The sequence below is a fragment of the Medicago sativa genome, chromosome 5 (genome assembly GCF_051527215.1).
Source record: "Medicago sativa cultivar Bolivia chromosome 5, Bolivia_mono, whole genome shotgun sequence".
Lineage (NCBI taxonomy): Eukaryota > Viridiplantae > Streptophyta > Magnoliopsida > Fabales > Fabaceae > Medicago > Medicago sativa.
The window spans coordinates 20,288,219-20,360,307 of NC_140753.1; the positions used below are offsets into that span (position 1 = coordinate 20,288,219).

General features: G+C 34.3%; 2 protein-coding genes, 2 long non-coding RNA genes, 1 other non-coding gene and 1 pseudogene across 7 annotated transcripts; 4 read left to right on the forward strand and 2 right to left on the reverse strand.

The window, feature by feature from the left end:
* Positions 1–12,688: 12,688 nt before the first annotated feature.
* On the reverse strand, positions 12,689–14,654 carry LOC146920883 (uncharacterized). Of its 2 annotated transcripts, XM_085714316.1 has the most exons (2): positions 13,262–14,654; positions 12,689–12,857 (listed from the first exon to the last, which is right to left on the reverse strand). In XM_085714316.1, the coding sequence occupies exons 1-2, from the start codon at positions 13,978–13,980 to the stop codon at positions 12,752–12,754; spliced, it is 825 nt and encodes a 274-aa protein (XP_085570442.1). In that variant the 5' UTR covers positions 13,981–14,654; the 3' UTR covers positions 12,689–12,751. The 2 variants fall into 2 exon arrangements, with proteins under 2 accessions (XP_085570442.1, XP_085570443.1); XM_085714317.1 differs by lacking the exon at positions 12,689–12,857 and having other exon boundaries at positions 13,114–14,654.
* Positions 14,655–15,358: 704 nt separating this feature from the next.
* LOC146920884 (uncharacterized) lies at positions 15,359–16,183 on the forward strand. The gene is made up of 3 exons (XR_015011942.1): positions 15,359–15,487; positions 15,605–15,678; positions 16,043–16,183. It is a non-coding gene; the product is annotated as an uncharacterized LOC146920884 (long non-coding RNA).
* A 132-nt stretch (positions 16,184–16,315) lies between these two features.
* On the forward strand, positions 16,316–16,587 carry LOC146920885 (uncharacterized). Its single transcript, XR_015011941.1, has 2 exons — positions 16,316–16,455; positions 16,538–16,587. It is a non-coding gene; the product is annotated as an uncharacterized LOC146920885 (long non-coding RNA).
* Positions 16,588–19,729: 3,142 nt separating this feature from the next.
* Positions 19,730–25,280, forward strand: LOC146920886 (uncharacterized). The gene is made up of 9 exons (XM_085714318.1): positions 19,730–20,406; positions 21,195–21,410; positions 21,713–21,895; positions 22,100–22,321; positions 22,529–22,645; positions 22,743–22,886; positions 23,391–23,492; positions 23,700–23,768; positions 24,562–25,280. The coding sequence occupies exons 1-9, from the start codon at positions 20,119–20,121 to the stop codon at positions 24,793–24,795; spliced, it is 1,575 nt and encodes a 524-aa protein (XP_085570444.1). The 5' UTR covers positions 19,730–20,118; the 3' UTR covers positions 24,796–25,280.
* A 7,250-nt stretch (positions 25,281–32,530) lies between these two features.
* LOC146920887 (putative sugar phosphate/phosphate translocator At3g11320) lies at positions 32,531–41,437 on the reverse strand (annotated as a pseudogene). The gene is made up of 3 exons (XR_015011943.1): positions 39,938–41,437; positions 36,200–36,583; positions 32,531–32,968 (listed from the first exon to the last, which is right to left on the reverse strand). The product of XR_015011943.1 is annotated as a putative sugar phosphate/phosphate translocator At3g11320 (transcript).
* A 28,141-nt stretch (positions 41,438–69,578) lies between these two features.
* LOC146920888 (small nucleolar RNA R71) lies at positions 69,579–69,685 on the forward strand. Its single transcript, XR_015012917.1, has one exon. It is a non-coding gene; the product is annotated as a small nucleolar RNA R71 (small nucleolar RNA).
* The last annotated feature ends 2,404 nt before the right edge of the window (positions 69,686–72,089 follow it).

Consider the following 72,089-nt stretch of genomic DNA (forward strand, 5'->3'; position numbering starts at 1 on the left):
CCGAGTTTTTTTAAAAAAAAAAGTGGGCTAAGTCCATACAGAGCTTGCTCTGGCTTTAAACGGGGCCCTCGCAAGTGGGCGGTGGGATTGGTCCCCTCGGATTAGTCGATTATTGGATCGGATACCGAGTTTTCAAAAAAAAAAAAGGAGAAATATAAAATTTACAATTTTTTTTTAAGGAAACAAAATTAAAATTTACAATCATAAAATTTAAAATTGCAATCCCGTGTATTCAACTCATTTATTAATCCATGTCCAATCATAAAATTTAAAATTGCAATCCCGTGTATTCAACTCATTTATTAATCCATGTCACAATTGTTTTAAGGGAAAGGAATTATAAAAGAAAAATTTGTCTCGAAAATTGTGTATCATACTTTTTAAAATTTAAAAAAGTCTTCTTTTTAATACAAAATTTGACTTTTCTTTCTACTTTTAGCACCTTAATTTTAACAAAACGCTTATTTTAATTTTAAATTTAAATAAATTTCAAAATTGCTATATTGCCTATTTTTTTTCTTCCATTAAGGCTGTGTTTGGTAACACAAAAAAGCTAGCTTATAACTTGTTGGACTAGCTTATAAGCTTGTTGGATGAAAACGTGATGTGTTTGGTAACAAACTTTTCTCACGAGCTTATAGCTTTTTTTGAGAAGCTATTTTAAGTAGCTTTTTAGCTTATAGCTGATAACTTTTCACATTTTCTTCCATTTATACCCTTTAATATTATTTTTTATTTAAAAAAACTACCCACGATAAAGAAAAAACTTCCCACGTTGTGTTAATGTTTTTTTACGGTTGCCTTATAAATTGCTTTCTATTTGAATTTTTATTTATTATTTGGTTGGAAATATGGTTCTTAGGTTATTTTTTATTTTATTTTTTATACGGTCTCATGTTGCTTTCTATTTAAATTTTTAATTTATTTTTTCAGATGGTTCAAAATATCGTTCTTAGAATCTTATATTTTGGGCAACCAACCCCTTGCACTATCCATATGCACCACTCATGTTGTAGTTTTTTTTTTATATATTATCTTTGTCCACTTTTTTTTTCTACGTTGCTTTTAATTCATATAACATAATGTATAATTTTAAACAAAATCTACAATAAATAGTGAAGTAATTTTAGTTAAACACAAAATATTAATTGAATTCATAAAACACATTTATCATTTTAGAGATGAAATTAATTTGAAATGAATTTAAATATTTAAAAAAGAATTGAAAAAGTAAAAAAAATTATGTCTAAAATTTATTAAAAAAATAAATAAACAAATATGTCCTTTTATGTCATTTTATATTAATTAGTCACTTCAACAACTAATTTTACCAAACACATTATTTTTAACTAGCGAAAAGACGGGCACTCCGTGCCCGTCTTTCCACTCTTTTTATTGCGGTAACGTTTGAAAATTATGAGCGGTATTTTTTTTTTTTATGAAATTTTAGTTTTGATTAAAAATAAAAATACAAACGTGTGTTGCTTTTTTTAATGACACAAACAATAATCTTTATTATAGAAAAAATTGTTTAAGAGTATAATTGGAATAACGAAAAAGTAAGTATAAATATACTCTAATTTGTTATACTTTTTAAATAATAGAGGAAAAAAACAGATAAACATATATTCATATCGTGTTTGTTACATTTGTTTTAATATTTAAATTTATTCTTATCTATTTGTTACATGTGTTACTTGTATTTAAAATTAAGAGTATTTTTGGAAAGAAAATTCCAACCCAAAAATGTGCTGAAAGGGGTAGTTTCCTTTATATATAGTATAGATAAGCGAACTTTTCAGCTATAAGCTATCAGTTATCAGTTATCAGCTAGCTTATCAGTTATCAGCTAGTTTATAGCTGATTTTTACTAAACAGAGCCTAAAACAAACTGACTTTTTTTTTAAGGGATTGTTTAATTGTTATCCTTATGATCCAATTAAAATTTTATCCATTCATTTGTTATTTCATTTCTCTCTCTCCTCTTTCTCTGCAAAAACATGCGTTCTCTTTACTCTGATAGAAACCCTAGCCGCCACCATCCTGTGTGGCCATGAATCATGGTCGTCTGACCTCTATTGGCCACACCGTAATAATTCTCCTCTGTTTTTGCTAGATCTCAACCATCACAGGCCATATTTTGAAAAACCACCACAATAGAAATACTCAACATCATCTCCTCTACAAAAACACAAAAAATCATGATCGGATCATTTTACGGCGACCACCGCTCCGGAAATCACAACCGTCGTGCCGGGAAATTCACCACTATAGTTTTGTCTAATACATTTGTGAGTTTTTATCTCTGTTTTGTTTCATCTTTTATTACCATTTGATTTAATGAAATTGGTTATGATTCAACAAAAATATAAGATTTCTTTTTGTTGGTAAATGATTTTTGTTTTTACTTATTTCAGATCTACCAACATTTAATCTAAACATATTTTATTTTTATTTAATTAACAGAACATCATCAACATTTTCTTTTACTGAAGAGAGAACAAAGCTTTTCTTTTGAAAATATTTTTGTATCAATATTTCTTGTTCATCTTCTCATATTTACAACAATTATGTGACTTTTTTTGAAAAGTATGATTTGTATTAAAACAAAAAAATTTAGACATTTCTTTAGAGAGAAATAACAATCTATGACAGGCTTTCTGTCATATTTTACTGCACTTGCTTCATCCACATTTTTATTTCATGCACTGATTTCTTCGTTTCTTCTTGGAATGTGATCAAGGGAGAGTTGACTGTGACATCTTGCTACTTTCAAATGCATTGGCAGTGCCTGAAACAGCAATGGTCTATGAAACCTGTCGTCTAATCGCTGTCCGCAGAGTAGATGCTCTATCACAAACTGATTCAAATGGTAATTTATAAACTTTGAATATGGATTACTTGATTATGATTTGGTGATTTAGGGATTATTTGAAGTAAAAACCAACTTTGCATGCTATAATCTTAGGTTTGACTTAATGTTTTACCTGTATGATTCAGTGAAAATAAAAATCAGCTTTACATAAACAATTTTGAGATCTATGACTTACATTTACAACATCCAATGTGTCGTTTCTTGTGTTGTGCAAGATTTGCATCGGCTTTGCCTCCTTACTTCATTTCTCCATCTCTCTCTCTCTCTCTCTCTCTCTCTCTCTGTCTTTTTATTTTTATTTTTATATATATTCCTCAAAAACATTGTCCGTTTTTTCACTAATCTTTAGAATAAACTTAAGAAAGGCAAAATATTTATGCAAAGTAGAGTTATTAATATTAGACTAAACAATCAAAGTTTACCCACTTATAGCAGAAGAGCTACTTTTCATAGAGATTGAAACATAAATATACTTTTGATACTTTTAGCTTCTATATGTTTCAATGTGGCAGCTTTAGTTTTACTTGTAAATTAATTGTAGTTGTTGTAATGTTTCATCTCCCAATATAGATTTCATGTATGAACTTGGCTAAAATGGTCAAATAGATTGTCCCTGCATTATCATTTGAATAGAAAACTAATTAAAAGTATTGTGAATTGTGATTACTACTTCAATACTAACTATATCGTGCACATCATCAATAGCATTCCTGCCAACGTTTATGAGTAAACGGTAGTTATTATATGTTCGTTGAGACATTTTTGTTATAGGTGTTATATGTCTCCATCTTTTCCTTCAAAAAAAAAAATGTATCTGTTACTTAAACTGCTTAAATTTCCTTTCACCCAAAACAGTTCAACTGTATTCCTGCAAACATTTACGACTGAATGGCAAAAATAATTAAAAACCAATAAATTTACTGTATTCTAATAAATCGCTTGAATAAAATAATCAAGTTAATTATAGGTTTTATTTTTATTATATGGAATAATTGTTGATGTCTTGCTTATGATGCAGGGAGGTCAATGACTCAAATATATAAAAGCTTCTTCGAAAACAGAAGTCACCCTTGAATGGAACTCAAAAATGAAAGCTTGCAATCCGCCTCCATGTGGGTATGAACTTTCCGACAATCTTCATTCGTGTTTGTTGTACTCGTTCATTGTTTCCATTAAGATGACTACACAAGTATTTTCCACCTTTGATCCTGATTTGTAAGCTAGTAAGAACTATTGCAAGTAAATTTAAACTTGTTTGCTTTAAATAATGCAAATTGAAATAATGATAAGATGATGCATCTTACATTTTTTTCTTGTAATATTTAAAACGAGAGAATAAATAGTTAAATACCAACACAAGTTAATTTTTTTCCTCTAAATTTGTTGGAAATATTTTTTATTTTTTGATACTTAATTTACTATGGTATGGCCTGATAGAAAAAAGGGTTTAAAGAAAGGCATCTTTAATGATACTTTAGTGGGTGTGTAGAAATCTAAGGGAATAAAGAAAGGCATCTTTGAATAAAATATTTGAAATTTTTCAGCTGTAAGCTATGGCATATATGTCTTTGACACCCATTCACAAATTAAATTTCCAACTCTGTGTAACAACCAACTACAAACTCATGGCATATATGTCTTAGCATCAAGCTTTTATTAAGTTCTTAATTTTTTTTTTATTGTTTTTTCATAGCCAAGTTAATCAACAACATCATGCAGACCAAAACAATGTAGCCATGGATTTGATAAATAGCATTGTGGGTGTTGATGAAGAGCACTGGTCCGAGCAATAGACTCTTACATTTGCTTTCAAAAGGTATTACAATCACTATCTGATTGGTAGCTTATTGGCATCTTTCGCTATCATATCCTAAATCTGAACAAAAAGTCTGCATAGGCATAACTTTAATGTTCAAAGAACTCGATCATATAGACTTTAAGCTTCCTTTAACACCACCTCTACTTTTCATATATGATCAGATCAATTGATTTCATGTACGGCTGGTCCTCCAAAGTCTAATGTCTTTCTGAGAACTTTTATGTTATTATAGATAATAGGTCTTGTTTGTGCTTTTTTAATTAACAAAAAGGTCGCACACTTTAAGACGATAACTTAAGCTTTTTTTAAAACAAAATCAACAACTCAAAATGTAATACCTTTTTAGTAATTTTCCATCATATTGAAAATTTAGCTTTTTTTTTTTTTTCCAAAAAAGTTATTGACATAATCATGACAGTAGTATTATGCAACAACCTTAGATTATGCACTTTAGTTGCATACAAAACTTTGAAGTCGCAATTTTTCCAAAACTCATTCAATAAATCATAAATTCCCAAACACTCATTTATGTATAAACCACATTCCCAATTTCTGTTGGTTCAAAATTTTATTTTGGAGATATATTGGACTTTTTGTTGGTTCAAAATTTCATCTAAGCTTCTAAATATGTTGGACAATTTAACGCACTTTGTTGTTTCTCTAAGGCCCTAAGACTTTGTGTAATTGTTGCTGTCATTGTTGTGTAAAGTTGGTGTATTATTGTAGTTTATTGTGTTTAGACCATGTTCACAAGCACACCAACACACCAAAGTGGATTTGGTTCCTCTAAAGTGAGGGACTGAATGGTGCATATTAGAAGATAAAATGTGGAATTGCAAGAATTGATTAGTAAAATCATTACCGACATTTACTTTCTAATATGATTAGTAAAATCATCCTTTGAAGAAACGCAAAAAATTATTTTACTAATCAAAGGATGATTTTACTAATCCCAATATCTAACGTGAACTCTAATCTCTTCTTCGAATTTAATTATGAAATATGAAATTCTTTTTTTGGTGATAGAGTGGACCGTTACCTTTCAAATGTTCGTATTTACTAAGAGGCATTTAATTCTTGTGTTTTCATTTTGAATAGCTTGCCTCTTTGTTCAATAGCTTGCTTATATGACCTTCTGTTTGACATTTATTTTAGGCTATGAATAAGTTGGTGACTGAATCTTGTGAGGATACACGAAAAAGCATAAGAAGAGCTCGACAAAAGGTGTGGTTTGGCATTTCTATTTCTTGACTTTTATTTGGGTGGATTTGCCTTTTAGTAATTAAGCAATGGATTAAAAAAATGGTAGTTGCTGAAATGTTTGAGAGCTATCACTTGCTGTGAATCTCTTGGCCATTTTAAGCGGTTTTCTTTCTTCATTAGCCATCGAGTTAACTTCTTTAAATTCCAAGAAAATTTGAAAAGTTATTTTAATGTTATGCATTATCTCTTTTTTCCTTATAAACCTCAATAACTTTTGTATGATTTAGTGATTTATAGAAAAACAAATCCAGCTTTAAACTTTAATTTCTTGTGTTTAAATTTCACTTTAATTAGGACATTCACGGTAATCATACTCATCCAACATACAATATGTTGTCCTTTTGTTCACTTTTATTGTCTGCTATTGCAAACTGTTTTCAATGCATACGATAATGCAATTAAGAGGCTTTCAGTTCGGTAGAACTTTTTGTTGATATTGGAATTGCTCTGATTAATATTTACACACAGCTGCTGAAAACCCGTTTTTGTTTCATTTATGACAATAATTTCAAATGGAAAAATACCTGGAAGTGGCTTTTGTGAAGGTACAATAGCGAGTTTTGGAATCCCCATCACCTCATCTGATTTCTTGGTGAAGTTCATGAGTTTATTTCAGCCTAGGCTTAACATCAGTAGAAAGAATAAAAAACATGCTTTGTTTTGGCTGATCCGTTTACTCGTCTAGGAAAACTTACTTTTCATCGAGTGAAACATAAATATACTTTTGATGATTTTAGCTACTATATGTTTGAATGTGGCAGCTTTAGTTTTACTTGTAAATAAATTTTAGTTGTTGTAATGTTTCATCTCCCAATATAGATTTCATGTATGAACTTGGCGAAAATGGTCAAATAGATTAAAAGCATTCCTGCCAACATCTCCCAATTTGGCAGCTTTAGTTTTACCTGTTGAATAGAAAACTATATTAAAAGTACATGTTGTGATTACTACTTCAATATTAACTATATTGTGTACGTAATTAATAGCATTCCTGCCAACATTTATGAGTAAACTGTAGTAATTATATGTTCATTGAAACATTTTTGTTATAGGTGCTATGTGTCTCCATCTTTTCCTTCTAAAAAGGAAATGCTCAATATTATTAAACTATTTAAATTTCCTTTCACCAAAAACAATTCAACTGTATTCCTGCAAACAGTTATGACTGAATGGCAAAAATAATTAAAAACCATTAAATTTACTGAATTCTAATAAATCGCTTAAATAAAATAATCAAGTTAATTATAGGTTTTATTTTTATTATATGGAATAATTGTTGATGTCTTGCTTATGATGCAGGGAGGTCAATGACTCAATGTATAAAAGCTCCTTACAGAAGTCACCCTTGAACGGAACTCAAAAATGAAAGCTTGCTTTCCGCCTCCATGTGGGTATGAACTTTCTGATAACCTTCATTTGTGTTTGTTGTACTTGTATATTGTTTCCATTAAGATGATTACACAAGTATTGTCCACCTTTGATCCTGATTTGTAAGTAAGAACTGTTGCAAGTAAATTAAACTTGTTTGATTTAAATAATGCAAATCGAAATAATTATAAGATGATGCATCTTACATTTTTTCTTGTAGTATTTAAAACAAGAGAATAAATACTAACACAAGTTAATTTTTTTCCTCCAAAGTTGTTGGAAAGATTTTTTTATGTTTGTTATACTTAATTTACTATGATATGGCCTAATAGAAAAAAGAGAGACATCTTAAATGATACTTTAGTGGGTGTGTAGAAATCTAAGGGAGGCATCTTTGAATAAAAGATTTGAAATGTTTACAGCTGCAAACTATGACACAAGTTATTGGTAAATATAATGCATTCTTCATATGTATAAAAACATAAGCTGTAGTGAAATCACTTAATCACTTTTTCTCAATCAGAGTAATTACAGGATAGTTAAACTAAATATTGTATTAGTTATATTTTCTTAACACTTGATCAAAGCCTCAATCAAAATTTATTGCAATTAACTTTTAGTTGCATAACTTTTCATATTAGTTATTATTATTCCTGGAGTATTATAATAGGAACTAAATATCTACATTCTTTTAGTTTATTTTCATTTGTATTTCCTTAGTCTTTTCCTTGTTAGTTACGAATTCTTTTCCTCACTTGCCCTTCAATCAAAACTATTTTCAGTTAGTTTTTTTTTTTTAATGATTATGAATAATATATTCCCATTTTAAAAGCCATCTAACTATTTTTCAACATTTAAAAACAATATATTTCCTTAGTCTTTGCATTGTGCTTTGTTACGATTCTTCGCAGAAGACTCGCATTTTGAGATGTATGACTTACATTTGCTGCATCCAATAGGTTTGTGAAGGTTTCTTGTGTTGTGTAACATTTGCATATGATTATCCTCCTTGCTCCATTTCTTGTCTTTTTTATTTTGCGTTCTTGAAAAAAATCTCCATTTTTCACTAACCTTTAGAATAAACTTAAGAAAGAGGAAATATTTATGAAAGAGTTATTGATATTGGATTATACAATCAAAGATTACATTCTTATAGTAGAAATTTAACTGCACATGGTCAACCTCAACCTATCACTTAAGTTCACTGTTAATAAACTAAATTATTGTGTGCAGGAATCTCAAAAGGGTGTATTAAGCAGAACGTTGGTATCTAATCAGCATCTTCCACTCTGCAGCTGGAATCAGACAACCAACCTTGGTAAGGAATAATGCCAAAATTTATCTCTACATTAAAAAGTTTAATGGACAATATTGAAGAAAAAAAATATACAACCTTATGCATTTTATGCAATCTGTGCATGGATGAGTTTCATTACCTTGATTATTAATTGGAACATGCTTTTAAGTACCTTTATTGGACTTCTGGTGTGTTGTAAATCAACGATTCTTGAATAGAATGCAAGCACTGATCATAAAATGTGTTAGTTCTCTTTCTAACTGTATGTTCAGAAATGATGCATTTTTTAATATAACTTGCTGGTGTGGGTGCTTCTAGCACTGTTTAGAATATAAATCAACAACTTGAATATAACATGCAAGCACTGCTCAATAATAGATAAACTGCATTCTTGAATATAACATGAGAACCTTTTTGTTGAATTATATTTACACCTTGGACATATTCCATAGAAATTGAATGAACACGTGAGGGATGTGGGGAATTTGCAGTTTGTGTATTTGGTTCAATCTCACTTCTTTCTCTCTACCAATCCCAAAAAATAATAAACTTTTCCCCCTTTCAAAACAGAAAATAATAAAAATTTCCCTTAAAAAATAATCAACTTTTGGAGATATTTTGTCAAAAAACTTTTGGAGATATGTTTCAGGATGTATGTATTTTAAAAATTAAATGATATAATCTCTAGGTTCGAAATTATTTTACTAAATTCAATAAAAATGTAATTTTAGAGATATTAATATACACACCATAGTTTTAGGCATACACCCCGACACTAACTGAAATTGGGCCAAGCCCAATCACCTATCATTAACCCTCAACCTTGTATTCTCTCCCTCATTTCCTCCTGATACTGAAACACGCTGCCCTTTTCCTTCTCTTCTCGCTACCGCCGGATTTTATCCGTCAACCACCGTCAATCTCAGCCTTGTTTGGCAAAAAAAACCTACTTTTCTTCTTCTCTTCAACCTTTTCTATCTTTATACCCGAATAGATTGAAAAATTAACTTTTTTTTGGTGTTTTCCGAGCAATTCCGGCCTTATTCATCAATCGAACTTCGATGTAGTTTTCCCAGCAATAATCGCATCAAACTTCGCAAAAATGTAAATCTAAATCATTTCACTTTTATTTCACTTATTGTTGGTTCTGCATGTCTTTTTTTTTCCTTGCTACTTTTATCTCCTCTCAGAATCCTTTTTCTTCCTGATTTTGCAGGAGCAGTGAATAAGCTTAATAATATGTTGAGAAATACTGTTGTTGGATTGTATTGGATATGAAGAGAGAGGAACCCAGCAATGAAGGTAATTTCTATTTAAGATTGATTGATTGAAGTATTTAGTAAGAAATTCAGGGTTGTTTGATATTCTTCATCTGTTGCATTTTGATATTGCTCATCTTTGTTTTCTGAACCAGTAGTTTTTTTGTTTTTAAAATTATGTAAGAGTAAAACATATTTGATTTTGGGCCTGTTTGAATGAGTTTTCATAAACAGCTATATATAAAAATTGTTTGAGCATAATGTTTTTGAATTACTGTTTTTGAAAATTGTTTTCAATTTTATTGTTTTTAAAATTAAAAAACTGAGAACTAAAACATGTTTTTCAGTTTTAGTTTTCTCTTTTTGCAATTTAAATTTGGAATTGAAAAAACACAATACATAGTTTTCATTAATGGCATATATGTAATAATTTAGAACTCTATTGTTTTCTTAAACTAACTTGAATGCAAGGAGCAGAATATTTTAACAAATTTGAACAAAAATGTACCCGACACTTATTTTTATTTTCTACTCTCCAATTCAGTTTCCGAACACGTATTTTTTTGTAATGGCAAGACTTGTATCCTATTTTGTTCTTATTTTTGTACGGATCTTTTTTGCTTGGCTTGTGCTTTTGGTGTTTGTAGCTTTGTATTATAACTAAGTTGCATCCAAATAAACTAAAGTGCTTATCATTTAAGTGTTTATTTTGCAAATAATGTCACAAGCTTATGAGAAATCAGCTTTGTATTTGTTTTTGGTATTTTTGAATGCTAAATTTAGAGGCTGAAAAAGTATTATTTATAATTGGTACCTAAGCACTTAAAGAAAATAGAGAGCAAATTGATTAGTGTAAAAAGTATTAATTGCCTTTGATAACGACGAGGTTATTTTGATAACGATGAATACCCCTTTCTAGTATTCCTTTTTCATAACTGCTGCATAGATCTCTGTGGCGGCTAAATCCAAGGGCATCATAATGATTAAGACTCTTCAATATCTTTCTCATTTCATCAATTGAATTTGGGTGATTTTTACAACTTTGTTATACGTTCATCCACATTTCTAAGCATTTTGGTTTTCTATATTGGTTTTATTCGTATTTTCGTCTATTTCATAGTGCCTTTAATATGGTGCAAGCCTTTGTTGAAAGTGAGAATGATAAGTTTAATACCTTGTAGGTGTCATAACTGGAGCAGCCACGACTCCTCTTGATGGTTCAGGTACAGTAAATTCTTTCCCCTCTAGTTATTTGAAGGAAATTATTGGAAGATAAAATTTACACAGATAAATGTCCAGTGAAAATATTTGAGTGATAAATGTAATACAATTTATTATTTATGGAATAACCACTGGCAGTTGCTATTTTAGGTATTACAATTACATTATGCATATATGCGTACATGTTACAAAGGCCAGTAAATATTTTGGAAAGAAAGAGTTTCTTTATACATTTTCCCTCCAGTTTCTCCTTGAATGGTTTCCATCACTTAAATTTCAATTTTTTTTTTTACCAAGTTTATGTAGACATGATGTTGAAAGATAATTTATGAAAGGTCATTCAACACAATAAATGCATAGCCAATCTGAAGGAAAAATAATCATAATTAAGCTAGCAAACAGTATGAAAGGTTTTACCTTTATGGACATGGCAAGACTTTAAATACTACTGCCTATAAGAGTAAATTGTTAAAATCCTATAGGCTTTATCTGGGGAAGGTAAGGGAATTGAAATACAATAAATACTTTTGTTTTTTATGGGAAGGTTGAACTTGTTATAGGGAAGGCTTTACAGGGCAACATTTTGATTTTCTTCCCACATTTTAAGGTTTTTTCTGCTATAGCCGTATTTTTCTTGCTGCCATATCTGACATACAATCTGGACCTTTTTTCAAACTATATTTGCTGCCTTAGCTAAAAAGTTATACAAAATTTGTCAGTATTTCTAAATTGTCTTTTGTTAAACATTTGGCAGGTTTGCAAGTAACAAATACAAATGAAGACAAATAGTAACATAAGGTTATCAAAGTTCAAGAGGGCGTGTGTCTTTATGGAGGTGGTCTTTGCAGGAAGAGTAGCCATCAAAATGCTTCCATTGAAGTTGGAAATGGATTTGGTATATATTAATAATTCAATATTTTTGAAAAAAAGTTTTGTTTTTAATGTTTTTTTTTTGTGGATGATGTGGATATGGTTGAACTTTATGATATGACATATTGAATTTTCTAATTCTTGTAAATTTCAGTTGGATGAGTCCCTTGTGTTCGTAACATGTTTGCTATTTATAACTTGAAACTTTGTCTCTCTCTCTCTTGGAGCTAGTTTCTAGTCTATTTGATTCAAAAGATGTGATTTTTTATTTTGTTAAGGATGAGTAGTATGAAAATGGTTGGTGAAAAATTGAGCAAATCACTTTATGCATTCAAATTTAGTCAACCATTTTTTTTTAGATATCCATGGTCTTTTACCTTTCTTAGCTTTTTAAAAGTAACCATTTTTCATTTCAAGCCTTTTAGGCTTAAAAACAGGACATTTTTTTAATTTTTTTTAATCCAAGTTGTACATGATTTAAGTAGAAATCGTTTTTTGGACTTCAAGAAAAATGTAAAGACAAAATTGGAACATGTGAGTAACTTGATATGCTTTTACATTTTTTTTTATGTATGTATGGTCTGTCAGTGCTGCAGAACTCTTATTGAATTTGCTTTTTTTAAAAGTTTGTTAATACATTGTTTTGCCTTTGGCTTTGTATTGCTTTTATCACACCTTTTTTTTCCCTTCACTTTGAGTTTATTTCTCTAATTCAGCTTTTAATTCTCGCAAGAGTCTGAGAGAAGGAGGCTGGTTTCTTTTGATCAGGTGGTTAAGACTCAAGCTGATTGCACATGTTGGTGTAGTTGATGCTTCAAATGAAGAAAAGTACACTTTTTAGCTTTGTTAGTGTTGCAAAGCCAGAGGTACCAAATTTTCCCTTTACAACACTACTTCCAAATTTGGTTGTCGTTTCCGTTGAACTATGACTCAAATTCTGATTTACTTGTTCAAACTTCTCATGAAACCACATACATATTTAATTTAAATTGAAATTATTTAATTGGACTTATCTTTTGAATTTGTTTTTCGTTTAATACAATTGTAACCAACATAGTCACTTGTTATGTTCAAAAGTTTTCAAATGATGGTTATGGAGAATACTTGCTAGTGAAACACATGACTTATAAACATGATTAACCATTATGGAGGACTTGCAGGTCAATTTTTCCTTTGCCATGCCTTATAATAAACTCTCCTAGTAAGAGTGTGAACGTGAACCAGAGCGATTGTTCTGACGACGATTGGAGCGCTGCTGGGAGGAAGCATCTGAGTCTCGTGGAACAGTGGTGTGCAAAGCAGTGGGAGAACTAGTGCTGTGCATTTTTGCCAAGCCGGATTGATCTTCCAAGGTGAGCATAGAGCGAGCCTGGAAAAATGATGGCAAGGGGTTACTTTGGCGAATCAAGGTGGCAACCCCACGATATGGCTCAGATAGTCCGGAAACCAGTTGAAGGACCAAACGGTGACTGCTGACTGGTGCTCCAACATTCTTCAATTGATCAGATAGTTGCTTGAGACGCTGACAATATGCAGAAACATTAGGAAAATCCTCCATACGAGTGGATGAAAAATCTTGTTCAAGGGCAACGGCACGGGAGTTTTGATTGTCCTCAAATATATCAGCTAAACGGTTCCAGGCAGCCATAGCAGTGGATCCTTTTTCCATAATGGTGGTAAGAAGATCAAATGATATGGTGGAATAAATCCATTGAAGGACCGTCGAATCAAGAATTGTCCACATTTCAAAATTAGCATCAGTGGAAGCAGGCTTTTCTTTTCCGGGTTGAGGAATGATGTGGTCGATAACCTTGTGGGCACGAGCATGAACCTCAAACAATTCAGCCCACATGGTGTAGTGATCCTTCTCCATCTCGAGCACAAAGGGAATGCTGTTTTTGATGTTGGTGACGGCAAGGGCCGGATGAAAGTCTGATTTTGCCGAACCAGAAGCAGAGGCCGTGAAAGATGCGGCGGCGGAGGATGACATGGCAGGAGTAGAAGACATGTTGATACCTCTGAACAGAATTAGAAAAGAATTGGAATAGAGAAGAGTGCAGACAAAAGAAAAAGGGTTGGTCGGAAAACAGAAGGCAGCGGCGGCGGCGACCTGTTGTTGAGGAGGAACAGGGGACGGCGGCGACCTGTTGTTGAAGAAGAACAGTCGACGGCGGTGACCTGTTGTTGAAGAAGAAACAGGCACGGCGGTTTTGTTGAGAAAAGAAAGGCAGCAGCGGTTTGTGTGTCACGCTGGAAAGAAGGCAGATGATACCATGAAAGAGGAGAACAGTAACGTATTTTCTATTGTAAAATTGCTTTCTTGTCTTATTCATGTTTGTAAGGGACATATATACAATAATAATAGGTTTAGTCAAACCTATCAATAATGATATACATAAATAAAATTAAATATAAATAATTACAAATATACTATTGATTAATGACAATAATATTCTATCAGTTTTTATTTTCTGAGATAAGAAGAAGATAATGTAACTTAACAAAGAAGCAATATATATTTTTGAAAAAACTAGAGAGCAAAGACTTCAGAATAACGAAAGCAAGTAATGACACGAGGACAAGTCTTAGGAACCACCAACATAGAAGACATGAACATGAAAGATCTAAAATGAGGCAGTAGCAAAAATTCATTCGAAAAGAGGCACTCACACATATAGACAAGAAAAAGAAGCAGGAAAAACTCACATTTGAGTCACACTCCCTCAAAACAATGAACTAAGAACCGCATGTAGGATCCAAGAATCCAGGTTCTTCCTAAGGCACTACCACATGTCGTATCAGACATTCCATCCTCATTATATGCTCACTAGCAAGTGACGGCAACTCAAAGGACACAATTGACAATTGCAATCATCATTACTAAAACTTTGTTTGGGAGATTGGAGGGGAGGGGACAAAGAAGGCTTTGAACAGTAGAAAATACTGGGGAAAATGATAAAATCTTGCATTTTTTGAAAGAGGAACTTTTTAGAGAATGATAATTAATATTTATGATTACTATATTTTTAATTTTAAGAATATTATAACAACATAAATTGAATTTGAAGAATTAATATAAACACTCCAAAACCCTAAACCAATACAATCTATCTACTTTATATCTAATCCAAAGGTACATTGCTAACCCTAAACCTAATTACCTTTTGGCACCCTAATCATCTACTATAATGACCTAGGTTGTTAAAATTTCAATTACACGGTTTGTTGTGAAAATTAATTAAAAAATTTCAAATTTATATTTTCCATCAAAAACTTTCCTACTAACCATGCTGATATGAGTCTTTTGATGTTCCTAAGGTAGCATTTAATGGGTTCTATGTTTCCAAGGCATCATAACACTTTTTACTTAGTGATTTATCCATCTATATATATTGAACCCTGAAGGAGTCCTTTCACCCGCGGTTGAAAATAGTCTGCATAATCAAAGGACTGTATAATCAAAAAAATGTGGCACAACAGCACTCAACCCTTGCTAGCATTCCGCGCTTTGACAGGTTGAAGTGTTTTGTCTATCTACTCCATATGTACACAACCTCTTATCAAATATATGAATTGAGACTTACGTTTTTTTTTCTTTTTCTTTCCAACACCCCTGGATGATCATCCTGAAGGTGAACCGAGCACGATCCTCCACAAATTGCGTATGAGGTTCAGGACTTCTATGGTTCCGTTTGATGTCGAATATGTACGTTCGTTGTCAAACACTATCGTTTTTACGCTCACCAAACTTTCAATTGAGTTGCTGATACTTTTAGGCCAAATACCTCCCTGGGTCCTTTAAGTTTCACGTTTGTAACAGATAGGTCCTTTAAGTTTCAAAGGTTACAGATAGGTCCTTTAAGTTTCTAAGGTTTCAGATAGGTCCTTTAAGTTTCGAGTTTGTTTCAGATAGGTCCTTTCTATCAACCTCCGTTAAGGACCTATCTGAAACCTTAGAAACTTAAAGGACCTATCTGTAACCTTTGAAACTTAAAGGACCTATCTGTTACAAACGTGAAACTTAAAGGACCCAGAGAGGTATTTTGCCATACTTTTATTTGCGTTTGTAGGGCGTTGATGTGTTGCCAACAATGTTTTTGCGTGAGTTTGGTGATCAGCTAGGTAGGTATGCGACGCTGGTGGATCAGAAGCACAATCAGTTCGAGGTCTTGGTCGAACGCAACAATGCTACAGTTTTTTTCACCAAGGGCTGGAATGCTTTGCGCGATTTTTACAAATTAAAGCTCGGTGCGTGGGTAACCCTGGTGTTTCGTGGAGGTTTGATATCCGTCTCAGAGATAGGTTTGGTAGGAAAATGCGTTGTCCCAGTTTCAATCCTCCTATGAGATTCGTTATAGAAAGAAATGGAGGACCCATGAACCTGATGAATGCTGATCCGGTGCCTTTTGTCCATAACGAGTTTAACTTTCAACTGACTTATGACAAAAGGCTTGCTGCTGAAGAGATAGTTGTTGGATGCTTGGTACATTTTGTTTAAGGAATTAACTATCATGTTTATTATTTTGTTAACACATGAACTAACATTATTTTTCTCCGTTTTGAAGGACTTGGCAGATTTTGGATTCACCAAGCTTGCATTGGACAGGAGGACTTCTGAGCTGAGTATAGTGGATGAGTGTGGGTGTATATGGAACTGCACACTCCAGTTTGAAGAAGGCCCTCACCCACACTTTATCATTGGAGGTGGATGGAACAACATGGCAAGGGGCGGAGGTTTAAGGCTGGTGACCGTGTCATTATTGGTGCTCCATATTTTGGCAGGAATGAGAAGCTGTTTGTTGTGGTCTATCGTTATTAGGATTGTTTGTTGTCTATCTTAAGAGTGTTGTTGATCTTTTATCTTTTAAGTTTAGTTTTTCTTATTGCTCTGCATTGTTCAACCTTTGGGATTCCATGCAATGACGTGATGAACATGGAGTTTTGTTTGTATTATACGCTTATCAGTTATTATTATTTATCAAGTTTACATTTATCAAGTTTACATTCGCTTATCAGCCTTTATAAGTTGCTACGCTTCAAGCTTTGGACTATACTACTCAAGTTTATAATACCTCAGACTTAATAATCCAACCCTCCATTTGGGCCATTATTTACATTTAACTATATATATTATTTATATGTGGTGTGGGAAGAGGATTATTAATGGAACACACCTACATATATATAGCTATCTTGATTTTTTTAAGCACAAATAACAATCATCATAAAATTTGTCAAAGGTTAGGAGCTGACCTCTTAGGGTAAGTTGATCGATTAATGCTTTTATAAAAAATTTGAAAGAATTAACACGTTGAGTTTTTTTTTCTTTTGTATATTTACAAAATGAACATAAGCATATGCCTTTATTAAAAAATGAATATAATTAACACGTTGAGTTTTTTTTTTTTTTTTTTGTATGTTTACAAATTTATCAATCTGACGAGATAGTTGCCCCCATTATTAAAAGTCCTATGCAAGTTATTTATTTAACTATAAGTTGGCCATTATTTGTATTTGCAAATTTATCAAACTAAACTTATAGTTGCCCTCAATATTAAAAGTCCTGTGCAAAGTTATTTATTTAACTATAGATTTTAAGTTTGTTAAGGACTTATTAACTAATCCTGGACATGGTAAATTCGAAATTATTCAAAAAAAAAAAATGTATGCAAGTAACACATTGAGTTTTATATTTATATTTACAAATTTTACAATTTAGCTTTATAGCGGTCCCCAGTTTAAAAAGTCGTATCCACATTATTTCGTTAACTATAACATTTAACTTTACGAAGGACTTATTAACTTTTTATGTACATGCTAATTTGGACAGTCCTACATGTGTATGGTCCATGCAAGGTTAGGATGCCTTGATGAACTTATTAGGTACAGACGAATAAGTATAGTCTAGGTAGTTTTTACTACGTCCAAAAAATAAGTAGATGAATTGGCTGGGCTGTGTTGTTAAATGGATATGCTTTTGATCTGACCATGGTTATTTCAAATAAAAAAATTATCCATTACAAGTAGGTGATTTGAAAAAATTAGCACCTGGCAATTGGCTGGGCTGTGCAATTAATTTCCCTGCTGTGCGAATGTTTTTTCAAGTATTGTTTGGGTTAAATTAAAAAATTTAGTTGCCCTTATAAATTCTTTTGCAAAAAAAAAAAAAAGTTTTCAAGAGCATGAAACGCATATAATGGGTCGCAGCATTCAATGAGTGGAGTCTTAAAAAAAAAGGCTTAATAGGTCATTTGATCCCTTATATAATTTCCGGTTTTCATTTTGGTCCCATAAGTAATAAAACTCACCTTTTGGTCCTTTAATTGTGTTTCCGTCGGTCAAAAAAATCCGGTCTGTCAAAATATTAAACTTCCTTTAGTTTTTGTCCACGTGGCAAGTATAAAAGGCAATTTTTTTGAGAAACCCCAAAAATTAGGGTTCTTTCATCACCATTCATGCCTCTTCTCTTCTCTCCCATTCCAATCCCTTCTCCTCTTCATCCTTCCCATTCGAATCCCTTCTGTCAAATCAAATCCAATATCACAATTTCATCATTTGTTGCCCAAGCATTTGGTGTGCTTGATTTCGGATCCACTGTATTGACCAATTATTGTTATGTAAATTGGGGAATGGTATGGAGGACCACAATGTATGGAATATATGATACATTTTTATCTTAAATTGCTATATCGACAGCCTAAGTTGACCCGGGCGACAGCACGGGTGAAAAGTCTAGTTTTGAGTAATGTTAGCAACTCTCTCTTTTGAATATTCTCTCTAATACTCACTCTCTTATTGATTTAAATCATTCTTGGTCTATACTTTGAAAATTGAACCTACACAAAGTGGTGGGACATACATTGATTTCCTCCAATAAAACAGTGAGTGTTGAAAAGTGAGTGTTGCTAACATTCCTCTACAATGTTTGAGTTCGCCCAAAGGAGGAGTTTTATATCTATACTATATATAAAGAAAATTACCATTTCCAGCTCTTTTGGGTTGACTTTTTCTCTTTCTAAAAATGTTCTCAATTTTCAATACAAATAACACATCTAACAAATAGATAAGAATAAATTTAAATATTAAAAAAAAATGTCCAATTTTTTGCCTTTATCATTTAAAAAAAATGTGACAAGAATAAATTTAAATATTAAAATAAAAATGTAACAAACACAAATGTCCAATTTTTTGCCTTTATCATTTAAAAAAAATGTGTAACAAACTAGAGTGTTACAAACTATATTTTGTAACAAACGCAATATTCATACTCAAACAATAGTTACTACAATTAAAACTTTACCCAAATTTGTTTTTTACTAAAGTGTCAAAAACTATATTTGTAACCAACACAATATTCATACTCAAACGATAGTTACTACCAATGTAATCAAAACCGGACCGGACATTAAACCGGTGTAGGTATGGGTTCAGGGTTTCAAGGTTCAATCGGGGTTAGACCGGGGTTCAACCGGATTTAAAAATTAATGTTTATTTTATTATATAATTCCAAAAAAAAATATATAATAATATAGTAAGTAATCCAAAAATAAAAAAATTAAGTGGCGCTATGTTGAATTTACACACATTAGTCTATTTTCTTTCTTTCAAAAATACGTATTTCTATTTTTTTTAGCTAGTAATAGTAATTTATGATAATAACAAAAAAAAAAAAAAAAATCAACATGGGCTTCTTTTACAAGCCCAATCCATTATTAAACCCTAAATTATAATTTACAACTTTGAGCCAGAGATGAGCTATCAGAAGCCGCCTCTAGCTTTGCATCTCTCTCTTGCGTTAATCTTTCTTCTTCTCCTATTTTTTTTTTTTAGTTCTATTGTACCTGCAATAATACTCTCATGGAAACATAAACAGAATAATTTGCTTTTCCTTCCTTGTTTCTCTCTCTCAATCTCTGGGGTTTTTTAGTTTTCTGGTTTATGGAAACATAAACAGAATAAATTTTTTAGTTTTCTGGGGTTTTTTCCGGTTTATTGTATCAGCGGTTTTTTAGCCAGCCGAACCGGATTGGAGCGCGGTTCCCGGTCCGGTTTTTACAACCTTTGGTTAGGATTGACACTATATGAATACCGGAGCAAAATAGAAGAAGCCATAGTTTGAAGCATTTGTTCATAACATACCTCACTCATGACACTTTCACACACCGCCCAAGTTCGAATTTTCAATCCCCTCATCCCTCAAAAACCAACACACCCTTTTCCTTCTCATCTTTCCTTCTCTTTTCCCTCTCACTTCACCTCCAAATCCCTTATCGCCACCGCCAATACCAACATGTTCCAAGCTCATTCCTGCGAATTTGAACTCTCTACTTTAACAGCTTTATCCCCATTAGATGGTCGTTATCGTCAAAAAGTTCAAGAATTAACTCCTTTCATGAGTGAATATGGTCTCAATTACTTTAGGGTCATTGTTGAGGTACACCTTTTTCTTATTTTCTCATTTTTTGATGGCCCTTTTGCTTAAAGTTCCCTTTCTTATTGTTATGTTTGTGGTTTATATACGAACTCAATTTCTATAGGGTCATTGCGGAGGTACCCTATAGTTTTTTCCTAATTTATTGATACCCTTATGCTTTAAGAGCTTAAAGAACTGTTTTTTATTATTTGTCTAATGTTATGTTTGTGTTCATAGATGAAGTGAATTATTATAGGGTCAGGGTCATCGTTGAGGTATCCCATTGTTTGTTCTTTGATGTTTTCACTATCCTTTTGCTTAAAGAGCTCTTTTTTATTGTGCTTCTAATGTTATGTTTGTGTTTATATGGACTCAATTACTAGTATAGGGTCATTGTTGAGGTACCCCGTTATTTATTTTTCTTTGGTTTTGTTAGAACAAAAACTAGTAACGGAAGATTAAAGATAATGTAAATTGCAAGCAATGGAATATGATCGTTTGTTCACACAATTCGGTCAATTGTGCCTACCTCTGTGACTATAGAGTAGCTATAGTTCTGAATATTACTTGAGTGGATTAGGGTTTACAATGTTACAAGCCATACATACAGTATTACAGTCCAGACTAGAATAATATCCCTGAAACGTACCGTGGGATACGGAACCTTTGCTAGCTCAGCTCCCCCACCCCTTGCCATATTTCTGTGTCTATATATGTGCCATATTCAACAGATTTTGGATACCCGTTTGTTTAAAGAACTATTTTTTTATTGTTTTTCTAATGTTATGTATGTGTTTATGTTGTTCTAGATTAAATGGTTGCTGAAGCTTGCTGAAATTAGTGAAATCACTGAGGTTCCTGCTTTTAGTGAAGATTCCAAGTCTTTCTTACAAGATTTGATTGATGACTTTGGTGAAGAAGAGGTTAAGGAGATTAAAAATTTTGAGAGGATTACAAATCATGATGTTAAAGCTGTGGAGTATTTCTTGAAACAGAAGTGCCAATCAAATGCTGAAATTGCCAAGGTTGTGATTCACTTTGTTATTTTTTTGTGCTTCGTGATTGTACATTACTTTCTATTTGAGTTTTGGGTCTGTTTGATTAACAATTTAATGAAATGCTTATAATATAAGCGCTTATTGATGCAATGTTTCCATAAACTATCATGGAGAACTTGTGAAAATAAGCTGAAAACAGCTTATGTACATGTGATCAGATGTTCCCATAAGCTATCACAAGTGCTTATATCAGTAGATAAGCTCAAATAATTAATCCAAACAGACCCTTGATGGCATTGTGTAATTTTTAAACAAATATTTTTCAACAGGTGCTTGAGTTTTTCCACTTTGCTTGCACATCTGAGGATATAAATAACCTTGCCCATGCTTTGATGCTGAAAGAAGCAATGAATGCTGTTATGTTTCCTGTCATGGATAAAATAATCGAAGCGTTGTGTACAATGGCCAAAGACAATGCCGATGTTCCTATGCTTTCTCGCACTCATGGCCAGGTAAGCTGATTCGTGCATTATTACTTGATTATTTAAGAATAAATGTACCATTGTAGATTGTAATATTGAGATATTGCAAATAATGCTGACTCAGCAATTATTTCTGTTCGTTAGTATTATTATTCTTCAATTTTATTAGTTGCCAGATTTTCATTCTTAAACCGTCTTGGTTGAACTTGGTGATTTTCCTGTGATATTCTTCAGCCAGCTTCACCAACAACTTTGGGGAAGGAAATAGCAATATTTGCTGTGAGGCTAAGCAGAGAAAGGAAGGAACTATCTCAAGTTGAGATTTTGGGGAAATTTGCCGGTGCAGTTGGAAATTACAATGCACATCTTGCTGCATATCCTGATGTTAACTGGCCTTGCATTGCACAAGAGTTTGTACAGTCTCTTGGATTAGGTTTTAATCCTTATGTTGCTCAGGTGTGTTATCAAATTTTTCTTATTTTTATTTCCTTTTGTTCTATTCTGGTTTAACACAGTTTTACACATATATAGTTATATCTTGAGTGCGTATAAAATTGAAGTTAGCACTAGGAGATCACAATCATTTAATCATACATACCGATTTGTTCACAAGATGCTAATTTCATGATTCCTTCTGATTATATTACTTCCCTTGGTTAACAGATTGAAACCCATGACTACATGGCAAAGATTTTTCATTCATTCATCCAATTCAACAGTATATTAATCGACTTTGACAGAGACGTATGGGGCTATATATCTTTGGGCTACTTTAAGCAGGTGAGTTTTCTAATACATTATCTATGACCAGAGTGTCACACCCTACTTTTTAGCAAAACAACAATCGTTTTCATTTTTCATAACTGGTTTTTTTCAGACCACTAAGGCTGGGGAGATCGGGTCTTCAACTATGCCTCACAAAGTGAATCCCATTGATTTTGAGAACAGCGAAGGCAACTTAGGTGTGGCTAATGGAGGTTTTTCTCATCTAAGCATGAAGTTGCCGATTTCACGTTGGCAGGCAAGAATTACTTTAGTTTGATTTTAATGTTCTCTGTTTTATTCCGATCATTATGTGTTGGCATTATTCTAAACTGTGACACTGAGAAGATTTTACAATGAGTTTAATTTTGATACACTGTCGGTATAAAATGTTTTACATTGTCACTAAATCACAACCAATCATATGTGTGACTTTAGAAGTAGTTATGATTAAAATCAAATATTTTTAGTGATAAAAAATCTTTACTCTAACAGTGGTTAGTATAGTATAGTTTTGTAAATGAAATCATATGTAAATGAAATCCTTTTACAATTACATCTTCTGAAAGTGGTTAGTATAGTTTTGTTTAGTAATGTGTGTGCGCGTTCTTGCATGAAAGAGTGACCTAAGCTATCCTAGTGTATGGACCTTTTATCCCTCTATTCTGATTTCCCCTATTTATCTCATTGATTCCTTCTAAGTTCTCAATACAAGTAGATCTTAGAAGTAATACTTTTTAGTTTGTGCTTTTTTGTTTTGCAGAGGGATTTGACTGATTCAACCGTCTTAAGGAACGTGGGTGTAAATTTTGGTCACTCTCTTCTTGCATATAAAAGCACACTTCAAGGAATTGGGAAGCTTCAGGTGTGCAATCCAACAATTGATTTGTGCTACTTTTTTTAGAGTTTGTGCACGATTATCTTTTCATGATAATAAAACATTATATTTATATTTATTATTATTATTATTGCTATACATTTTGTTGCCCCAACTATTAGATTCATTGTAGTAAGTCTTCGCTTACTCGTTGAGCTTTCTTGTAAATGTTATAATTAACAATTCACAATTTAGGTCAACAAAGCTCGCTTAAGCGAAGACTTGGACCAGTGCTGGGAGGTGCTTGCTGAACCAATCCAAACGGTATTGATATTCTTTTGTCTTTACATTTTTATCTAGTTTAATCTCTTTTATATTATATTGAATGCCTTAAATATATTTGTGACTTGAGTCCATTGATGTGCTTCAGTGCACGATGTGTGGTTGTGTACTTGGTAGAACAACATTAGGAGAGTTTTTTTCTTAAAAGTTTACTAGCTCATGACACATTATGGGGGAAAAGCCCTGTTAATCTAGTTTAAAATTTTATTAAATACTTCCATAACTACAAATACTAATCGAGTCAATTATTGTTTTCAATATAAATTTGCAATGATACTGATGTTTTAGGATGAAATGTGTTCAAATTAGTGTGCTTATCTTTGATGCATGCTTCATTTAGAACTTTTCATGGTTCACTTCACAAAGGAAATCAGACTGTTGTATTAGTTTGGTAAAAGTAAAACTAAACCAAACCATTAATGGTTTGTCGTGAACCGAAATGGTATAAAGGTTAAGTGCACCTGTTTCATGGTTTCGAATTGAATAAGAAAGAACCTTTACAAAAGAACCAAACTGTACTTTTTTGAACCGAGCTGATTCTTTGTGAACCGAACTGTACCAAATTGCTATTCTTAACTGATAATAACCGAACCGAAGGGAATCCATCTGTGACGGATAGTTTTAAAAACAATAACCGAACCGAAGGGAATCCATCTGTGACGGATAGTTCACGAACTAAACGTTTTTTTAACAGCCCTACCTTTTGTTGTTGCTTGTTGCTGTTAACCTTTCAAAATCCTGCAATAATAATATAGTATGCAAATTCTTTATTTAGGTTATGCGGAGATACGGTGATCCCGAGCCTTATGAGAAGTTAAAAGAGCTAACAAGAGGAAAAGCAATTACCAAAGAGAGCATAAGAGACTTCATCGAAGGCTTAGATATTCCACATGATGCAAAGGCCTATCTCTTAAAGTTAACGCCGCACACTTACGTTGGATCAGCTGTTGAGTTGGCCAGAACTGTAGAACGTGAAGTGAATAATATTTTCAACGGAGTAATCTCATAAACAAGTGGTTGAAACTTGAATCAGTTCTATAGGGATTTTGATTAATTAGTGAGAGACTACTTTGCTGACAAATGACAATGCAATTTTGTGACCTGATCCTCACCATCGATGATCATCAGTCGGTAAATGAACCTTCAGATAAGTTGTTTCATTTATGAAAAAAGGCATGATTCGGTGATTATGAAAAACCATAGTGATGAAGAATGATATTCAGGATTTAAGTTTTGACTGCTAGGTTTATTGTATTGTTGTCGAGTTTGTTGCAATTCGGAAGTGTTGGACCTTAACAAGAGCATAGGTCTGAACTGATAATTCAAACCATCCAGCTATGGATTGACTCCAAAATAACAGAATTTCTGAAATCTATTTTCCAAATATCTTAGGTATATTTTAAATGCATTAGGAAAATTTCATTTCTCTTTTCAAATGAATGTGTTTGGGATTTCAATTTCAATTGTATGTGAAATGAACTGTAATTCCTTCAATTTTTACATGTTTCTGTGGTTCAATGTATTTTAAATGATTAATCAAACATAGCCTAAGGGTTATTTTTATAAAACAAATAATTGAGTTTCTGTTGAATCAATTTTGTCAAAGGTAATTAAATAAAACTTTTTTTAATTTATTCAATTATTGAGCACTGCATTAGATTTGGCACCGTGTTTTGGGATGAAAGAAAGATAAAGGGACAAATATTCTTAAAGCATATTATGATATCAAGATATGAATGAACTTTTTTATTGTTATTCTTTGGTTGTAACTGCAGCACTGGGAATAATCTTTGTGGTTCATATTTTGAGTCACCATGGCTGTCCTCCAAGCATTTTTTGTGACAGCAATTCTATAGTACAAGAATCATGATCAATTTGTTTAGATTCATTTGTGTTGTTCTGACACTTTGTGAGAATGTTTAATGCAGACAAGTGAACTCTTGTAATATCTAGAACAAATTTAAAAATCTATTTGAACATATGAGCATCTTGGAAATATCTCTTTTCTTTTTTTAGAGGGGAAATACATCTTATAAGCAACATTTTTATTATTTTATTTATTTTGGGTAACTTGGACAGTTCTATTTCAATTTTGCTAGGTTGTAATTTCGCCCAATAACACAAAATTGTACCCAATATTTCACATGGATTAGGATGAAACCATTAGTTTGTTTTTCCGACCAAATTTTAGTTTTCACTTACTATTGAAGTATGTTTGACAAGGTCTCTTAAGTTTATATATAGTGAATAATTTCTCTAACCATGAGCTTTGAATTCAGATTTAACGCAATAACCGTGCAACATAATTATTCATCTCAACGAATCTTAAATTAATGATAAAGATCAATTAATACATGTAACTACATGTTATTTTGATTGCATGATTTGAGATCCATACATCGTTGCTCCAAGATATTAGAACTATCCAGATCCCTACAATGGTAGCTTGAAGAGCACATAATTTAAATCCTTCAACAAACTTGAACTATCCATATTTCTTATTTTAATAAATCAAATCCAAAATAAAAACAAAGATAATTGGTGAATGCAAGAAATTCACAAAAATGTCCAAGTGAAAATGTGGATTTGGCAAACATCCTAATCAGAATAAAATTCCATTTTGCAGCTGTTATGTCTTTATTAACTGATTTATGATGATGGTGATTGCATTTTGGCCTGATTGCACCAAGTGGATTGTGGAGTATGGACTATTCTTCTAGCATTAGGGTTCCTTAATACAACTCTTTCTTTTCTTTTTTAAGGAAAATTACATATAGGACTCTTGGAATCTAGAATCTAGCCACTACTTCCTTTACCCCACCATTGGAGCCTTGCCAAGTGGCTCTAAAGTGTAATAATAATTTCAATGTTCAACGCAAGCTTGTGGGAGCGATCTAAGAGTGACATCGGGTCATATACGGTTTTAATTTTATTCTTATCTACTTCATATTAGTTAATTTCATTTCCGGACAATGATTAGCATTTTTAAGATTAAGTTATTAAAATATTTAGAGGGAAAAAAAATAGTAAAATGTAGTCAAACGATTTTGGCTAAAGTGCAACTCTGGCCCCCTATCTTTCAAAAAGTTGCGATTTTGGCCCCCTAAGTATGAAAACTACAATTTTGGTCCCCTATCTTTTAGCCCCTTTGCATATTTGGTCCTTTTGGCCAATTTTGACCAAGTCAACGCATACGTGGCATGCCACGTGTGTAATTAATTAATTAAAAAAAATTAAAAAAACCATATAATCATTTTATAAATTAAAAAAATGAAAAATTAAATTAAAAAAATAAAAAATCAGGAAAATAAAAAAAAAACAAAAAGGAAAAGGAAAGAGGCGCGTGAGTCTCCTCCTCTCCACCTCTCTTTTTCAGATCTACCATCTCTCTCTTTCATTTTCTTCCTTTCTTCCATTCCTGCAAATTCAACGTTCAAGCACACCACCACCCAAATATGGCCTAACATAAGTACTACTACTTCCAAGTTCCAACTCTATAGTAATATGAAACTTGTACAAATTTTTATTTGAAACATAATTAGGGTGCCCGACCAACTATGTTGAAACAAAAATCTTTTTGATGAATGTTTTAATGATAACAAACCTTATGGAATAAACACTAAGTTTTATGAATGATCTACTGATGTTTGCACTTGAGTCTTTTCACAGAGGTTGACAAGAAAGAAGTATCTTACAAGTGCACATATATACTCATTGGAAGAATACCAAAACAGTAGTATCACAAGCTCAAAGAAGATATAAAAAGAATATTGTTTGAATCAAATGAGTGTTAAGTAAAGATTCAACAAGAAGATGAACTTTCTTAGTAATTGATTCATCATTCTCACCACATGGTTTTCAACAATGCCTTAAAGATTCAAGGAAGAAAAGACATGCCTAAACTAAAACATCTCAAAGATACTCAATGGTCAAGAAACATTACTCAATGGTCAAGAAACATTGTGTGCAATCACCAAGAGAAATTATGAGATAAATCGCATCACCAACAAAATAATTCAAGGTTAATTAACCGAGAATATATTATCATGGAAAAGAACATTATCAACTCCGATGAAAGAATGTTCTCATGATGAGAATGCATATTACACTCGAAATCAGTCTCATCATTTCATCAAAATGATTACAATCAACTTTGAAGAGAAACCAATTCATAAATAAATTATTTATTAATTCACTCATTAATGATATTGGTTGGAGAAATATCAAAGAAGAAAATTCATGATCATATGCTTGGAGATTCTATCATAAAAGACTTATGATGGTCCAAGAATATTCCATCACTATTCAAGATATGATTTGAGAGAATAGGAATCAATCAAATGAATTTTGACTTTGAGAAAGATCTCTCATGTTCCTACAAAGAACATTCTGGTCATAGAAAGTGAAGAGGACATCCTCGTTTATTATTTTAAGGATTACAAACATATCTATTTTATTTTTCCTTGTTACCTACTAATGATTTTTTGTGACAAATTGTTTCATAAGAATGATCTCAAGATTGATCCTGGCACACATGAGACTCCATGATCACTCACGCACAAAAGAACAAGTTTGTACTTTTTTATCAAAGGCAATAAATCATAAAGATCAAGACTACTGTTTCATGGAATAATTGTCTCACCAATTAAAGGAAAAAGAACATAGGACTTTGATTTGGTATAATGTACATTTAATGGATCCATTAATGAAATCGATTCATAAAAGGAAAAACACCTTTCATCATACAAGCACACAAGAGTGACATAAGCAAAAGGGTTAGTAAATGACATCATCAAGGTCAAATCCAAAGTGCTATTATACGCTCACACAAAGCTGGCAAACGCGTGACTCTTCCAAAGCTTGCTGGATTTTCAAGAACAATCTCAAGATCAATTTTCAAGTGCCAAATAACATGTGCTTCTTTGATGCAAATTTTGGAGCGCAAATTGGAATTCAAATTAAAGCAAGGCAGCTGGAATTTTAATGTGGGCAGCAAGTCTCCAAGTCTCTATAAATAGAGGAAGGCTTACAAGTCCAAAACCAAGAACTTACAATACAAAGCAATCATCTCTCAAGTGTAAATATTATTCACTTACAAAGTTCTTCACAAACAAAACAAACTTCAACTCTCTCAATATATCTTTGATCAACATCAAGAGTTTGTTCATCGAAATCTCAAACAAGAGTTGAGAAGCCTTTAAGGCTAAGAGATTGATTTTAACCATAATCCACTTTTTAAAGTGCAAATATCATAATCTCTTCATCTATAACACACTCCAACTCATAACAGATTTGTGGATCACATATTGTGAGTGTGTTCTTATCATCATACCCTCAAACAAGAGTTGAGCGTAAATTCGATCCCAAACCAATCTCTCATACAAAGTGTATTGTAATTCTTAAGTCTATCCGTAACGATAGTTTGAGAAAGAATTGTAACAACCTTTCTTGTGCGAAAGAAAAGAATTGTAGAAGCCTGCTGAGGTTGATAATACAGGGTGTAACAGACTGATCTGGTGTGATCAAGACCTTATAGTGCTAGTCAGAAGTTTCTGTTAGCAAGACAACTATAGTGGATAATCTCACACGAGGTGTGGGGACTGGAAGTAGCCGGTTTTGGTGAACCAGGATAATTCTCCTGTGTTATTCTTCTTCCCTTTCTCTTTTATTTAAAGCTACACAATATACACACACTATCACACTCATATTAATATTTATTAATCTCCAGAATATTCTGGTCCTAATTAATCATAACCAAATTAATCCAGAGTTCTCTGGTCCAAAATTAATCATTAATATTGTTGTATTATTTTATTCAATATTAACTGCCTCCAGAACATTCTGGTCCAAGATAAAACAACTGCATAAATATTTAACTAAAGTTTAAATTTAGCTTATAATATTGTTTTATCATTCTGTCTTATATTAATTATTCTCCAGAGCATTCTGGTCCATGTTAAAATAACTTTATATTTTAACTAAATATTGTTTTATCATTCTGCTTTTATATTAATCATTCTCCAGAACATTCTGGTCCTTGATAAAATAGTTTTCACATTTTTATCTTAATATCATTTTTCTCATTCGACTTATATAATCATTCTCCAGAACATTCTGGTCCTTGACAAAACTATTTAATCATTTAAGGTTTATTTAATCTAGAACATTATGGTCGTGTATAAATCAATTGTTGTATATCTAATACTCTAATCTTGTTAGACTAACATTTACCAAGAACCTTCTTGAGTATATATACTTATTTAAGTTGCAGGATTAAATTTTAAAAGGGTCACAATTCAAACCCCCTTTCTTGTGACTATTTCTTCCACTTCAAACTATTCCAACCTGCACATTTTCTTGTACCAAAGCATGGCAAGGAAGTATAAGCTAACACAAGCACCAGTGCATCCAAAAATTGCTCCAAGGAATTCTTTCATTCCACCATCATCAAATAGTTGAATGTGAAGAAAAACGTGATTCATGGAAAGAAGAAAGAACCTTGGAGAAAGAAATAGAAAAGGAAAAGAAAAAAGAAAAAAAAAGTGATTCGTGGAATGAAGATGAGAGAAATATCTGATACCATAACCTAGCCTCAAAATTCAATCGAATCCTTCTTCAATTTTCTACCTTTTTCTTCTTCTCTTTGAATCGATTCGGCGCCGCTGCTGGTGGTGGTCGAGGAAACAGGCTTCTCACTCCTAGATTCGATTCTTCATCTTCCAATTCACATGCTTTTGGTTCATTGTTATCTGATTTAAACCCCTTTTACTTGGATCTGCTTTTCCACACCCCTTTCAATTACGAGATGCTTTTTATTTCGAAGAGAAGAAGAAGAAAATGAGGTGATGTTTTTGTTGTTGTGCTGCAATTGGGGTTGGATCATGGATAAAGAATCATGGAGAAAGAATTCTGGAAAGAAGATGAATCGCGTTTTTGTGCTCTTTTTTTCTTTTCCTTTTCTTTTTTTTTTTTTAAAATTCTGATTTTTTTTTTTTATAATCTGAGAACCTCACACCCTTTACAATTTTCTATTTATTTTTTTATATTTTTTTAATTACACAATTATTATTTTCCAGATTTTTTTATTTTTTAATTTAATTTTTCATTTATTTAATTTAAAAATGATTATATGATTTTTTAAATTTTTTTAATTAAATAATTACACACGTGGCATGCCACGTAGGCGTTGACCGGTCAAAATTGGCCAAAAGGACCAAATATGCAAAGGGGCTAAAAAATAGGGGACCAAAATTGTAGTTTTCATATTTCGGGGGCCAAAATCGCAACTTTTTGAAAGATAGGGGGCCAAAGTTGCACTTTAGCCAACGATTTTATATTTTAAAGACGAAATTACATAAAATTTTAGATTTGAATACGAGTTAATGTGTTCGGTCTACGAATACGTGTTGTCGATTGAGTTAAACTTTACATATAAGATAAATGATATTTGTACAACTATTTTGTGACAATGTTTATAACAATTTTCTTTCTCATACTCGCATTATGTTTTTGTTTTCTCTGTATTGATTTAGTATCCGTATCTATACCTATTTTTCTTTATAAATTTATGGTTGTCTAAAAAATTATCTTATAAATGGTTGTTCAATACACTTATATGATTTAACTAGGTGGAAGATTGTTGGAGGTCGGCAAGGTGAGACAGATACACAGTTTTTTTTTTTTTTTTTTTTTTTTTTTTTTTTATATAAATGAGACAAGTATATATATAGTTAACAAAACATAGCATATGTGATGGTAGTACAAGGAGGAGAATGATACTAGTGGTGATGAATAATTGGAAGGCTAGGAGTTAAGTGCTGCCAAATGGTCTCACACAAAAAAGAAATTCACAATATGTTGCCTAGTTTTATAGGTGTTGGGATATGTTTCTAGAAGTAAAAGGTTTTCACATTTTCATGACATTTTTACATTTTATTACAGACAATTACAACAGTTTACATAACTCTTGCATGTCTTTTATGCGGTGTTAGTGTATGTTTGGACCAACGACGAGTTCCGTGGCATTGTGATTTAGTTGAAACTTTAAATCCAACTATCAATTGACGGCATATGCATGTAAAATGTAAATGTAAATGAATGGAGCTTCCACTTCTTTATGTCAAGACAGGTGGAGTTGTGATCAAAGCCTCAAGAGTTATATCTTAAGTTGTTTGCAATAGCTAGAGTATATTCAGTTAAATATGAGTGTTGTTGACTTAGATTAACTTGGGGATGGACCATACCACTGGTCTTTTGTGAGTGTGCAAACTATATCTTCTGATGTATCTGCCTCATTCACAGTCAATATAAGTAATTTTACTAGCAATACGTCTTCATGTGTGTCTAAAGTTATACATGCACACTTGTAAATCACAGTTTCAAATTTATGAGCAACCGGTGGTCTTTCTCTAGTGAAAATCGATAGGGTAAACCCATGAATGATGCTCTTATAAAATTTTCTTTTTCAACAATTTATCAACCCAACTTTTCCCAAAATAGAAACAGAGAGATACTTAATATGTTTAAATTAGTGAGTTTTATAGATTATTTTCTTCAAAAGCTTTTGCTAAAATATTAACAAAATTATTTTAAACATAAACAAAGCATTCCAAAGATACAAACATGTCACCAAATAATTACTATTGTAATTTCTAGTTTTGAATAGACAATGTCTCACCAAACCATAAAACTACACTACCTAATTGAGTACCATATACTACAGTAAAAAAATACGAATTTTCTCGTCAATAAACAAATTTAAGCATTCTAAATAACAAATGAGTGGAGATCCAATTATACAACTCTTTCTTCAAGAATAAATGACTACAAGACATTCCTCAGTATGCCAACATGGGTATAGTACAGAGATCATTCACTTATTGGAACTTGGTACCATGAGCTATTTCTGGACAGTTGCTAATATAATGGGGAACCCTTCAACAAGGCTTTCTATGTGGGGCCAAAAGAATTCTTATATAGAGTCTGTAACATCCTGATTCTGAACAATTTGTCTCATAGAATCTTGAAATTGTCAGCACCAAGTATAGAGAATTCACTGATGAATTCTTATATCAGAATCACTTGCTTCTCTTTTTGGCTTCACTATAAAGTACAACTCCAAGGACTGTGAGTGAATAACCCATCATTCCAGTGACTGAAACTGGGTTTCTAAATACTAGATCGTCTACCCGTGCTACCGCACGGGTCATATATTTTTGGAAAATAACATATTGATATAGATGTTATAAATAATATATCTCAATGGTAAGTTTATTAAGTTAGACAGTACCCAAAAAAAAAATTATCGAGTTAGATATAATCTAGTCTCACGTTGGATCGTTTTATGAGACTATAATACGGACGGTTGAAATAATTATATCGTTGTTGATAGTTGTATCGGTAATGGCAAACAAACGCAACCACAGATGGATAATATGAAAATGCCAGAACAATCTACGTTGCTCAGGTTAACAGCAAATAGTAGTCTCAATTGCTTGAAGTATTAGTAGTCTCAATGTTCCCAAAATAGATGCCTTATCAGGTATTAGTCTGAATGTTCCCCAAAACTGCAGTATACATCATACGCATCATTCATGAGAACATACAACAATTAAGAAAAAAAAGTAAATGAAATATGACAAAGTCTCAAAATGGCAAATGATGGTTTGTCCAGCAACGCAAGCTTCTAAAACCTCATGTATACATGTGTTTACAGCAACATGTAGACAATATAATAATCAGGATATATAATAAGCATGGGTAATGATACCAACATTCTCAGATTGTGTTCAGCATTCTAACCTTGTCAGCACGGATTAATAAACTGAACAAATCAATCAGGAAGAATTAATGTAGATGGACAATATAGCTTAGCAGTTGGTATAATAGATTAAGGTAAGAGGAGATGAACTCAGATAAATGGAGTAAGGTGAATGCAAGGAAAACACACAAATTAAAACCAAAAAGTCATGTATATAAAATGTCAATCCAACATTATTTAAATTATCTAACCAATTCCATCAACCTCTCTTGTGTGCAAAGTCTAACATGGCAGCATCAATTACATCATAGAGGCCATGATACCTCATTGTTCACAGCAATTCAATATCATGATATTATTTGAGTTTATATAAGTTAAGGGGTTGGAACTCAAGGAAGAGGGTACCTATGAAATAAAGAAACTCCTTTCTTACAGAGTATGAAAAAAACTATAATAACTTCACATATTAGATAAAAGAAAAGTAGTAATTTTAAGTTTCTTTAACTATACACACTTCAATTAGTTAATTTGTTATGGCTTATAGAAAGAATTATAAATTCAATGGAAATTCATCTATTATGTTAAAAGTAAGACCTAGAAGAGAAAGGTGGCAAGAAAGACTACTTGGACTCACATAATCTGTGTCATAATCTGAATTTTGACACAGAAAGGTGGCAAGAAAGACTACTCAATGGAAATTCATCTATTTAGTGTCATAATCTGTAGTGTAAAAAACCAAATAAATTGTATAGCAACATGATTTCACCAACTCAGTACCATACCAGAACAACACATAAGCTTAAATTAAATTATCACACAAACTGGACTCACAAAAACTACTTGAAGTTAAACCAAGTATCAATTCTTCATTCCATATTAAGTTTACTCCATTGGTCATGTTATCTTGTTTAAAAATACATACTTTTCGTAGCAAAAAAGTGATTAATTTTTTTTCCAATAGCATCTTCAAAAGTGAAATTCGGATACTGAATTTTGATTATAATTTTACCTTGAGTTGGAATCGGTGACTGATTCAGTTGCAGTTTAAGAGAGATGCAAATGGTCTTTGTCGGAGCTGTTTTCGTTGAAGCAGTTACAACCATTACGACCACATTCTTTAGACATTTCGTAGACAATTTACTTTGCAGATCTCAATATCAATAACTCCTAAAAAATTTGATACTATAATTCATCATAGAACATTCAATTGTACATTTTTTCTTTCAAGCTACATAATCATTTTTCTTTCAATCTTAACTAAATTGAATTTGGCTGCAGAAAAACCACTGAAACCTGCAAAAATAGATAATCAAAGTATCAATTTTAGATCAATAGATATGTCATAAAATGGTCAATAGACACATAGATGTGATTTTGTATAAATTCAATCAGATTCTTTAAGAATATTCAGGACCTAACATACTTCCTAAAGCAAAAATATGACGATCTGATCCCTCAATACCCTGTCCAGAAAAAATAACAACAGAGAAATTAAAAATAAAAAGAACATCAAATGTATTTTTGAGTGAGAGAAAGGGAACATTAAGTAACCAACTTTGTTATTATTAGTCATGGCTACAATCGAACAAAAAAAAAAAGGTAAAGGGAAACAAATTCAAAATCAAAGTTCGACAATTTAAAAACTAAAAAGGATATATGGAGTATTGGGAATTTGAAATGGGTTTTAAAACATTGAAAGAAAAACCAAATTATAGGTGAAAGTTCATAGAGACAATATATCAAACAGCTGCTGGACAGAATTAAGAAGAGAAACTTATTCACAAAGAGGAATTCGTATTTACCTTTTTTAGCTTATCTTTCACATTCGGTGGTTTTTGTTTGTTCTTATGAGAATTTTCCTTGGTTGAAACAAAAAAAATGGAACATGAACATATATGAAATAGATTTGTGGAGAAAGACAAATATGGAAACAAATCGAAACGGGAGAACAGTACCTAAAACTGATGCAACTGCTTCTTCAATTGAAACGGGAGATTCTGATTCGCAATTCGTCCAATCATGTGACATCTTCGTATCTTGAACTCGTAAATCTCAAAATGATTCCCACCTCTGAATCCGCCGGCGCTGAAGCGTTCAAATCAAAATTTCATGTTCACTCAATGACATAGAGATGGTGAGACGGGGGAAGGTTGTAGTTGATTTCTGATTAGAGAGAGAGAGAGAGAGAGAGGGAGAGGCGGTGTGTTGGGGCTGAGGTCATGGACATGTGAGGGAAGGTGGTGGTGGACAGAGGGAGAGTAAGAGTAAGAGTGTGGAAGAGAGAAAGCAGTGAACAAAAAGAGAGATGAACAAATAAAAAAAAAGGGCCGATGGGAATTACAGTAAAAGAAATGAGAGAAGTAGTGCAAAGGCGAGAGATAAGTGCAGAGTTCACATGGGAATTGAAGAAAAATGAGTTTCACATATGCCAATAAAGAAAATACAGGATTGGAAAATGCTAAGGCGCCACTTTTTTTGCATTGGAACTGTATCCCATTTCTAATTTCAATTACGGCATTTAGTTCTCAAGATGGTGTGTATATCAACACAGATTGATCTAATGGCCAGCACAATTTGGAGCAAAAATTGTAGAATTAGGGTTTTACAATTAGGTTAGCATTGTTTGCTAGGATTAGATATAAAGGATTAGAATTGAAACTACAACTGCTACAGCCCCTTTAGCATTCCCAAGTACCTATATGAACAAACTCTTCGATTAGTAGTTAAACATCGACTTACATCATTTTAAGTAAATATATCAAATACTAGACTACATGATAATTGTACATCTTGAATCCAACATATCTACTCACTCATCCTTATTTGAATCATACTCATTAAACTTTTCCTGATCTAGAATAGGTGTATGAAAAAGAAAAAAAAATTCCTAAAAACAAATATTTACATTTTCATTTGTTACTATAACATCAAACCCTTCAGATGAAAGCAAAATTCCTTGCAACACTGTTTTTAGGGCTCGTGCCGCTGTAGCCGCAACACATATTATGAACCCAAACAAATGGAAGCTTGGTTCACCCTGTAAGCAAAGAAAGAATTTAATAGCAAATGCATCAGAAGCCATAAAGATTCTTATTTTCATAGTTTGGTTTCAAAAAATCCATCATCAAAACACCAAATAAGTCCACCAAAAACAGAGAACACCACACAATATGAACATATCAAGTTCCTATTGATAAAGATTTGGTCATTTCTTACACCTATTAGTAACTGCAAAGTGAAAAGCGTTTGATTTCACATGGCATCAGACATCATATAAATCAAGGTTAGCTCAGATCCTAAGACAAACTTAAATCAGATATTTCACTGATAGAGATTCTTCTGTACACAATGGAAGTAATAAATCAATCTTTCACATGCCACTCCATTGCTCATAAAAATAATTGAACCGGATCTGTATGGTTGCTAAATTACCAATAGTTAGAATCGGCACAAGAAATAAAAATCTCAAGATACTAATGACTTTTGATAAGTGGCAACGACCATAATTTTGTTTAATTTGATAAGTGTTTCCTTTTTAACAGGAGTCTAGCTCCCAGCTTTAAAAAAAAAAAGTCCAAGATCGCGATTTGGGCACAATATCGAGGTTTTTATACCTCTGCAACTAAGGTTAAGGACACATATGCAGCAAGCGATTGCGGTTCTCCGCACTTTGAAGGATCACAGCACTAAGGATGGCAATGGGTACCCAATGGGTAGGGTACTATAGTACCCATCTCCATACCCGCATTTGTAAAAAATGCCCATACACGTGCCCGTACCCTCGTGGGCAAAAATTAGTGCCATTCCCCATACCCTATGGGTACTTAAGTGCTCATACATGCACCCATTACCCGCACTTTAGCCATGAAATGATAATAAAAAACACTACAATTGAAATAAAACTATGATCCAATTTTTTTTAAATCAACTCACAAAATAATATGAATCGTAGTATTTAGCCAAATAAAAAAACATCCAAAATATTCCTCGAAAGAAAAAAAATAGATACCTTACATCAGTGATACGTTAAAAAGTTGTAATTGCATGTTAAAGTCATAATAAATTGTTACTAAAGTTTTTATTAAGTTGTTTTAGGTTTAGGGTTAGATTTAAATAGTTAAATAAATTAATTAATTGTACACAAAAAATAAATAAATTATTTATCATATTATTAATTTTTTTTGACAGAATTATTTATCATATTATATAAATACATATATGCGGGTTGCGGGGCTGGGTAGTACAGTGCCCATACCCGTTCAAATTTGCGGGTAATTACCCATACCCAACCCCGGACCCATGAAAGCGGGGTTTTACCCTACCCATAGCAGGTATTTTTTGCAGGTGCCCATAGGATCTGGGTCCAATTGCCATCCCTACACAGCACAACTACGACTGCTATTTAAAACCTTGATCTAGCTTCTAAATACCAAAATCCCGAAAACATAAATAAAATGGTCAACCTCAAGTGGTTAACCGTTAATGAACTTTCAAATCGATCAAGACAGCCCCAGGTTCAATTACATATCGGAATAGTCATTGACCAGACTTTTTTAATTGAGAAATGGTTTCTTACACAAAATCCAACATCAACGTATACAAGCACGAACACTCCTTGGATAAGACATGTCCGGTGTCGGACACTGTCGTCTCTGACACTGACACATATAATTACACTAAATTATGTGATTTTCTCAAAATATTAGCGGTGTCGGCGTGTCCATGTCATGTCCGGTGTCTGTGTCCGTGCTTAGACTATTTCCGATTTTTATACTCCTTATTTTTCTCTCTCCTCGGATCCGAGGTCCACACACATTGGTAAATTACACAATGGTTTCTGAATTACAAGGGCTCCCTAGGATCAAGACAAAAAAAAAGGTTAATTAAGTTTTTGTCCCTATAAATATTCACAGTTTTATTTTTAGTCGCTACGAAATAAAATCACACTTTTTAGTCTCTGTGACATTTTCCTTAAGTATTTTAGGGACCAAAAATGTTGATGGAAATATCTTACAGGGACTAAAATGTTGATGGAAAATTTTTATAGAGACTACAAATGCTCATGAAAAATTTTATAGGGACTAAAAAGTGTGATTTTATTTTGTAGGGACTAAAAACAAAACTGTGAATATTTATAGGGACTAAAAACTTAATTAACCCAAAAAAAGTACTCCATTTCATTTGTTGTGATTAATGCACTAACAGAATCATTCCAAAACTGTTCTAGAATATACTCTCTACCGTCTTTTAAATATAAGAGTAAATTACATTCCCCTCCCCTCAAAGATGATTGAATTACACTCCCCTCCCCTCTTATGTTAAAATATACACTCCCCTCCCTTGAAAAGTAAAACTTATATTCTCCTCCCTTATAAGATGCTTGAATTACAATCCCCTCCCTTAATAATTAAATATGCACTACACTTTAATCTATTTTCGCATAAATAAATATTTTTATGATATATATTAATTTTGAGCTACCATTTAAGAAAAATAAATTCATTTCTTTATAATTTAAATGTCAATGATAATTAAATTTAAATATTTTTCTATTAATTTTATAATTTAGAGTATAAAATTAAATTTTTAATAACCATACTTTATTGTCTTTAGTAATTTTTCACATATTTTAATTTTATTTTGGGTTGTTTTCTATTTTATAATAGAGTTTAAAACTATATTATAATGAAATTGTGAATCGAAAATAGCGAAAAATATGTATTCAAATTTTGAATATATTAAAATAGACCAGCAATACTATTTTTTCTGAAGTGTGTTAGATTATTATTTTTTTGCTAGACTATTAGAAATTAAAAAAAAATATTGAGGGAGTAAAGTGTATATTTTAACATAAGAGGGGATGGGGATGTAATTCAAGCTTCTATTAGGGGAGGGGAGTGAAATATTTTCTAATATGTTTTGAATAAGAGGGAAGGGGAGTGTATATTTTAACATAAGAGGGGAGGGGAGTGTAATTCAAGCATCTTTGAAGGGAGGGGAGTGTAATTTACTCTAAATATAAAGTAAAAGTCAAAACAAATTCAACTCAAATTGGAATAATTACCTTTTGATTTTTGCTATTTTTTTTAACAGGATTTTTGCTTACTTGATAACTTAATACTAAAATTTGATTTTCTTAAGCAAAAGGGACTTACCAAACAATAAAAAATTACAAAAGCTAATCCAAAAACATTCTCATACCCCTAAATGCAATTTATAAACTTTCACCACCGACAATATGTGATCACCGACACATTTCAATCAAACACGAAACCAAATCGTACAAATTGAATAACAGACAAAAAAAAAAAAAAAAAACAATGAAAGAAAAAGTGATTATTGTGTTCGTGTATAAAAGTTTTACACATGCAGTTAAAAGATAGAGACTTACCCCACTAGCAATGATAACACCAGTAACAACAACAGAAACAAGAGCAAGATAAGTAAGCCAAGCCTCTCTTTTCAGCGTCATAGCACAAGCAAAAACCGCAGTAAAAAACGGCGTAGTAGCACCGATAGCTTGATTAAACGACACAGGAAGATACCGTAACGAAACATTACCAAAAACAACAGAATCACAAAAAATAAAACTTTGAGTAGCGATCTTAAAGAATTGAAGACGAGAACGCATGAATTGCATTGGAACCATTTTGAACCAAGCGATTGCTACGTAGCTGAATAAGGAACATGCTGGCATGTGACACATGGTGAGGAAAATTGGGTATTTGAAACCGTAGTTTGAAAGGAGATACTTGTTTAGGAGTAGGACTCCTATGTTGGATGAGTACCATGGTGAGATTAATGTTATTGTGAAGGTTTTGCTTGATTCTTTCATGGTTTTTGGGGATTATTGGGTTTTGTTCATGGATCTGTGAAGAGGAATGGGTTTGATAGAATAGAAGGAATTAAGAAGGGAGAAGAAAGTGTGTTTTAAAAGAATGTGTTTTGTTAGAATAGAATGTGTTTTGAAAGACCGGATAATCCAACTTTTGTAATCCAAAAGTTCATCATGTCCATTGAAGAAGTCTCTCAAGATCAATTGAAAAACAATCCTCATCAAAGGGAAACTGTGTATATTGGTTGGAAGAGTTCTCAAAATGGTTGGGTGAAACTCAATTGTGATGGAGCGTGCAAAGGTAAAGGGGAGCTTGCTGGGTGTGGCGGAATTTTACGTCAAGCTGATGAAAGATGGATCAAGGGATTTAGCCGCAAAATTGGAGCTTGTGATGCTCTGCATGCTGAGATGTGGGGTCTTTATTTGGGGCTTGATATGGCTTGGAGTGAAGGTTTATCTCACGTGATTGTTGAGAGCGACTCAAAAGTGCTTATTGATATGGTTACTAACAATTGCAAGATCAATGGAACCATCCCTTCTCTGGTTCGACATATTCAGGAGATCCTTCAGCGAGATTGGCATACTCAGGTTATTCACACTTGGCGGGAAGGCAACAGATGTGCTGACTGGTTGGCAAATTTTAGCCTATCTTTGGATTCTTGGAATTTGGTAGTTTTGGAGTCTCCACCTAGTGAACTTCAAAGACTCATTTATGATGATATCTCTGAGGCTTGCATGCCTAGGAGTCTGCGTGTAATTTAGTTTTTTTTTTTCTTTTCTTTTGGGCCTAAAGCCCTCTTTTATACAAAAAAAAAGCGTATAAAAGACAAAAAACGGTGTTATTGTTATTGGTATTGTATGAGTGAAGGAAAGGTAAACGGGAACGCGTATACAAACTGGGACTTAGACTTAGTACCTGTTTGGTATGTCGTTTTTGCCATCCAAAAGCTAGTTTGAATTGCCAAATGGGGTTTACCTTTTCAATGATTTTTGGACAAAACAAAAAGCAATTCTAGTATTTCACTTTTCTAAGCTAAACGCGGGTTTGAGAGAAGCAGGAATTTCAAGCTTCAGCGTTTCATGTAATCAATTCTGCAACAAACCAACTTGATTTACGAGTTTGCCCCTTTCATAGCCATGTGCAGTTATGTAATTTTGATTATATGTATCATCTGTTTCATGTTTTAGGCTGCAGCCATATTTCATTATTTAGGTTAGAGATAAGCATTAATTGGGCATGTTATATTTTCTTACCTAACCCAGCCCATTAGCTTAAGCGAGTTTTTTTTTATAATCTATACTATATATAAAGAAAACTATCCCTTTCAGCACATTTTTGGGTTGGACTTTTCTTTCCAAAAATACCCTTAATTTTTAATTTTAATTTTACTTTAAATACAAATAACACATGTAACAAATAAATAAGAATAAATTTAATTTAAAGAGAAAACTCACACACAATTCCTTATGAATTGTTCTTACTGTTAACCAGTTATAAAATAACACGTGAATTACTAATCCATGTCACTAATCGTCCCCGTTAACCCTCTTTTACCTCCGTTAACCACATAACAAACTCACAATTTCGCAAAAACAGAAACATAGAATGCTGTCACCGTACAATTTCGCAAAGACCTCCCTGTAATATTTTCATCATAACTCAAAGACCAAACATCATTTTCACGTCAAACCAAAGCAACTAGAAATCTAACAAAATTATCTAAAACTTTCATGTTTACGCCTAAGACCAATTCTGTACCGATCAATACCAGTTTTCATTTTAAATTCGGAAAAGTTGTGCTGAAAGTTCATAAAAATTCACTGTGACCTGCGTGCAGTAATTTGACCATAACTCAAGTTCTATAAATCGTTTTGACGTGAGACCAACGGCATTAGAAAACTAACATTCATACCTACAACTTTCGTGTTTACACCTAAGACCAATTCCGCACCGATCAATAACAGTTTTAATATCAAAATTCGGGCAGAATGCAGATTTTATTCAAGTTTCACCTAATCTCATGGAGCTAACCTCAAAACTACTTCCAATAATCATCCTATGGATTATCTAAGGTCTGTACACAATTTCTACATCAATTCAACAAGTTTTCATCATCTAATCATCAAATCTCTCTCAAAACCCTAATTCTCAAATTCTCACAAACTCTCCCCAACTTGTTAGATGTAATCTAATGATTTAACAACTTAATATTAATGCAAGATAGTCTCACCCTCATCTTAGATTAATTCCTGAATCAGCAGCAACGTTCTTCTTTCCTAAGGTATTCTCCTCTTCTCTTGACTTTTCTCTTCTCTTCTCTTCTCTTCTTTCTTGTTCTCCTCTTTTCCAAAAAGCAGTTTAAGGTAAACTCTTTCCAACCTAAGCTTCTCTATTTATAATACTAAAATATTCTTCCCAAATCTATTTAGGCCCAACAACTTATTCTTCTTTCTATTCTAACCTCTAATTTTACTCACACTAATAATCCTCATATTCTAATAAATAATATTTCTCTACTAAATATATAATAATACACCAAATAACAAATATATATCTATAACAATTAACAAATATATTATGCTAGTAAATACCAACATATAACATAACAAAATATCGCTCAACAAAATATATTAACTAAATTATAAAAAGACATCTAATCTCAACAAATCATATTTCTCATATACATCATATAAATATATAAATATATTCTAAAACTAATTAAAATAATTAAATAAAAAGAGGGGGTTACAACTCTCCCTAACTTAAAAGAATTTCGTCCTCGAAATTCAAGCACAATAGAAAATAAATTTAGTCATTACTTCTTCAAACAAAACACAAAAACCACATCAAGTTAGTCAGTTAAACATGATCACATGAAAAAAAAACATAACTACTAACTAGAAAACATGACGACACGACACAACGACTCATCTACTTGGCCGGACGGACCGACCTGCTCTGATACCAATTGTAACACCCCGTTTTCCCAACGTAAAAAAATTTCATAATTAAAAATCAGAGTATTTCACTTTAAACGGAATGCTACACTTCTTAAAAATTCATAAACTGAATGAATAACAATATATTCTTCAAAATCATTTAACATAAGTAATTCAAAACTTCACAGCGGAAATTAGTTCAACAATAAAAATAATCTTTGGCACGCAGGCCTCAACATAAAAATCTCATAAGTCTTGTTCAACATTTATTCATAAAAATCCATAAGTAATACGCAAGGAATGGAAATAGAAGACATAATCCCATCTCGTTACGTATCAGAGCACATAAGACACACTTGTGAGGAGTCCACTCACGACCGCAACTAATCCTGATTACCTGCAAGTTACCCATACGAAGAGCAACATTTTCAAGCAGAGGGGTGAGATTTCTCAAACAATAATATTAAGCATATAAATCATATAAAGTACATTTAACAACTTAAACATCTTATAATTCATTAATCATATCTAACAACTTAAACTTCCTTAACTAGTGTCATTAATCTTCTTATATTGGTCGTAAAACTATCTTAATACTAATCATAAACATCTTCATATATTATCAATTACTAATCTTAACATCATCATATAACATCAAATAATAGTCTCCAACAATCATCACATAGCATCAATATTAATCACAAACGTCACCACATTTCATCAAACATTATTTATAAGCATCAACACCTAATATCAAATATAATCATAAGCATCATCATGTAATTTCACATAAGTATTATTATCAAAACATAGCATTACCGAGAACAACTTCATAATCAAATTCGTAATCAACTTCATATATCAACATAATTATAACTCATGTAACATCTTATCATAAATCATTCGTCTTCATTCATCATAGCACTTCATTAATAACTTATCAACTTGACATCTTAACAACTTGACATCTCAACATCTTAACAACTTCGACTCGACTATGCAACTTGTAACACACCTACCAGACGTATCTAGAAAGTCTAGCACGTGCGTTAATATTAGTACTGGATACATTAAAGTTTACAACACAAAATTCCATAAGAATGAATATTTATACAACAAATTGCGTTCGTACATACAACAACATAAACATCTCATCCATACATAGTATTTACATCCTTGATTTTCTTGGAACCTTGAAGCGATACGAACGCGCACTTGTTGAAACATCCATCCGGCTTCAAGCTTGCATAACATCCTGCTTATCTGAAACAAATAAGGATTGGGATGAGACATAATGTCTCAGTGAGTTCCCCTAAATCCTAGGCTATAGGTAACCTCAAGGGGAAACCTACGGTCACCACGTGTCTACATTACAACCTGACGGTTGATTATACGTGTGTGGGGACTTGCATACTTAGACGGTAGTGCATACTAAAGCCGTCATAGTCTTAACTTAACTTGTTATAGGCTTCACTTCCTATACGTGTCATGGCGGTCGAGGGGAACCTAAGACCGCATTACCAAAGATACGTTCTACGTATCGAGGCCTAAACATAACATAATCATGGCACGATTCTAAACCGGACGATAAGGGGAAACCTAAGATCGTCATCGGTATCATGTTCATGTCTTACTCTATTCCATGCCTTATACTTGTCATTTAGCATCTAATGCTTTTATTCTTAAACATATACTTGCATGGATTCACTCTTACATAATCTTGAACATAACATAATCATAATCATATCATACATAAACGTATCTAAGTTCATTCATTGGTTAGCGTTGAACAAACAGTTATTATCTTGATTCATTTTATGGATAGCCCCGAGTGGAGTAACCCCGAGATCAATCCCATACATGACCGATGTACGTGCATCGGACTCCCTCGGTGTCGTGCGGGTCCCTTGCGGCTTGAACCGTTCCCCTTAGGTCGAGAACCTCCCGTATCCCCCTGGCGTGGATAACAAGAGACACGAGCACCTACATCTTGTTTACTCAGTGACATGCGGGTCCCTTACGGCTTGAATCATTCTCATCATGAGAACCCCCTTGTATCCCCCTGATGTGGATAGCAAGAGACATGTCACCTACACTTATTAAATCATGGTCTTGTCGTATACATAAGTTAAACATGTACATACTTGATTGTTTACCTCAGAACCTTAATCGAACCGATTAGTGGTAAACTCTTACTTGTTCACATACATACTTAATCATGGTGGAGAGATTAACTAGTCAATCCACGGCTTACTTACTTGCTAAATCATACTTGATCATATGCGAAGGTTACACTTCGCATCTTATCATTCTAGGGTTTCTTGCTATCTTTCTAGTTCTCGACTAGCTAAGTCGAGGCTCTACGTACATTCCCTTTCTTAGTTCATTGCTACCCCATCATGCTTAATGAATAACTTGCTATCCCAGTCTATATCATAATATAACATTTCATGTGCAATTCGTCATTGAAATTCTTGATGTTGTTCATGCATTTCTTTACCAATATCTTTAGGTATAATGTGCAATGATAACTTAATTTTGAGGGGTTTTTAAAGTTATAAGAGACTGCAGGGAAAAACTTGGTCGAAACCACTGCATTTCGTGAATTTTCTTGTAAAATAGTATTGTGCTGTCAAATCTCGCTTGAGCGAGATTCATCATGCTTGAGCGAGATCCCAAGCGAGATTTCTCGCTTGAGCGAGATTCCAAGCGAGATTTTAATTTGATTCGGCAAAAATCTCGCTTGAGCGAGATTTTTCTCGCTTAAGCGAGGTTCTTCAGTACCAGACCTGCAGAATTCGTAATTTTGACCTCTAAACCTCAAAATTGAGTTTCCAATGCACACAAGACACCCAGAATACATAGAAAACATCTTAGAACAATTACATGACAACAAACAACATCATTTCAATGATTAATGGCAAAAGGGGTGCTAAAACCCTAACTTACATACTAACCCAAATCATGTTTTCTACAAGACATAATCATAATCCCAAAGGTAAGGAATTCTATCTATGGAACTCACCCTATCATGTTTGCTTGCTTTCCTTCAAGTCCAAGCTCAAACCCTAGCTTTTGCTTCAATCTTGATCCTTAGCTTTTCCCATCAAACCAAGCTTTAATCCTTTCCTTCACTTGTTTCTTGCTTGCTAAGCCATGCTTAATCATGCTTGATCTTGATTTGGAAGAAGTTTGGTTGATTAGAGAAGAGAGGGAGGGCGCATGGTAGAGGGAAGGAGGAGAGAACTCTTTCTCTCAAAACCTAGAGAGAGAAAGAGGAAGAAATTATGAGGTTTCCACCCTCAAAATCACTTATATACTCCCTTGTGCGAGATTACTTAAATGCCCTTCGTCTCAGTCGTGTTTACCTGACCTTGATACATAACTCATGCTTAACTGATATTACTTATAAATATCTTCCGTCGTACTTAACTTTCTTCATCATAATCACTTTCCACGAATCTTAGTCCTCTGATACATTTAACAGATGAATTTTCCATTAGCTGACGAGCGGGATGTTACACTCTACCCCCCTTAAAAAAAATTTCGTCCTCGAAATTTAGAGATCGACTACCAATTATCATGACAAAAACTTATCGCCTATGGTCTGAGCCAAACATTTTCCATTCATACACACCCAAAGGGTTCATCGTATAATCCTCATCTTGTTTCTTAATCCACATGTTACTGATCTTAGCCTTCTTGATCTTAATTTCACTCACTTAGAGTTTTCTTAGCATATTATGATTCAACACTTACCTTGCTACATATAAACTTATTGTCTCAGACTCGGATCTTACCCGCTTGACATTTACTGAGTTCAAAACATAACATCTCGAAGTAACCCTCATATTATGAAAATTAACTTTTCATAAACCTGGCTTTACTCGAATCATCTTGATCATAACTTATTCTTGTCGATTCTACGAGTCTCTTTTCAGAGTCTTAAGAAATCTTTCGACTTTATTACCATTCTTATTGCACCCAAATTCATGAATGACTCATATAACTTGTCGTAGAAAGATGAAATTAATTATGCCTATACATATAACATTCATCAACCCGTCTTGTAGCTTACATGCTCTTAAAACTTCCAACTTAAACCTCTTGCATTTAAATACTCTTAACATATACTAGTGCGCCTCATAAGACCTTTCGAAAACTTTGTTGTTTACTTCAACTCATATTACTTTCATAGCACTCACATACCTTCATGTTTCGTTTCTTGTTAAATAATGACGATACTCATTCTAACATATTACTTGAAGAAGTTTTCTAAACATGAGTATTCGGATCCTTGGAACGAATAGAGACATAATCTTTTTAAAGAATTTTGTGAAAAATGTCATGTTAAAAATAATTTCGTTTCCAAGTCCCTCGATACCCATTTTAAATTTAGGAGTTTTTAAATCATATTTCGAAATCCTCATAGCAAGTATCGTGACCATTTAACAAGTTTGACATAAGAGGGTGTGCACTTCATCGTGCATAACTCATGATTTATATCTCCATTCATAATGAAATTCTTGAACTTCAAAAGTAGCTTCTTTATTCTTCTTTCTTGACTTACTTACATATCTTGGAGACTCTCATAAATGCATAACATATATAGGATTCTCGACCCACATAACATTATCTCATTTCCTCGTTCTAAAAACAATAAACTTGATTCTTCAAAACATTGTATCCGGTAACGATCACATATTATTTCTTATCATAGCACATACTCTTCATTTGTGGTGACTCTAGCCTTTCCTATGTTACTTAGATGAAGACACATCCACATACCTTAACCCTTTTCACGACTGATTACATAAGTCTCCTTTCTTACTTAACATTTTGAGAACTTCTCGCTTGTCCCATAATGCTTCTAATGAAGGCTCTTACTATCACCATCCATGTTCCATGATTACTGTTAGCATATACACCAATTAACTTTCGTTGCGCCTCTCTGTTTCCCACCAGTTGGCCTTAACCAATACTCTAATTCATTAAGACAACTGAACTTTACATATGAGCATCATCTTCTTGAATTCTTGTCAAGACCTTCCGTGTGGCATTCAAGGCCATAAATTTACACTTCACAATACCTTGCAAAATTGGATCTCACGGTAGACTTGTCGAATTACCATATTCTTTTACTTGGAAATAGACCTTACTTTCTCACTGGTTGAGTTTACCTCGTAACACATACTTATCATACATAAACTTGTTTCTGAGCACATCTCGAATTCCCATAGAGGACTCATCATAAATTCATACATACTTTTCTTGATCATACTTCATTGTATTATTGTATCCTCGCGTACTATGTTTTCCGTAATCAAACGAATGCTTGCTCGTTAATTTCTTTCTTTAAGAAAACATTTTAATTTAACATACGGGTCATTGGCGTTAACGATTTCCCATCACATAAAATAAACATATTGAATTCTGGGTCCTAGTCGTTACCTTAGTATTCACGGAACGAGTTGACAACATAACTATGCCATCAAACCTTGTTCCAGGTGAATTTAACTTACTCTATACGAGTCATGACCGACCGGAACCTACAGAATTCCATTTTAAAATTTATAAACATCAACTCCAATCACCCATATGAGTCTATCTTTCTAAAATCTTGTAAACTTTTTGATTCATCATCATAACGAGTCTTAGCAATTTAATTAAGCAAAACATAGATCCGGGGGAATACTCATAACTTCCTTAAATCTGAAAATCTTGTGACTTTACATAATTCTTTACCGCTTGCCTTTCATCTCATGCCTTCGCATCCGCTTTATCCATTCATATGCCAAAACCTTAACACTCTCAACCCAAGCTCTTCCTCAGCTCTTGCCATGTTAACTTCTAATGTTACCTTAAACCGGATTGATTCCGTTAATACTTGTCCATGCATTTTCTTCCTTAGAAATCGTAGAGTGTGATGTGCATTCGATACTTGATGTAATAGAGAGTGTTTGTTACATAAAAGATTGAGAAAACAACCTCCAATAGCTACTACTAACCCTAGAGACAAAATGACAGTTTTCGGGAAAACCGAAATTTCGCTCCAGGTTCGCTATTAGCGAAATCCTCTGGAGTAATTTCATTATTAGCGAAATTTTCACTATTGGCGTGTTTTCTTCAACTCAGTTTTTCAAAAATCATATTTTACATAAAATCTTATTTCCTCAAGTAATCTAGTGCACATCATTCATTCCGGTCATCATAAAAAAAATAATTTCATAACCATTGCATGGCAAACATTAACACTAATCAATTCAATTCATGGCACATTAGAAACTAGTGTCTTGTTCATCATATCACTTAACATAAAACTTCCACATAAAACTATGACTTCATCCGCTAATAACGACTTAACTTATTTCTCTGCCAACTCATTCTCTGTTAGAACCTTATTCTCACGGAACATATAAATCTTTACCTTCCGTTCTCATATCTCAATCCCTGAGAGCTTACTAATTCCATCAACACATGTCGACTTCTCCTTAACTTGTAGTCTTGTACTTACGTTCCAGAATATATATATTTCCATTGCATACAATAAACTCGTTCCAACAACAACTCCTACCGAAGCTTCCGGTCTTAATTAATTATTCCAAACTCTTTACTTACGGGTATACGAAGAATTACTAGCATCTCACCCAACGTTGTCGGAACATCCTGTCTTAACATCACTTTACATTCCCGGAGGATTCATACTTCTACTTGCTTAGTTCACCGGCCAATTACTGACATGATTAACCTCTTACTAATACTCAATCCATGTTCTTACTTCTAAGTTCACACTTTCCAGTGCATCTTCATCACCTACTTCGTTCCTCCTGGGTCCTATTCAGCTCTCAGGCATCCATTCCAATCGTCGAATGCTAAATTGAGTTGATCAGGCTCAACTAACAACAACAATTAAAACTTTTACCCGGAACCCAATGGTCCCACTACCTTAGTTGTAACTTAATGACCCAAGGCACGGTCTGAATCGACCTGCTCTGATACCAATTGTAACACACCTACCAGACGTATCTAGAAAGTCTAGCACGTGCGTTAATATTAGTACTGGATACATTAAAGTTTACAACACAAAATTCCATAAGAATGAATATTTATACAACAAATTGCGTTCGTACATACAACAACATAAACATCTCATCCATACATAGTATTTACATCCTTGATTTTCTTGGAACCTTGAAGCGATACGAACGCGCACTTGTTGAAACATCCATCCGGCTTCAAGCTTGCATAACATCCTGCTTATCTGAAACAAATAAGGATTGGGATGAGACATAATGTCTCAGTGAGTTCCCCTAAATCCTAGGCTATAGGTAACCTCAAGGGGAAACCTACGGTCACCACGTGTCTACATTACAACCTGACGGTTGATTATACGTGTGTGGGGACTTGCATACTTAGACGGTAGTGCATACTAAAGCCGTCATAGTCTTAACTTAACTTGTTATAGGCTTCACTTCCTATACGTGTCATGGCGGTCGAGGGGAACCTAAGACCGCATTACCAAAGATACGTTCTACGTATCGAGGCCTAAACATAACATAATCATGGCACGATTCTAAACCGGACGATAAGGGGAAACCTAAGATCGTCATCGGTATCATGTTCATGTCTTACTCTATTCCATGCCTTATACTTGTCATTTAGCATCTAATGCTTTTATTCTTAAACATATACTTGCATGGATTCACTCTTACATAATCTTGAACATAACATAATCATAATCATATCATACATAAACGTATCTAAGTTCATTCATTGGTTAGCGTTGAACAAACAGTTATTATCTTGATTCATTTTATGGATAGCCCCGAGTGGAGTAACCCCGAGATCAATCCCATACATGACCGATGTACGTGCATCGGACTCCCTCGGTGTCGTGCGGGTCCCTTGCGGCTTGAACCGTTCCCCTTAGGTCGAGAACCTCCCGTATCCCCCTGGCGTGGATAACAAGAGACACGAGCACCTACATCTTGTTTACTCAGTGACATGCGGGTCCCTTACGGCTTGAATCATTCTCATCATGAGAACCCCCTTGTATCCCCCTGATGTGGATAGCAAGAGACATGTCACCTACACTTATTAAATCATGGTCTTGTCGTATACATAAGTTAAACATGTACATACTTGATTGTTTACCTCAGAACCTTAATCGAACCGATTAGTGGTAAACTCTTACTTGTTCACATACATACTTAATCATGGTGGAGAGATTAACTAGTCAATCCACGGCTTACTTACTTGCTAAATCATACTTGATCATATGCGAAGGTTACACTTCGCATCTTATCATTCTAGGGTTTCTTGCTATCTTTCTAGTTCTCGACTAGCTAAGTCGAGGCTCTACGTACATTCCCTTTCTTAGTTCATTGCTACCCCATCATGCTTAATGAATAACTTGCTATCCCAGTCTATATCATAATATAACATTTCATGTGCAATTCGTCATTGAAATTCTTGATGTTGTTCATGCATTTCTTTACCAATATCTTTAGGTATAATGTGCAATGATAACTTAATTTTGAGGGGTTTTTAAAGTTATAAGAGACTGCAGGGAAAAACTTGGTCGAAACCACTGCATTTCGTGAATTTTCTTGTAAAATAGTATTGTGCTGTCAAATCTCGCTTGAGCGAGATTCATCATGCTTGAGCGAGATCCCAAGCGAGATTTCTCGCTTGAGCGAGATTCCAAGCGAGATTTTAATTTGATTCGGCAAAAATCTCGCTTGAGCGAGATTTTTCTCGCTTAAGCGAGGTTTTTCAGTACCAGACCTGCAGAATTCGTAATTTTGACCTCTAAACCTCAAAATTGAGTTTCCAATGCACACAAGACACCCAGAATACATAGAAAACATCTTAGAACAATTACATGACAACAAACAACATCATTTCAATGATTAATGGCAAAAGGGGTGCTAAAACCCTAACTTACATACTAACCCAAATCATGTTTTCTACAAGACATAATCATAATCCCAAAGGTAAGGAATTCTATCTATGGAACTCACCCTATCATGTTTGCTTGCTTTCCTTCAAGTCCAAGCTCAAACCCTAGCTTTTGCTTCAATCTTGATCCTTAGCTTTTCCCATCAAACCAAGCTTTAATCCTTTCCTTCACTTGTTTCTTGCTTGCTAAGCCATGCTTAATCATGCTTGATCTTGATTTGGAAGAAGTTTGGTTGATTAGAGAAGAGAGGGAGGGCGCATGGTAGAGGGAAGGAGGAGAGAACTCTTTCTCTCAAAACCTAGAGAGAGAAAGAGGAAGAAATTATGAGGTTTCCACCCTCAAAATCACTTATATACTCCCTTGTGCGAGATTACTTAAATGCCCTTCGTCTCAGTCGTGTTTACCTGACCTTGATACATAACTCATGCTTAACTGATATTACTTATAAATATCTTCCGTCGTACTTAACTTTCTTCATCATAATCACTTTCCACGAATCTTAGTCCTCTGATACATTTAACAGATGAATTTTCCATTAGCTGACGAGCGGGATGTTACACAACTTCTACTTCTCAAATCATCTTAAATCATCTTAGACATCTTCATTATGCATGTGGTACCACCAGGGCATTAAGCCCTCTTCTCTAAGGTCATAAAGGACCTGTCGGGCATTAAGCCCCCATCTCTAAGGTCATAAAGGACCTGTCGGGCATTAAGCCCCCATCTCTGACTATGCAACGACACAACTCTAATGCAACGACATAACTTTCGTACAACTTAGACAACTTGATGAACATCTATGACATCCTAACATCTTGACATCTTGACAACATAACATCTTAACAACTTGATGACTTCATAACGACTCGACGACTTAACAACTCTTATCATCTTAACGTCTTAACATCTTAGCATCTTGACAGCATATGGATTACATAAATAATTCATGTCATATCATAATATAACAATATCAAATGATAATAAACAACATCTTAAAACATCATATTCATCAATCATAAACAACTTCATATAACATCGTATTTAAACATCAACAATAATTCACTATGTATCTTTTTAAAAACATAATAAATTATTCACAACATATTTTCATGTCAAACCAAAACTACTGGAAAGATATCACAAATATCAACAACTTTCATGTTTACAACAAAGGTCAATTCAAAACAGAAACATATGAGCAAAACGCAAAAACATGAAACATAGAATGCTGTCACCGTACAATTTCGCAAAGACCTCCCTGTAGTATTTTCATCATAACTCAAAGACCAAACATCATTTTCACGTCAAACCAAAGCAACTAGAAAGCTAACAAAATTATCTAAAACTTTCATGTTTACGCCTAAGACCAATTCTGTACCGATCAATACCAGTTTTCATTTTAAATTCAGAAAAGTTGTGCTGAAAGTTCATAAAAATTCACTGTGACCTACGTGCAGTAATTTGATCATAACTCAAGTTCTATAAATCGTTTTGACGTGAGACCAACGGCATTAGAAAGCTAACATTCATACCTACAACTTTCGTGTTTACACCTAAGACCAATTCTGCACCGATCAATACCAGTTTTAATATCAAAATTCAGGCAGAATGCAGATTTTCTTCAAGTTTCACCTAATCTCATGGAACTAACCTCAAAACTACTTCCAATAATCATCTTATGGATTATCTAAGGCCTGTACACAATTTCTACATCAATTCAACAAGTTTTCATCATCTAATCATCAAATCTCTTTCAAAACCCTAATTCTCAAATTCTCACAAACTCTCCCCAACTTGTTAGATGTAATCTAATGATTTAACAACTTAATATTAATGCAAAATAGTCTCACCCTCACCTTAGATTAATTCCTGAATCAGCATCATCGTTCTTCTTTCCTAAGGTATTCTCCTCTTCTCTTGACTTTTCTCTTCTCTTCTCTTCTTTCTTGTTCTCCTCTTTTCCAAAAAGCGGTTTAAGGTAAACTCTTTGCTTCTCTATTTATAATACTAAAATATTCTTCCCAAATCTATTTAGGCCCAACAACTTATTCTTCTTTCTATTCTAACCTCCAATTTTACTCACACTAATAATCCTCATATTCTAATAAATAATATTTCTCTACTAAATATATAATAATACACCAAATAACAAATATATATCTATAACAATTAACAAATATATTATGCTAGTAAATACCAACATATAACATAACAAAATATCGCTCAGCAAAATATATTAACTAAATTATAAAAAGACATCTAATCTCAACAAATCATATATCCCTCATATACATCATATAAATATATAAATATATTCTAAAACTAATTAAAATAATTAAATAAAAAGGAGGGCGTTACAAGGACAATTTTATTATTTTATTAATATAAGTTACTCTTCCTTAGCCTTTGATCAATTGTAAAGAACATGAGCAAAAAATAATGGTAAAGATTGAACTTTAAATCCTCTAAAAAAAAGATTAGTAACAAACGTGAGCAAAAAATAATGTTAAAGATTGAACTTTGAATCCACGAAAAAAAGATTTGTAACAAACATGAGCAAAAAGTAATAATGTTAAAGATTGAACTTTAAATACTCTAAAAAAAGATTAGTAATTAACAAACGTAATGTTAAAGATTGAACTTTAAATCTTCTGGAAAAAAGATTAGTAACAATTGTGAGCAAAATATAATGTTAAAGATTGGACTTTAAATACTCTAAAAAAAAGATTAGTAACAAACGTAAGCAAAAAATATTGCTAAATATTGGACTTTAAATCCTCTAAAATTTGTTAAAAAAAAATCCTCTAAAAAAAAGATTATGACTCAAAATATTTTAAAAAAAGATTTGCTAGCACTATATTAAATATTAATAAGTAGGGTTCTCACTGTTCATAGTTCGTTCCCGCATTGTTTAGTTTTTCTCAACCTCTCTCAGCCCTTTGCATCAGAATTCAGAATTAACCTTTAAAGTTTTTTTTTTCTTTTTCTTTCATGCTACAACTAATCAAAGTCGATTAATTTTATGGATTATATTTGACTTTACTGGTTTATAAGTAATTATGAGTAAAGAATAAGTTTGTTATATGTCTTGACAATATTTTGTTTATAAATCAATAATTTTCATTAATATTTAAAAATTTAAAAATTTTAATCAAAATTATACAAACAAACATAATAAAATAATCACATGTGTTAGCGCAATAGAAAGAGCGGACAGACCTCTCAAAAAAAAAAAAAAGAAAGAGCGGACAGACGGGCACGATAGTGCCTGTCTTTCCGCTAGTGAGAATAACGTTTTTCTTTAAAAATATGTCAAATGATTTTTTATTATTTTTAAAAAGACTCTTATAAACTGATTTTATTTTAAAATAAATTTGTGAACCAATAAAAATCCATCTATGATTTTAGATAAATTCAAATGATTATGTAAATTAAGAATGGGATATTTAATTTTAAACACAGTTAAAAGGGTAATTTGGTCATTACGCATTCAAAATCAATTTTTATTCAAACTATCCAAACAACATCAACTCGTAGTGTATCCAAACATAAATCAATTCATGTGACACCCTAAATCCCAAGAATAATTATTGCTATTATTTAATTAAAAATAGAGTTTGATTCGCAGCGGAAAGTGTCAAATAAAAACTTCTATAATGATATAGGAATTCTTCCACAAAATTTAGGATATCACATTGACTCATAACAAACATAATTCATATTTCACTTCATTAAAAATTATAGTAATAATAACATCAGATCTTTTTCTTTTGAAAATGTTTCATTTTACATCATAGACAATGGTTTTCTTGCACAAAATTAAATAAGTAAGCATATCCCTTTTCCCGTGTCACTATAAGAGCGGTACTTTTCCCCAAAATAACCGACGACACAAGACAAGTCCTCACGAAAGGCATGCACTTGACTCCAAGACTCATTGTAACGCCCGTCTTAATTATTTAATTAATTCGATGAAGTTTAGAATATATTTATAAATATATGCTTATATGATTTATGATTTAAATGATTTATATGATTGAGATGTGTGATTTATATGATTCATGAGGTTGAGGGGTTTATATGATTTATAAATAAATTATGTGGAGTATATGATGTTGTGAAGTTGTTATGTTGGTGTGACTTATTTTATTATTAAATAAAATAAGATATGAGAAATAAAATAAAAATATTAGAAGTTGGGCTGTGAGGTGGAAAGAGTAAGTTTATAGGTGAGATGAGTAATAAGGGTAAATAAATAAGACAAACATAAGTGGGAAACGTTTTTACGTGAAACGCTTTTGGAAAAGGGAGAAAAAGTCAGAAGAGGAGATCAAGAGGGAGAGAGCTGCGATTCTGCTATAATCAGGTAAGGGTGAGACTAATTTTCAATATTATTAAGGGTATAATTCTATAGGATGAATTTAACATGATTAGGTTGAGTTTTGGTGAGAATTGGGAATTAGGTTTAAGACCAATTTTGATGATTGAATCATGAAAAGATGTTAGGTTGATGCAAAATTAGTGTACAGACCTTAGATATTGCTTAAGATGATAATTAGATGCTATTTGGATGAAAGAATCATGGAGATAGGTGAAAAGTTGGAATTTTTAGGTTTCTGGCCGTACTGACATTCATCGCTCGCACCTGCGAGCAAGAACACTCACAAATGCGAGCTAGAACCCAGAGCTCGCAACTGCGAGCAATGCAACTCGCATCTGCGAGTAAGGACTTAGGAACCCAGAAATGCACGTTTTGCTCGCCACTGCGAGCAAAGTTACTCGCCACTGCGAGTTAGGCTGTTAGTTGCCCAAAATTGCCCCGATGCGATCCTTTCGCACGTGTAGTCTGGAGTTGACCTTAGAAGTAAGTAAGAGAGCTGTTTAGGATACTTTCATAAGCCCAGAAGTTTGTTCAGGTGACTGAGATTAGTAGTGTTGTTGCATGAATGTTATAATGATGCTTTATGATACTTATGTTGATGTAATTCATTCCTTATATGATGTTAACGTATTCAAGTGTTATTAAATGATGTATCTTGCTGCTGTTCCCTGCTATTGACTGTTAGTGTCTGAAGTTGCATGAGTCGGTCTATTTTGTTGGAATTTAAAAGTTGCCCATGATTATGAGTCGTAGGAGTTGTTCATGTTGTTGTCTAAGTTGTTGGAAGTTTGAGTTCATTGCATACTCATTAAAGTTGGGGGCTTTAGGCCCGGCAGCCTTTGTGCTCATTAAAGTTGGGGGCTTTAGGCCCGGCAGCCTTTGTGCTCACACGTTGGAGAGCCTATTATGCTCATTTTTGTTGTTGATTGGTACCACATGCATTTGCATATCAAGAGGTTATACGATGGTCTAAGTTGTTAAGCTGTTATTGAATTGATAGAGTTGCATGGTCAAAGATGAGTTGTGTCGTCAAGTTGAGTGCTAAGTTGATTATGATGTGAGATGAAAATTAATGATAGTATTTGATGATTGTATTTGTTAAGAAATGAAAATATGCTAAGTGTTAATTGTTGATATATTCTTAATGTATTGATTATGAAATCTCACCCCTTCTGCGTATATGTTGCCTCGACCGTGGGTAATGTGCAGGTAATAAAGATTAGAGGCGTTCGTGAGTGGACTCCTCACTCGGTGTCTAGGTGCTCTGATACGTAACGGGATGGGGGCTTGCTTTTACTTCATTTCCTTACGTGTCTCTTTTATGAACTAATTTATGAGAATTTCCAATAAGGCCTGCGTGCCAAGAATTTTTAATGTTGAACTATTTTCCGCTGCAACAGTTTTAAGATTTTCATGATGTTGAATTTGAAGGATAATTATTATTATCCATTTTATGATTAAATGAAGTATGTGACATTCCGTTATGAATTAAATACTCTGATTTTAAATGAAATTTTCAAGTTGGGAAAAACGGGGTGTTACAATTGGTATCAGAGCAGGTCGGTCCGTCCGGCCAAGTAGTTGAGACAAGTTGTGTTGTTAACAGTTAGGATACCATCATTATGTTATTCTAATTGTTGTGTGTTGTGCAGAGAAGAAACCTGGAAGCTGCAAATTTGATCTGTTATAAGAGAACTAGAATGGCCGGAAGGAATGATGCTGTTGCGGCTGCTGCATTGGAGGCTGTGGCGCAAGCTATAGGACAACAACCAAATGATGGTGCTGGTGTTAATGCTGAAGTGAGAATTTTGGAGGCCTTTCTGAGGAATCATCCTCCCACTTTCAAGGGAAGGTACGACCCTGATGGAGCACAGACGTGGCTCAAGGAGGTTGAGAGAATTTTCAGAGTTATGCAATGTTCTGATGATCAGAAGGTGCGTTTTGGTACGCACATGCTAGCTGAGGATGCGGATGACTGGTGGGTGAGCCTCCTACCTGAATTAGAGCAAGATGATGCTGTGGTTACTTGGGCTATTTTTAAGAGGGAATTCCTACACAAGTATTTTCCGGAAGATGTTCGCGGAAGAAAAGAGATTGAGTTCCTTGAGCTGAAGCAAGGAAATATGTCGGTAACAGAGTATGCAGCAAAGTAAATACAGAAGTACACCAATTTTGGACCTAAGATGCTGTGAAATACCCATGATGCAAGTATGAATGCATGATGACAAAGACGACTTGACTAAGATGAGAAACAACAACGGGGTACCCAAGTTCGTTAAAGAAAGGGATCCAACTTCGCTGGGGAATTGCAGTTTCACTGGGGAAGAGATTGTCTACTACCGTATCGGTTTAGAACGATAGCTTAATGAAGACAAAACCTTTTTTAGCGACATCACTTGAACAGCTAAGCTGGGGATGACACTGGAGAAAATGTAATTTCAAACTGTTCATTGGTTGGAACTGACCGTTGGAAACGTGACGAAAGGAAACTCAAGCGGTCCGTTGTTTAGGACTGGCAGCTTGGAACAAGATAAAAATAAACTCAAGCGGTCCGTTGTTTAGGACTGGCAGCTTGAAACAAGGCAAAATGGTAAACTCAAGCGGTCCGTTGTTTAGGACTGGCAGCTTGAAACAAGATAAAAAAAAAGGAAACTCAAGCGGTCCGTTGTTTAGGACTGGCAGCTTGAAACAAGACAAAAAGGCAAACTCAAGCGGTCCGTTGTTTGGGACTGGCAGCTTGAAACAAGATAAAAATGTAAACTTAAGCGGTCCGTTGTTTAGGACTGGCAGCTTGAAACAAGTAAACGTTTGCAAGAATTCACTCGACTTTTGCGAGAATCCACTCGGCTTGGTAAACATATGCGAGAATCCACTGGGCTTGGTAAACATATGCGAGAATTCACTCGGCTTTTGATAAGGTTTGCGAGAATCCACTCGGCTTTTGCGAGAATCCACTCGGCTTTTGATAAGGTTTGCGAGAATCCACTCGGCTTGGTAAACATATGCGAGAATCCACTCGGCTTTTGCGAGAATCCACTCGGCTTTTGATAAGGTTTGCGAGAATCCACTCGGCTTGGTAAACATATGCGAGAATCCACTCGGCTTTTGCGAGAATCCACTCGGCTTTTGATAAAAGTTGGCCAGAATCCACTGGGCTTCACAAGAGTTTTGCGAGAATCCACTCGGCTTTTGCAAGGTTGTGCCGGAATCCACCGGGCTTTGTAAAAGATTGCCGGAATCCACCGAGCTTTGTAATAAGTGACATCTCTGGACCAGACACATTGGGGTTGACACTTTTGATGATGAGAAGGTAAATGTCAGATGTTCACATGTGGAAACTTGCGGCTTGACCGAACTGAAGAGACACGACCGAAACAAGATTTTGGTGACTAATGCAATCATGTGTGAATGATGTCTGATAGGGCCAAACCGCAAGTGCACGGCCTATCGAAGTAATAGTAGTAAGTAAGAGTATCGTTCCGCTAGGGAGTTGGTCAATCTAATTAGCCTTTAGATATTGATTAGAGGAGAAAGAATTAAGAAGTTGGAGAGTGCAGTTTTTGAAAGTAAATAACAATAATATTAAAAAGCCTCGGGATCATTGGTTCATCATAATAACGAATCTTTTCACAAGCAAGCCTTAAACTTATAATTAAACGTTAATCCTAATTACTAAGGACAAGTTTCTCTTTAGCATATCACAGCTCCTCTCGAAGTCAGTGAGTGTATCCCTCCAACAACCACACCTATTCTCATGGGTGATTGCCTTTGGGACCCTTGAAGATCGAAACTTTATGTGTCCCAAGGTTTGCTAGACTATTCTCATGTTTCGCAAACCTTGTCTAAATTCACTTGATCGGATATCAAAGCTCCGCATTCGCTTTATGAATTGATATCTGTGATAATGAATTAACCATTATCAAACCCTCCGCGTTCGCTTCCACAGTTTGATAATAATTAATTCATGTTAAAACGGTGAATTTAGATTAGGAATTAGGGTAACAATTAATTAAGGTTTAAGACTTGGCTTGATCCGGATTACGTCATTAGACTTATCCAATGATCCCAAGACAAAGAAGTCTACTCACTCATGTTCATCGTAGACATGGGGGAAGAAGAGAGAAAGACAGTAAAATAAATTGCAAGGAAAATAAAAGGAAATAAAATCTTTTTATTGAAATAAAACTTGAAGTAAACGAAGTAAAGCATGAATGTTTATGGTGGAGTGCTACTCTATTTATAGCTTTACAATTGACTTAGAAACTAAGCTACTATAAGGGCAAAACAGTAAAGCTGCAACGGAGTAACTTGGGCTTGAAGAAAAGCAGCAAAAGTGGTCCTGGAGGGTGGCACGGCCGTGCCACATGTTGGCACTGGCCGTGCCAAGCTTCTGACTTGGTGGGAACATATTTTTGTCCCGTATCTTCGTATTCTTGCGCTGTATTTGCTCCAGTCCTCTTTCTTTTGCTCCAAGACACCTTCCACCATATATTTATTCCTAAAATAAAATAAAACACAATTTAAAGTAAAATATTCTAATATAAAATAAAATGCAATAAAACTAAATCAAATCTAAAATAAAACTAAACTAAATGAGGCAATAAATAATACTATCTATGACTCATCAAACTCCCCCACACTTGAATCTTTGCTTGTCCTCAAGCAAAAGGCAGCAAACATAGCAGCAACAAAGATTGATTTATGGCAATATTAAGAACATAAGTCTCAAAGAAAGGTTTTGCCTCAAGTACACTAATTTCAATTTCAAATACTTCTCATGAACCTATTCTACCCAACATCAAGTCTCAAGTGAGTGTGTGTGTGCAGTCCAACTCTTTTCTTGCTCCTGTATAAGACAGATATTATGAGGAATAGGTTCTATCCTTAGTGCTAAAGTAACCGAGAAAAGTCCTTTCTTCATTTCATATAAGAGTGATGGGAATTTAAAGATTAAATTAGATATAACAATTAAGCACAAGGGGCTGCAGATGCTTAGGGGCTATCTATCCTCGTAGGGAGTCTTCTCGGATGTAATTGTCCTTTCCCCCTAGATTCAAAATCACCCTAAGTAGTGCTGCAAAATTATTGTTTGTTTCATCTCCGCGTAGGAAGTCTTTTTGGATGTAATTGTCCTTTCCCCCTAGCATTGATGAATTTGTTTCACTTTAGGTTCAAATTAGGGAGTCACCACCACAATTAGGAAGTTAGGGATTGTCCTTTCCCCCACATGTTGGTGCCATTCTCCCGCCCCATTTAACATTAACAAATTAAAGAGAATATAACAATTAAGAACAATTTGATTATTTTTCCCACACAAACTTATACTACTTTTACTCTTAAGACTTTAAAGGGTCTAAGTTAACACTAAAGATAGAACGTGTTCCTTAAAATACCTATTCATACATTTACTCATTGGAGAATTTTCACATTGAAACAAGACATGGGTATAGCAAGAACATAAGAAACACAAGAAACTATTTTCATGTACAAGAGGCGACCTAAAGAAGAGACAAAACAAAAATTTTCATGCCATATTTACATTAAAAACAAGCTACTTAGTCATGCCTCTTGCTATAAAATCAAACAAAAGAATAAAGTTCAAGGGAGTTTGGGAACACTACGACTCTAGACACTTTATTAGGCCCCCCCCACACTTAGGGGAAGCATTGTCCTCAATGATTCAAAAGAAAAAGAAATTAAAAGAAGAAGAAGAAAGAGAGGAAGAAAGAAGGAGTAGAAGTAGATGAGTAGAGAGGGAGAAGAAGGGAAGAGAGGAAGAGGAAAGCTCACATGTTATTGAGGTCCATAAGGAGGACCTTGAAGTTGGAGGTGTTGCATCATCCGACGGAGCATCTCATTATTTTCATCATTGACACGGTTGCCCCTTTGAACTTCATTGCGAAGGCCGGAGATCTCAACACCTTGCCTTTGTTGCTCGGTGCTCATCCTCTCGATTTCATTGTGAATCCATGTCCATCTTTGATTTTCATGAAGCTCACCGGTTTCATGGCCATGGTGCCCCTCTTCATGGTGCAAGTTAGCACCTTCTCCTTCATCACGGTGCAAGTTAGCACCTTCTCCCTCATCATCATCTTGCTCACCAAGAACCTGCACATCATTAACATACAACCAATTTTCTTCCACCTCGGTGGTAGTCCGAGATGGGTTAGGCAATAAAAACATGATTGGCACATTAAGCTTAAGTTGGTAATTGAGTGGTGGACGATGTTTAATGAAATTCATAGCAATGAGGGCTTCCCGGTTAAGCTTATTGTTTCCCTCAATTGGTTTGATCCCCTCATCCTCACTCACACCAAAACACCTAGCTATGTATGTAATGATGCCACCCACCACTATGTCTCCCCTACCAGCTGGTCTAGTAGCTACAAAGTCTAGGTAATCAATCAAGTAAAAGCCAGTGTTGACGGGGTGGTTGTAGAGCATTGCCCATAACATGAACAACTCATCGGTTCTAGTGTTTCCTAGCTCGGTTCTACCCCAAATGGTGCAAGCCATGACCCTCTGAAGGTACCTAAGTACGGGGTTGTGAATGTTGCTAGCTTTGTTGGCTCTAGGGACATAGTTATCAAGGCCGGTGATACGGTTCCAAAAGGCAGCTGGGTCATAGTTATCCGGTTTTAGACTATCATCCCAATGATCATGGATATACCCCTCATTGACAAAACCTAAGGCTTCGCAAAAGTGCTGAAGAGACATATTATAATCAATGTTCATTAACCGGAAAACAACTCTATGATTGGGGTTATCAAAATTCAACTTATCTTTGGTAAAAACAAGTGAGCTTAAAAATTCATAAGTAAAATTCTCATAACCCCTCATAGGTGTTAGCATATCAGTCCAACCTAGCCTACCTATTGATAGGGCCAAACCGCAAGCGCACGGCCTATCGAAGTAATAGTAGTAAGTAGAGTATCGTTCCGCTAGGGAGTTGGTCAATTCAATTAACTTTTAATGAATGATTAGAGGAGAGAAAGTTGATTAGAAAGGGTTTGATTGCTGAAGGTAAAAACAATAATAATAAAGGGGCCTTAGGATCATTGGTTCATCTTAATAACTAATCCTTCACTAGACAAAACCTAAACTTCTAATTTCATGGTTTACACACTAATTTCTAAAGATCGGTTTCCCTTAGCCCCTCACCTTTCCGATGAAAGTCCGGTGAGAGTTTACTTCTAGCAACCAAGCCTATTTCACTGACATGATTACTAGAAGATGCATAGAGGATTGAAACTACTCTTTGTCTCAATAGTTGCAAAGACTATTTCACTGTTTTGCAACTATTGTCTAGATTCACTTGTTCCAACATCAAGACTCCGCTCTCGCTTTATGAATTGATGTTTGGGATGATGGATTAACGATTATCAAACCCTCCGCTTTCGCTTCCACAGTTTGATAATTGTTAATCCACGTTAAGACGGTGAATCTAGATTAGAAATTAGGGTTACATAGAAATTAGGGTTTAGACATGTTTTGTTTAGGATTGAGTCATTAGACTCCCCAATAATCCTAAGACTAAGAAGTCTACTCACTCATGTTCATCGTAGACATGGAGGAAGAAGAGAGAAATACGGTAAAATAAATTGCAAAGAAAGTAAAAGAGAAATAAAAGACTTTTATTAAAATAATACTTGAAATAAACAAAGTAAAGCATGAGTGTTTATGGTGGAGAGCTACTCTATTTATAGCTTTACAATTGACTTAGAAACTAAGCAACTAAAAGGGTAAAACGGTAAAGCCGCAACAGGGTAACTTGGCCTTGAAGAAAAAGCAGCAAAAGTGGTTCTGGGGACGGGCACGGCCGTGCCACATGTTGGCACGGGCCGTGCCAAGCTTCTGGTAAGGGGAATTGTATTTTTGCCCCGTATCTTCGTATTCTTGCGCTGTATTTTGCTCCAGTCCTCTTTCTTTTGCTCCAAGGCACCTTCCACCATATATTCATTCCTAAAATAAAATAAAAGACAATTTGAAGTAAAATATTCTAAACTAAAATAAAATGCAATAAAATAAAATCAAATCTAAAATAAAACTAAACTAAATAAGGCAATAAATAAACTAATCTATGACTCATCAAACTCCCCCACACTTGAATCTTTGCTTGTCCTCAAGCAAAAGGCAGCAAACATAGCAGCAACAAAGATCGATTTATGGCAATATTAAGAACATAAGTCTCTAGAGAAAGGCCTTGCCTCAAGTACACTAATTACAATTTCAAATACTTCTCATGAACCTATTCTACCCAACATCAAGTCTCAAGTGAGTGTGTGTGTGCAGTCCAACCCTTTTCTTGCTCCTGTATAAGACAGATATTATGAGGAATAGGTTCTATCCTTAGTGCTAAAGTAACCGAGAAAAGTCCTTTCTTCATTTCATATAAGAGTGATGGGAATTTGAGTTAAACATTAAATTAGATATAACAATTAAACACAAGGGGCTGCAGATGCTTAGGGGCTATCTATCCTCGTAGGGAGTCTTCTCGGATGTAATTGTCCTTTCCCCCTAGATTCAAAATCACCCTAAGTAGTGCCGCAAATTTATTGTTTGTTTCATCTCCGCGTAGGAAGTCTTTTTGGATGTAATTGTCCTTTCCCCCTAGCATTGATGAATTTGTTTCACTTTAGGTTCAAATTAGGGAGTCACCACCACAATTAGGAAGTTAGGGATTGTCCTTTCCCCCACATGTTGGTGCCATTCTCCCGCCCCATTTAACATTAACAAATTAATAAGAATATAACAATTAAGAACAATTTGATTAATTTTCCCACACAAACTTATACTACTTTTACTCTTAAGACTTTAAAGGGTCTAAGTTAACACTAAAGATAGAACGTGTTCCTTAAAATACCTATTCATACATTTACTCAAGGATTGCAACCGGGTGCTTTTCTCATTGGAGAATTTTCACATTAAAACAAGATATGGGTATAGCAAGAACACAAGAAACACAAGAAACTACTTTCATGTACAAGAGGCAACCTTTAAGAAAGAGACAAAACAAAAATTTTATGCCATATTTACATTAAAAACAAGCTACTTAGTCATGCCTCTTGCTATAAAAACAAAACAAAAGAATAAAGTTCAAGGGAGTTTGGGAACACTATGACTCTAGACACTTTATTAGGCCCCCCCCACACTTAGGGGAAGCATTGTCCTCAATGATTCAAAAGAAAAAGAAATTAAAAGAAAAGAAGAAGTAAAGGAAGAAGAAAGAAGGAGTAGAAGAAGAGGAGTAGAGAGAGAAAAGAAGGGAAGAGAGGAAGAGGAAAGCTCACATGTTATTGAGGTCCATAAGGAGGACCTTGAAGTTGGAGGTGTTGCATCATCCGACGGAGCATCTCATTATTTTCATTATTGACACGGTTGCCCCTTTGAACTTCATTGCGAAGGCCGGAGATCTCAACACCTTGCCTTTGTTGCTCGGTGCTCATCCTCTCGATTTCATTGTGGATCCATGTCCATCTTTGATTTTCGTTAAGCTCACCGGCTGCATGGCCATGGTGCCCCTCGTGGTGCAAGTTAGCACCTTCTCCATCATCATGGTGCAAGTTAGCACCTTCTCCCTCATCATCATCTTGCTCATCAAGAACCTGCACATCATCAACATACAACCAATTTTCTTCCACCTCGGTAGTAGTCCGAGGTGGGTTAGGCAATAAAAGCATGATTGGCACATTAAGCTTAAGTTGGTAATGGAGTGGTGGACGATGTTTAATGAAATTCATAGCAATGAGGGCTTCCCGGTTAAGCTTATTGTTTCCCTCAATTGGTTTGATCCCCTCATCCTCACTCACACCAAAACACCTAGCTATGTATGTAATGATGCCACCCACCACTATGTCTCCCCTACCGGCTGGTCTAGTAGCTACGAAGTCTAGGTAATCAATCAAATAAAAGCCAGTGTTGACGGGGTGGTTATAGAGCATTGCCCATAACATGAACAACTCATCGGTTCTAGTGTTTCCTAGCTCGGTTCTACCCCAAATAGTGCAAGCCATGACCCTCTGAAGGTACCTAAGTACGGGGTTGTGAATGTTGCTAGCTTTGTTGGCTCTAGGGACATAGTTATCAAGACCGGTGATACGGTTCCAAAAGGCAGCTGGGTCATAGTTATCCGGTTTTAGACTATCATCCCAATGATCATGAATATACCCCTCATTGACAAAACCTAAGGCTTCGCAAAAGTGCTGAAGAGACATATTATAATCAATGTTCATTAACCGGAAAACAACTCTATGGTTAGGGTTATCAAAATTCAACTTATCTTTAGTGAAAACAAGTGAGCTTAAAAATTCATAAGTAAAATTCTCATAACCCCTCATAGGTGTTAGCATAGCAGTCCAACCTAGCCTACCTATCAACCTAAAAACATCATCTCTAAGCCCTAGCACTTGCAAATCATAGGAATCAGGATATCTAGAGGGATGTAAGGTTTTAGAAGTAAGAATTTTGTACCTGTCCCTTTGTTTGTTATCTTTGAACTGAATTCCATGATTCTTGACTTGTGTTTGCTTCTTTGGGGGAGGACCGGAAGAACTTGCTGGTTCCTTTCCACTTCTTCTTCTTGAAGCCATTTGACCCTTGTTTGAATTGATTGGAAGGTTTAGGGTTTGGGAGGATTTTTGGTGGAAAGGATTGGTTTAGGGTTGGGGTTGATGTTTAAGGAAGGTTTGTTGGTTTGGAGGTGGAGATTGGTTAAGGTTTTGTGGTGTTTGGGTTAGGTTTTGAAAGATTAGGGTTTTGGGGAATTATGGGTTTGGATGGATGAAAGATGTTTTTGATTGGTGGTTTTTGTTTGGAATGATGTTTGTGATTGATTGGTGAAAGAATTGAGTGAATTGGTGAAGTTTTGAGGGAGATATGAAGGTTTGAAGTTTTGAAAGTTATGGAGGTTTAGACAGAAGTTTGAAAGATGAAAGAGGGTCGTGGTTTGTGAATGAGGAAGAAGGAAGAAAAATTTGATGTTATAGGGTGTGCAGAGATCGGGCACGGCCGTGCCACCCTTGGCACGGGCCGTGCCAACTTTCTGTGGCTCAAGGCTATGTTTTCTTCAAATAACTGGCACGGCCGTGCCAACCTCAGCACGGGCCGTGCCAACCTTCTGGTAAGGAGGGCTTCAAAATTTTTCAATTTCTTGATGTTTTTGGAATCACACTTGGACAATTACCTACAAAACAACTTAAAACAAAGAAAAACAAAACAAAAGCAATTAAATGCGTGGGTTGCCTCCCACGAAGCGCTCTTTTAATGTCATTAGCTTGACGGTTAGAAAGAGTCCTTAGAATGGATCAAAGATATCATATTGTGTAGATGACGCTATAAAACGTTCTTTCACAACATGATCATTAAGTATGCAACAAGAGTAAAGAGCGGGACCCTTCATAACATTTTCCAACTCGTATCCTACCATTTTATCACTCACTTGAAAGACTATCCTACCAAGTTTCACATCAATGAGAGCTCCCGCAGTTGCGAGGAAAGGTCTACCTAGGATTATAGGGACGTCGTCGTCCTCTTCAATGTCAACGACTACAAAATCAGTGGGGATGTATATCCCTTCTATCTTAACGGGTATGTCCTCGACAAATCCTACAAGTTTCATGGTAGAACGATCAGCAATTTTCAATTCCATCTCGGTAGGTTTCAATTCTCCTATCCCTATCCTTTTAAAAAGAGACAGAGGCAGCAAACTAACACTAGCTCCTAAGTCACATAAGGCTTTGTTTATGGATTCATTCCCAATTTCACATGGTATGGCAAAGCTACCTGGATCTCTAAGCTTAGGGGTTGCTTCTTGGATGATTGCACTAGTTTCCTTAGCCAAGGCTATTGTCTCATTATGCTCTATAGCCCTTTTCTTTGAAAAAATTTCCTTTAAAAACTTGGCATATAGAGGCATCCTAGACAAAGCTTCAGCAAAGGGAAGTTTAATGCAAATCTTCCTAAGTATGTTAACAAATTTTTCAAACTTACCCTCTAATTTAAGCTTTTCGGGATTTAAGGGGGATGGAGTTTTGTTTTCTTCAAGAGGTTTAGCTTCTTCTATCACAACTTTATCACCTAAGTGCTTGACATTTTCTTTCCCAATGTTTTTAACCTTAGCAAAAGTTTCACCTAACTTACTACCCCTAAAAGATATGACATTAACTTGGGCTTTGGGATTGGCTTCGGTTTGACCAGGAAAGACTCCCGGTGTTTGGGAAGAGGTAGCCACTTGTTGGGCTATTTGAGCGATTTGAGTTTCAAGCATTTTAGAGTGAGTAGCAATAGAATCAACCTTGGTATTGAGCTTGGAAAGAGAATCATTCAGAAATCCAGTTTGGTTTTTAAGTTCTTGAAGTTGTTTGTTTTGGTTGGCAATAGAATTTTCCAACAAAATTTCCAAATTGGATTTTTGAGTGAATCTTTGGTTGTTTGCATAACCGGGTGGTGCTACTTGTCCATAGGGATTTTGGTTTTTATAAAAATTTTGATTTTGTCGCATCCCTTGGTTGTATTGAGCATAATTCATTTGCTCAACACCATTAATAGCACTACCTAGTTGGCAATCAACACCAGCATGACCAGCTATACCACATATTTCACAAGAAGGAGTAGATGCAGAATTGATAGCACTAACATTGAATTTTTCAAGTTTTTCAGTTAGTGTATCAATTTTAGAAGCAAGGTGATCATAGTTAGAGACTTCGTGTATACCTGCCTCCTTTTTGGAGGGTGAAGAACTAGAGATGGCTCTCTCGTCGGTCCATTTGTAATGATTCTGAGCCATGTCTTCAATCAAGGCATACGCCTCCGTGTAATTCTTGTTCATAAGTGCTCCACCTGCAGCTGCATCAACAGACATCTTAGTGGTATAAGACAAGCCATTATAAAAAGTGTGGACTATAAGCCACTTCTCTAGGCCATGGTGGGGACAAAGTCTTAGCATTTCCTTGAAACGCTCCCACGCCTCATAGAGAGATTCCCCATCTTTTTGATTGAACCGCGTGATTTGGTCTCTAAGTTTAGCGGTTTTAGATGGTGGAAAGAAACGGGCAAGGAATGCTTGCCTCATCTGATCCCATGAAGTAATGGAACCGACTTCGAGGGAATGGAACCAAGCGCTAGCTCTATCCCTTAAGGAAAAGGGAAAGAGATGAAGTCTTACGGCCTCTTGGTTCTCCTTCATGGTTCCACTAATTCGTAGGAAAACAGAGATGTGAAGATTGGGATCCTCAGTGGGGGATCCCGAGAATTGGTTTTGCTGCACCAAGTTAAGTAGGGCAGGCTTGATTTCAAAGTTGTCATCCTCAACCGTTGGGTACACTATAACAGCTTGTGGCTCAGCCGTAGACGGCGTTGCATACTCTTTGAGAGTGCGATTGGCCATGGCGGTGTTATTTTGTGCTGCTCTCCTCCTTCTATGTAAGAACCTTTCGATCTCGGGTATGAATACCGCCTGATTTCTAGTTCTTCGCATAAAAGGTTGAGAACCCAAGAAGTTAACGATAACAGAAAAATAAAAAGGTAAAAATAAAAATAAAAAGAAAAGAGAAAGAAGAAGAGAGAATTCTAATCACTAAGAAAAAGCTAATCAAATTAGTTAACTCCCCGGCAACGGCGCCAAAAACTTGATAGGGCCAAACCGCAAGCGCACGGCCTATCGAAGTAATAGTAGTAAGTAGAGTATCGTTCCGCTAGGGAGTTGGTCAATTCAATTAACTTTTAATGAATGATTAGAGGAGAGAAAGTTGATTAGAAAGGGTTTGATTGCTGAAGGTAAAAACAATAATAATAAAGGGGCCTTAGGATCATTGGTTCATCTTAATAACTAATCCTTCACTAGACAAAACCTAAACTTCTAATTTCATGGTTTACACACTAATTTCTAAAGACCGGTTTCCCTTAGCCCCTCACCTTTCCGATGAAAGTCCGGTGAGAGTTTACTTCTAGCAACCAAGCCTATTTCACTGACATGATTACTAGAAGATGCATAGAGGATTGAAACTACTCTTTGTCTCAATAGTTGCAAAGACTATTTCACTGTTTTGCAACTATTGTCTAGATTCACTTGTTCCAACATCAAGACTCCGCTCTCGCTTTATGAATTGATGTTTGGGATGATGGATTAACGATTATCAAACCCTCCGCTTTCGCTTCCACAGTTTGATAATTGTTAATCCACGTTAAGACGGTGAATCTAGATTAGAAATTAGGGTTACATAGAAATTAGGGTTTAGACATGTTTTGTTTAGGATTGAGTCATTAGACTCCCCAATAATCCTAAGACTAAGAAGTCTACTCACTCATGTTCATCGTAGACATGGAGGAAGAAGAGAGAAATACGGTAAAATAAATTGCAAAGAAAGTAAAAGAGAAATAAAAGACTTTTATTAAAATAATACTTGAAATAAACAAAGTAAAGCATGAGTGTTTATGGTGGAGAGCTACTCTATTTATAGCTTTACAATTGACTTAGAAACTAAGCAACTAAAAGGGTAAAACGGTAAAGCCGCAACAGGGTAACTTGGCCTTGAAGAAAAAGCAGCAAAAGTGGTTCTGGGGACGGGCACGGCCGTGCCACATGTTGGCACGGGCCGTGCCAAGCTTCTGGTAAGGGGAATTGTATTTTTGCCCCGTATCTTCGTATTCTTGCGCTGTATTTTGCTCCAGTCCTCTTTCTTTTGCTCCAAGGCACCTTCCACCATATATTCATTCCTAAAATAAAATAAAAGACAATTTGAAGTAAAATATTCTAAACTAAAATAAAATGCAATAAAATAAAATCAAATCTAAAATAAAACTAAACTAAATAAGGCAATAAATAAACTAATCTATGACTCATCACCTATCAACCTAAAAACATCATCTCTAAGCCCTAGCACTTGCAAATCATAGGAATCAGGATATCTAGAGGGATGTAAGGTTTTAGAAGTAAGAGTTTTGTACCTGTCCCTTTGTTTGTTGTCTTTGAACTGAATTCCATGATTCTTGACTTGTGTTTGCTTCTTTGGGGGAGGACCGGAGGAACTTGCTGGCTCCTTTCCACTTCTTCTTCTTGAAGCCATTTGACCTTGGTTATGGTTGGTATGAAAGTTTGGGGTTTGGGAAGATTTTTGGTGGAAAGGATTGGTTTAGGGTTGGGGTGGATGTTTAAGTAAGGTTTATGGGTTTAGTTATGGAGATTGGTTGAGGTTTTGTGGTGATTGGGTTAGGTTTTGAAGGATTAGGGTTTTGGTGAATTATGGGTTTGGGTGGATGAAAGTTGTTTTTGATTGGTGGTTTTTGTTTTGGGTGAGGTTTGTGGTTGATTGGTGAAAGAATGGAGTGATTTGGTTAAGAATTGAGGTAGCTATGGTGGTTTGAAGGTTTGAAGGTTATGGAGTTTTAGAGAGAAGTTTGAAAGATGAAAGAGGGTTGTGGTTTGTGAA

Excerpts from the sequence above, each read along its gene's own strand:
- LOC146920883 (XM_085714316.1), bottom strand. The coding sequence starts at position 13,980 with ATGTCTTCTACTCCTGCCATGTCATCCTCCGCCGCCGCATCTTTCACG. Across the intron at positions 12,858-13,261 it reads TCTCCCACTGCTTTGCACAC|TAAAGGGAAAATTTGGTACC; the intron begins CACTGTTCCACG and ends GAAGTAGTGTTG.
- LOC146920886 (XM_085714318.1), top strand. The coding sequence starts at position 20,119 with ATGACACTTTCACACACCGCCCAAGTTCGAATTTTCAATCCCCTCATC. Across the intron at positions 21,411-21,712 it reads CAAATGCTGAAATTGCCAAG|GTGCTTGAGTTTTTCCACTT; the intron begins GTTGTGATTCAC and ends ATTTTTCAACAG. Across the intron at positions 23,493-23,699 it reads AAGGAATTGGGAAGCTTCAG|GTCAACAAAGCTCGCTTAAG; the intron begins GTGTGCAATCCA and ends TTCACAATTTAG.